Genomic DNA, 60,853 nt, shown 5'->3' with positions numbered 1-60,853 from the left:
AAGCAGATTGCTGTTTCAGATCGAAGACAGACAATATCAATCAAGTCTAATTGAAATCCACTCCTGTTTGGTGCTGCACACACACTGATAGGTGCCTTAACGTGACATAAGTAGAGTGGGTGGAAGGAGCGGTGAGAAAATTCTCAGCGGATATGTTGCATCAGCACATATTCCTATATTTCATAAAGCAAATGTGTGCACACGGTGCTCCCTCCGTGAAGGTTGTGTTCATGGTTTACAGTGTGGCGTCCTGCCCGCTAAAATAGATGAATGTGTCAGCACGCTGCCAAGCGCACTTAGATGGAAATATGGCCGCCATCTGTTCTCGTGAGAGGCTGCTCCAGCTCTCTGTGCTCCACCTGAGGACCTGCTGATGTAATCAATGTCAATCAGTCAATCAGTCTATCTATCTGTCTGTCTATCTGTCTGTCTGTCTGTCTGTCTGTCTGTCTGTCTGTCTGTCTGTCTGTCTATGTTAAGGAGGCAACGTTTGCACACTCTTTTTTACTAAAGATGCCCTCCAGACATGTTTTCATATAAAATACTTTGCTTGCAATAGTAAAAACTCCATTCTAAGTGTATGTGCACTGCAGATTTAAAGTTTTCATATCACACTTGTGTTACAGGTTACATACTGGACCTCAACTGGCTCCAAACTAGTTGTGACGTCACAAAAATCCTGCTCGTATATATCCACATGTTGAACTCAGATTGAAGATGAGCACAGAGACTGCAGACTAGTGCACACACACCATTCTGCACAGTGAAGTTCAAACAAAGCAAAATACACTTTAGTGGATGGGGAACTCTAAAAAAAGAGATATATGTTTTCAATGACATACAGTAATAAATGTTTAATATCAAACTATAAAATACCTTATTGATTCAGAGCTCTCCACCTAGATGCTGTTATTAAAAAAATAAATCACCGTCATATTCTTTATTGGTCTAAACATTGTTTTTCTTTTAACATTGAGAAAAACCTATTGTGCGTCATCAAGATTTTTTTGGACTGTACCAGATCACAGCTTACACTCCTATCATTATGATATAGTCACTTTAATATATAATATTATTATATATTATTTCACATGCATTCATTTGAATTACCCTGTTTATTGGACGCAGCTTTTACAGTCACATATACTGTATATCTGCTGTGAACAATGTCTATGCAAGCAGTAAAAGTGCAACGTACACTGCATTCATAGACAGCGATGTGAGACTCGCTGGTCTGAGGCCTGTGAGAGTCTTTGTTGGTGCTAACTTTAGCTGCAGTATCGATCGGCCAGTAGGTGGGAGAGAGAGGCCCAGCAGAGCAATGCAGTGATGTTTCCTCCCAGACGGATGTCTGTCTGCTGCCAGTCAGCATCCGTCACACAGCAGATCCGCTGCAGGCGAGAAAAAACAACAACAACAACAAGTTGACAAAAACAAATCCACCCCTGCTGCTTTCATTTCAAATTCCCAGTCCTGCTCTGCGGCTCCAGAGTCAGAGCGGCAGCAGCCCCTGTGTCATTGCGTCACTCTGTCTCACCCTCCGTGTTGCTGTCATGTTTGTGACAATAACAGGCAAACAGCTTCCTGCTCTGCACAGTGTGTTTCTGACAACACCAGAAGTCTACAACACGAACAAAACACATGTTAGCAACACACCATCAACACTGAAATGCAAAGGACATCAGCTATCACTGAGGTGTACCCGAGTGTACGAACAGATGCAGCTGAATGCACACACACAAACACACACACACATTGAACACAGCTGCTGCCACAGTTCTTTGAGTGCACCTGTGACTGGTGTGTTTGCTGCAGTCACATCACCTCCTGACTGTTTAACTGAGCTGGAGCTGGAACAGGACAGACATCTCAGCCAACGGAGCGAGTCGGTATCTATGTTTACACATTGTCTAATTCGTTATATAGTGTTTGGAAATGATTAGTGTCTGTGTGAGTAAAGCTTCTGGAGAGGTAATATTCTGTGGAGGGTAAACATCTGACCATTCATTCAGTCAACTATCAGTTATTTATGTCACCCAGGTGATCATTTAGTGTAACGTCAAAGGACATAAAGTCAGCCTGTCAACATATTTCACTGATTGTAAGCTACCAGTGGATCAATAGGCTTTTCAGCGGAACAAATTAGAGTTTTTCTTCCTCCATCTAGCATGAATCTGTCAAGCTGTTTTCTAGTTTTCTGGCTTTGTGTCCGTGCCAGGAAAACATGAAAATGAATCACACCTCATGGTGTTATACCAGACTTTGAATGATGGTCGCTTTAGCGGAATATGATGCTGGACGTGAGTCAGATTTTACAATTTAGATACAATTTAATACTGTATGTTAAGATTGTAAAGTAACATAATATTTTGGCTGTGATCTCTGCTGTGGCAGCAACAAGGGGCCGGCAGCTTTCTACTCACTGACCGATACCGGGTGTCGTTTAACGCCACCATATCTGCTGTCCTGTATATTTCAGTCATTGATTGAATGCCAATGCACACATTTACAACCAATATTCTCAGGCTCAGTATAAGTATTAGCGTGAGCACTGAAACTATCAAGTGTGCAAAAGTAAATCTTGACTCAAGGTCCACTTACTCCACTATTTCTCCATGTCACAGTCTTCTAGTCTTCTACAAGGCAGTTCGTTTGGTTGTTGATCTCTAATGCGTCGGAGTATGATGTTGTGAATGGTTCATTTGATTATTCTAATTTTTAACTTTTAAAATTCTAATGTCATAAAGTCACACTGCTGACTCATTGAGCAAAATATACACCTGTTTCTCAGGACTAGAATCAGTGAGTTTGCTCTCCAAATATTCTGTTTAGTGGAAAATAACCCAGATAGCCCACTAAATCCTCCTCTTACTACTTCCTATAAAGCCGTTTATCTTAACCCCACATGAGCCCAATCAGACAAATCACCTCCGTCAGTCATCACGTCCCCAAGATGTTACTGCTGATATAGATCCCTTCAATTGTTTTGCCCCGGTGAAGGCACCCAATATTCATCAGACGACCTTGTGGTATCCCGAAGAGCGGCTCAGTCGCTCCGGCCTGCGCTCCCTGAGGACGTGGATGTGTTTGGTATGTTGTTGCAACAGCGGGAGATGGAGGAGAGCCTGCAGGCTCTGCAGTCTCACGGCCCACAGACCGAGCTAGCTGACCAGTGTTTATTTCTGATGGGCCCCACCGTTTATTTTCACTAGGGTATTAATGTCTATTTTGATATGCCTCTCGTGTTATTTTAGATGAGTCATTGGGGAATGTGTGGGTACATGTGAGAACAGTCTGTGCCTGTGTGAGGACGGGCGAGACGCGAGAGAGGATTAAATGTGTGTGAATGTGCAAACACACACACACACACACACACACACACACACACACACACACACACACACACACACTCGTATGATAATGTAGGCTTCTGTTTCCTGTTGGACAGAGGAGCTTGTTTCTTTATCCATAGTCAACAATGCTTTCGAGAGAAGAGGAGAAAAGACTACATGTGAACGTCTCTGTTGAGCTTTGCAAACATTACATAATGGTTCAGTTCAAATAAAATAAGATCCAGTGTTCATTGTTTTCTGTATTTTCTAGAAAGAAATAACATGGACAGTAGATTTGTCTGTAGCCCAACTGTTTTCTGTTTGTCCCCCTGACTCAAACAGTGTAAGGCAGGGGTAAGATGGGGGGGGGGGGGGGTCCCTGGGGGGGAGACTATAAACTCTTTTAGGCCCTAAAGAGAGGCCTCTAGCTGGCCTGCTGTCATCATTCTCAGCCATCTTCTTGAAAAGCCCTGAAGACTCGAAGAGCTGGAAATAACTCCACATATACAAACCCCACTTTAAAACACCCAAACTATCCCTTTAAGTACAAAGCTGCAGCCAGGTGTTGATTCGCTTATCTTTGCATGAAGAGTAGCAGTAAAAACACTGAGCAATCTCCTCCTCACTCTCCGTTTCTCTTTTCACATTTCTGTCACCTTCTCTTTAATGATTCTCGACTCTTCAGCCCTCGGCAGCACTCCGCACACCGCGGCCGACTGTGGACCGGTGCATGCTGGGACTGCAGCCGCTATTATGAATAGACCTTTGTGTCACAAACAATAACCGCTGAATACACAGAGAAAATGTTGTTGTTGTTGTTTTTTTTACCAGTGGATATTAACGATTAATGTGGTCCTGGTTTGAAAATACGTCAGAGTGAAAAATAACTTAGACCTTTGCTGCGTTTAATTGTATGTATGTGTGCGTTAGAGAGCAGTAGAGACGCCACTGTGTAATGGAGGGAGATCAGAGCTGAGCCAGACTAACGGCCTCTGTCAGGGACGAGTAGAGGACGCTGCAGTCGTTGTGATAATATAGGAGGTGACTGTAATCTTTTTGTCCTCTCCTTGGCTTTCTCTGCAATTATAAAACATGCATTCTTTTCACGTTATTCCATATCTTGATTTTCAGCTGCAGCTGAATGCAGGCGTTTCGCCCTCTCTCCTCTCCCGTCCTTTGCTTGGAGTCATCAGGTGCATCAGGACAGCTGCTCGGGCCGCTCGGGCTCTGGAGCGATGGATTGAAAGGTAACTGCCAAATATTGATTGCTTGTAAGCCTCTGACCTTAACAGCAGCGGGCTGAGAGTAAAAGCTGTTTGTCCGATTCTGCTACAATATTATCTGTGCTGCTGTTCAGCCTTCTCTTGGGTTTTTGCAAAATATTGATTGAGGTTGATTAGAGCAAAGTATTCTGACCAAATATCCCTCTGACTGCCAAAAAGAAGCTGGACTAAGGAATTTACAAATGAAGGGATCCTTGTTGCTGTCTCACAAAATATCCATCATATTCTCTGTTACTACTGTTTTGTCTGACTCCTATCGGTCGGACAAAACCGTCTCTGGTACACCAGCAGGAGTTTTTACACCCCCCTCGTTTTTTTTTTTATCCGTCCTTGAAGGAGCAGTGCCGCCATCATCTTTGTCCCAAGCTTCCAGTTTCGTCCTCCAAGGAATTATGGGCTTTTCTGTCACTTTCTCGTAATAGCTTTCTCCTTTTATCTCTCAGAGCGAGGCTGGAAGCAAGCAATCTTCATTCACTGGCCCAATCAGAGGCTAGCTTTTAAGAATCCAACAGCTGAACTGACGTCATTTTACCAGTTTTGGTCGTACATCAAAAGCTAGTGTTAGCAAAGACAAACGTGCCACTCATTCTTTTAAGGGAATGAGGAAAAAGCTAAAGCTGGGGATTAATAACGGCAAACTGACAAATTAATAATATAATTGATGTAGAAGAATCACCTGATATGGAGGCACAGTGAGTGGATTCGAGAGACGCGGGCATTTAGGAGACAGGGCCAGTCTAATGATGAACACTGTTGAGTTGCATTGTGAGAAACGTAGAATCCAGTGATTTTGGAGCCTTGAGGCAATTTCAATTTAGATAAAACTTTCAATATATTAACTGAAGTGGTTTCAATTTAATGCAAAAGTGTCATCATTTCTGGCTGGCTGCCCGTCTCCCACGGTCAAGAGTTTGGCTGCAGTGGCTGATGGTAATTTACTCTCCTGTGTTTAAGGTTGACTGTAGGTCACTGAGGAACACTTCCCTTTCTGTCTTCTCTTTTCTCCCGTCTCATTTTTGCAGTGTAGACGGGCCATATGCTCTTTTATATTCATTACATTTCGTGGGTCAGGTAAGAGAGCAGAACACCAACGCTCTTTTTTTGTTTTTTTTTGTTAAGGATTTAATTAACCTTTATCAGCGAATCAGTGATCCTGTATCAATACATCCCGCTCGCTACCCCTCAATTACTTCCTCTTTTGGTAAAATAATAGCCACTACTGACATTTTTACTGCAAATCGAAGCCCCTCTTCAGCCACACTTATCTCTTGTGTCTCTTTAGTGCTGTGCCCGAGTATGTGTGTGTTTGTCTGTGTAAACAGTTAAAGAGCAGAGTAAATGAGTAATGCTGCTTTTTCTTGATGCCATTTTCAGCCATGATAGCGGCGTGACTCTACGGATGGCAATGTCGGTGAAATATGTTAGTGGGTGGATTGTCATGAAATCTAGTCGAGACATAATGGTTCTCAGAGTCTGGAGCTGATTGCTAATTCTGTCTGTAATGCTTTTGGCGACCTGCTGACTCTAACCTCACGGTGAAGTTCACATTCGTCCACACTGCCTTGCCTCTCAGCCTCCTCTCACTGTGCAGCTTCCTTTCTCTCTGTGTCCCACTTTATCACACAAGTGTTTCGGGGATGTTATACATAAAGTAAAAACTAATTGATTTAGCTTCAAATCCTCTCAGTGCATTAGCTTGTCAGGCTGCCTTTTTTTCAGGAGTGTGACCTCAGAGCTCCTGCTTCTTAAAATGAGCATGAAATGAGATGACTAATCCTCTTCAATTACTCATTTCAACAGAAAAATATACCTGCCAACATCAAAAGAATTTTGCAGTAATGTTCACTGAAGGGTATTTAAAGCAAAGATGTTGGGTAATTGCTCTATTTGTAACTGGACTAGTTTGAAGGCACTTAACATGATAACATAATTATGGGGCCTTTTTCATTGCCTTTGACAGTGTGACACTGAGAGTTAGGCCATTTGTTTGTGATGTGTAAAGGTATTTTGGCACATTTTTCTGCATTTCTTGTTAGTTCCCTCAAGAGCACTTTTTGAGTTTGTCTCATATCTCTTTAGTATCTTTTCTCTATTTTTTGACAGGCTGGGTTTCAGCATGACGCTGTGTGAATAAGGATTGCTCCTTTACCTCAAAAAACCTTCCACCCATCAGGGACTGAGGCCCTGTCAGCCAGTGTGGATGTGAGTTTGCTGCATTCAAAGTGATTTATTTTGGGGGTTCTAATGAATTGAAGGTTTCACTGGATTTTGGAGTATGTCTTTATTTCGTTTGAACATTCTCATGAAGGTGGAGTTTCTAAGAGTTTTTATTATGATTCAATAAGTCATCGTCAGCCTTTTGTTTCTTTGATTTATGAAATGGGAGCATGAACCTCTGTCCTCTCCTTTTGGTTTAGAAACATCCGGAATCAGAGCATGAAAAACCGTCCGTTCTACCAGAGGACTGAAGATGACCAGGAGCAACTGATCAAGCATAACATTTTAACTCATCATGGTGCCCTGATTCTAGATCAGCTCGCCTGGAATAAGAGAGAACAAAACCATCTTTGACCTCTGACTAATCTGCAGTGTTTCAAATACTGTTGTTTGGTGCCCCCTGCTGCCCGTTGGTCATATCTGTGGGAGTATTCTTGTTTCTCTTGACTCAGAGTCAAAGTGTACTGAAGTCTAAGAACCAGGACTGAAAAATAAGACTCTAATTTGTGCTTTTTAGTCAAAACGTTTTTTCTCCCAGATGTACAATATATAGCTGATGTTTTGATGTCAAGACCCAAACAATTAATAATATTATTTTTCAGAATATTCAGTATTAGTCACCGAGCTGGAGCACTGAGTAGGGGAAATACCACTGCATGTGCTCGTATACAAAATAATGATATCCAAAGTTTCAGTAAAAACTGAAACTTGAATTCATATAATCAGTTTTTATGATGGCTGTTAGCTTATTTTAAATATTCATTAGAGGACGCCCTATACTGAACATTGTATCTGTCACAATTCTCAGTCTTCCACATCTCTCCTTTAATCACGGCAGTAGCTCTGGGCGCCCTCCACACCACACTGGGAGCTTGCGGCTAATCACAGCGATCCATCCTATTTCCATGTCCTACGAGTGATGCTTCACATCGGGGGGAGGGCTTGGCAAGGTTGTAGACAAGAGAGGTCTGCCGTGCTACCACAGCACTCCATCCCCTCCACGCTGCAGCAGGTCAGACGGCTTGGGTCAGACCAGGTGATGGCTCCCTGCAGACTGTGATTCATGGGTGTTCTTTGCAGCATTTAATGAGATTTTTATCACACCGAGTGCTGAAATAACAAATGAGCAGCAGAGGAAAGAAGGCAATGGGTTAGGACGGATTTGTTTAGTGTTTATATAGTTTTATAGTGAAGCCAGAACCAACCACACACTTGAAATCACAAGCACAGAATATTAACTACTGGTTTATCTTAATATAGTTATTGGCCAAACAATGTAAAATGATCCATTCATCCTCAAAAATAAAGACAAAACATTGGAGCAAAGTCCGAGAAATGAATGGCAGAGCAATTTTATTTTCCAGTCTACTGCTTCCCTCTTCTGTTCTTCATTTCACAAACCCTGAGATTTATCTTGTGACCCCTTGTATTGAACCTGACCTCCCCCGACTCAACCACTGCTCTAACATCACAGTAATAATCCGAGCGGAGTTATGGGGTTAGTTAGGAGGAGAGAGGCGTCTGTCTGATGTCGTATAGATTAAAGCAAGCTGAAATTGATTAAGGACCTAAATCAAGCAGCTGCTGTGCAATAGAAGGGGAAGCTCAATATTAACCATTTTTATTACACAGTAATCAAGATTATACATAAAGGTGCACTGCATATGAACAAAAAGTTGAAAAGCCTTTTTCTGGCTCCAGCATGGAGCATAAATCACTGTTACATCAAGTTTTCTGATGACACAGCATCACTCACCCTTATCAGTGTTACCAGGAATCTGTATCTAATTTCTTTATACGTCACATTACACAAATATTTGTTATGTCAAGATATAGTGGAGTAATGTCTACCTGGGCAGAGAATGGGAGTGACTCTCCCTCTGTGTGTAACATGAGCTTCTCTGTGCTTTGTTTTCATGGCCGGGCCGGCTGTACATGCCTTTTAGTGCACGTGAGCGTGCCCCACTTGCTCGCTCACGGCCGCCGCTCTGCACGGTGCCTCATATGGCGGGTAAAGCTGAAGTGTAGCAACCACCCTCCGGTTCACCCTCCGGTAAACATTGTAGCCATCGTTTGCACAGTTAGCACTGTTCGTGCTTCAGAAGTGGATTTGATGGAAAAATTGGAACTAAATGTGATGCCTGCTCTCTGCAGATGTATTTATGGGGAGGATGAATACAAAAACAGAACAATCTCTACTGACGCACAACAGCAGTGCTGGAGCTGCCATTTAACCCAAATGGGGGTAAACGCAATCTGGGATCGGAATTAAATCAACACATCACGTACTTCCCGTTTAAAAAAACAAAACAATCAAAACAAATGTATTTCAGTTTATCTCGAAAATTGCGTCGATACTTAAGAGCTCCAGTCATTTGGCAGCTGCTAAAGATTTTTTTTCCGGCTCTTTAATTTCATTCAGTGCTTTAAAGTGTCAGCTCAGGTTTGGTAGTCTGTCTGCTAAATAAAACATGAAGCGTCTATTTCTGTGCTCAACAAACACACTGTGCTCAGGAAGTGACCGCTGCTGTTTACTTGGCCCGTTGTCATGTTGGAGACACATTTGTTAAAGAGAGCTTCCTTCAATGACCTTATGTTTTCTTCCACAACAGATTTTTGGAAAAACAGACTGTTTTATTAGATGGTGTTCCGAGGATAGTGGAGTCATTGAATGATTGCATTTGGATACGGTTTGAATAAGTAGCTTGACTTGTATCAAACTCTAGTATTTCCTCTTGCCCCACCTCAGATGTTTAGCCTTACACTGTCGCCTAATTAAGCCTTTAATTAAAAAATCCTCAGTATCTTTTTCACTCTGACTTACTGGTCTATATAGTGTATTAAGGGTAAGAATTAACAGCACCACTTTTTAACAAGTGCCTGATCATAAACGGCCTATAGGGGCCGGGCCAGAGGGGGAAGGAAGATAGCTTTTTAGTATCAGAACGTCGTTATGAAGTCACGTTAAGCATTTAGTGGTGGAACATCAAACAACCACAGAGAGATGCATAACGACCACAAAGCAACGACAAAGTAAGGCGACGACAAGTCTGGCTGTGTTACTCCCACGAAGGAGCGGCGGGGGATCTGTGTTCAAAAGGCCTGCAGACTATTTGGAATTGCAAATAGATTATTCATTCATATAGTTTCGTAGCAGAACATTTTCAGTTGTGTATGTGGCATTAATTTATTACACTGAATATACAATCTAACTGTTAATAAAGTTGACTACTATTTAGTAATGCCAAGAAGCAGGGCTTTCAATTCAAGTAAGCTTGAGAGGTGGCTTCTTGTCCACCTGATGCTCCTGGAAACGTGATCCTCACTGCGGCGGGGCTGCGCGCTGCATCCAGACATTACGGTAGCAGAGTTCCGAGGTAAAGGTGCAGGTGATTGAGAGGTGAGAGATGTGACACATCAGGAGGCACCACGAGAGGAAAGGGAAGGTATAGACCGGTTTCACGAGTCAACCGCCACAGGTATGGATGTGAGAGGTCGAAAGGACTATTAAGGTATGTGAATTAATGTGAGTAGTTGAGTATTTGGAAAGTTTAAACGTGCACACGTGATGGCAATCTGATCCAAGTATCGTTTATTCATCACTTTGTAGGCTAAATGTTACATTAGCTGAGTCATTTTGGAGAAAAATACAGTAGAAGTTTTGCTTGTTATGCCATGTAGGCGAAGTTTAGAAGTTCCACTATGTGTATATACTGTACTATTGTACATGTTTATTGTATTTATTGTGTTTATTTCGTAGTGACAGTCGTGGCATATGAGCTTAAGTTATGAACTAAACTCATGTCATGCAGTCATTTAAATCCACAGAACTACATTTTTAAGTCTAGTGGAGATCCTAAAGTTTCCAAATATATTGAATATGTCTTGCTAAACTTTGGGGTAATGTGTGTAAAATGATACAGTAGACATCTTTACTCAGTGTAAACATTATCATGGAACATGCTGATGCAGGATATACAGTATGGTACTGTCAGACAGTGTCAGTGTTACTCTTACAGGTCCAGTGCGGCGGCAGACATAAATCTGTGGGTGGGCATTTGAATAGGCGACGCATGTGAGTGCAGTTGTCAGGCTGATAAAAAACACGATATTCCACACACACTAATCTTGCAAGGTAGTTGAATACAGAATAATAGATTAAACAAGTAGTGCAGATTTCTCCTGGGAGGGGATAACTTTTACGATACTAAAACAATGACTGATACATATTTTCCCTCCTCCACCCATCAGGAGAGTCATGGAGCTGTGCGGTCCCAACATGAGTGAGCGTGGAGGATCTCTCTGCCAGGTGAAGCAGCTTCCCTGCCACGGTGTCCCCCTTTGTCGCCTGCAGGCTAGTGGACCCCACATACGCAACCTCTCCCACCAACCGTGGGTCAACCACCCAGCCCCGGCCATTGCCTCCAGCCCGACAGCGGCCGTCCGCCACAGGCTAAGCGGAGCCATGGCGCCCGGCTGCAGCAACCCGGAGTGTGCGGCGCCCAGACTGGGAGAGGAGGCAGCACTGGCCCGAGGCGTCTCCACAGGGAAGGTGGTGGTGACAGGAGGAGGGGGATACTTTGGGTTCAGGCTGGGGAGAGAACTGGCCAGTCAGGGGATGTCAGTGGTTCTTCTAGACATGAACAAGCTCCCCTGTGATACCCCTGATGGAGCCATCTTCTATCAGGTATGGGACAGTGAAGAAGCACCTGTATCATTTGTTTAAAATCCTGCTATTGTACCAACTAATATTTCTGTATTTTTCCAATTTTCCCTGCATTTTACTCATAGCTTTCCCAATGATAATACTAAGACAGTGTGATTGTACAGGACACAACACTGGCAATGATTCTTCAGTCATACAGCTGTGTTTTTCGGTTTCTATTTCTGTGGCATTTTGCTCAAAAACAATGTCCTTTCACTACTCTTTCTTTTACATTTGTAGACACGTTAGGCCCTGCTGCGCATACTGTGACAAAGAGCAGTCAATAATAAGACCTCACATTAAAGGCCTAACACCTGCCAAATGGTTTGATTGTTGAATAAGAGACTTGAAAAGATTAGTAAAGTCTTAAAGCTTTAAAAAATCCTCTTCTTGGCAAACTACTAACCAGAATGACGCACAATATGGCAGGAATATCAATTACATTCATCTTCACATAGTTTATGAAAAGGAACAGAATCTAACAAAAATGTAAATTAATTATCAATGAACAAACTCAAAACTACCTAATTAATTACAGCTAATAAGAAAATTGTTTTCTCTTTTTGAAATTACATCTTTTTTTTATCTTAACATACACATTTAATGCAATAACTTGTGCAAAAAAACAAAACCAATATAAATTCATTCAAAGTCTGTCTGACATCTTGCAGTAAATAATGGATATATAATTGGATATTTTAGGATACTTCTAGCTTTGGTTTGGGTTTACATTACATAAAACATACACAATCTGTTTTTCTTATAACCCACACTGCTCCTACTTGAAAACCGACTCCAGTATTTGTTTTCTTCAGCCAGTGTCAGTGTGTCTCGCGGTTAGCCTGGCTGGAAACAGACACGGCAGTGATCCGCTTTAGAGCACCAGCAGCTGACTGGTTAATTAAGAGAGGGCGGAGACATGATTCAGGTTTCACCTGCAGGCCTCATGTCACACTTACCTTAATTACAACTGGCCTTTCATGGGATAGATCACACATACTCTGACTCTGAAACTGCAAAGCTCTCGACTGCTGATGTTGAGAATACACAAGGGGCTCAGGAGGTAGAGCCGGTTGTCCACTGATCGCAGGGTTGGCCTCCACGTGTTGAAGTGTCCTCGGGCAGGACACCGAACACCAAATTGTCCAGCACGTCGCATGATAGCCTGCTGCCATTGATGTGTGTGTGTGTGTGTGAATGAGAGGCTAGGATTGTAAAGTGCTTTTTATATGATGTCCATTTATCAAAATCCAGTCCATTTACTGTGCAAATGTGCTTGTGCTAATTGCGTTGAAAAGAAGTAGAACTAATTAAGATAAGCGTCTGCAGAGTTGGCATTGATTAATTGCTTTCTTACAGAGTGACATCCGGGACTATTCTTCCCTCTATAAGGTGTGTGAAGGGGTCGACTGTATATTCCACACAGCGTCTTACGGCATGTCCGGACCAGAACAGGTGACTTCTCTTCATATCTTCTTAATGCGTCTTTTTCGCCACATAATCATTCAATCAGTGAGGATGTTCATAGAGCGATGAAGAGCAAGTGCACTTTATTGTCTTCAGTGGCAAAATAAAGAATATAATTTGTATTCATTGAACCTTTCTCTTAGAAATTGAAACGTTCACTCAGAGAGACACATTGATGAGTAACAGCCTCGTTTTGCAATTGTGTCATTGATCGCTCTGCTGAATTTAACGATGATATATTCAGTAAGGAGCCACTGTTGTTCTCTTTTTACACAAACATGAACATTTTTTTTATTCCATGCATTCTTCTTACTTGCATGGCAAACTCGTTACCCTCAATGCAACTTGTACGCAGACGATTCAGCCGTAGCTCTGTGTGTGTGTTATGTTAGAAGTGGCTAATGTAGCGTCGAGCCTCAAGCAGAGATGAGACGCTGCAGAGTTCTAACTTCTTCCTTACTCCTCAACCCCAGATTTATTACATCTTCAAGCTTCAAGTCTTCATCCCCAACTGACGCTGACAAGATGTCAAGTGACATCACTTGAGAGAGTGCATGAGAGAGCAAGTAGTCGTGATGTGATAAGTGTGTGCTGACAGAGGTTCTTCCATGATGACAAAACAATAGTGATTGGGATTTCTGATTTCATTTAATAACCCAAACTGAGGTGTACATCAGCAGGTTTACGTCACTGAAAAGAACGACACAGAAGGTGAAAATAAGGGATGTGTTTATTTTATTTGTATTATTGTTGTTGTTCTCTCTGTCTGCCAGCTGAGGAAAGAGCAGGTGGAGTCAGTCAATGTCGGAGGGACAAATAACGTCATAAACGGTAATGATTCATGTAACAATGATCGTATTAATCATAGTCCCACATACACTGTGATGAATACATTTGATGAGTTCTGAATGTTAACAATTAAAGATATAAAGAATTAAGTAAATATTGGAGCAGAGCTATTTGTAATATTCATTACATTCATGTCTGCTATTGCCAAGCGTAACTTGATATTCTGAGCCCAAAAACTAAGTTCATTATGAATCTGCAAACACCCATGAAACCTCCCTGTAGTCTTTGGTGTAATGATGTGTGTTTGATGTGTGTGATCTGCTCTCTTTCAGTGTGTAAGGAGCGGAGCATCCCCAGGCTGGTGTACACCAGTACAATCAATGTGGTGTTTGCTGGGAAGCCAATTGAGGAGGGAGATGAGGCCTCAGTGCCGTTTGTGCCCCCCGACGTAGTGAGTAAAAAAAAGATAAAAAACTAACGAACAAATTGATCAAACTGACTCTGCATAATGAGCATTCTTTATGCTAATACTTTCGCTTAACTAACATTTTGAATGCAGGACTTCTGCTTGTAAGAGAGTATTTTGACCCTATGGTACTTGTCTGAGTACTTCTTCCATATAAACTGAAATGTTTACCACACATTCTTATAAATGTCCGATCCACTGGTGTATCACCAAAACTCAGAAGGAAGAACCCAGCAAAAGACGAGAATGTGTGACAGTCCCACACATTTGCCAGCACTAATACATTTTCTATATTTCTCTGTCCGTGCCAGCACATCGACCACTACTCCCGAACTAAAGCGATTGCAGAGCAGATGGTCCTCTCTGCCAACGGATGCTCCCTGAAAGGTGTGACACGATCAATCGGTGTCGACAGCTGAATCACAGAATTACATCAGAGAGAGAAAGAGGAGATTGGAACCTTAACTTTTGGTTTCTGTGTAAAAATGTTTGTGGGAAAGAGAAACACCAGTTTGAATTTAGAGCTGGACAGGACGGTTCCAGTTTGTAGTGCAGCAGTCACGTGACTGTTTTACAATTTTCTAATACATTTTTATGGGTTTCGAGTTCCTCTAGATTCTTTACATTAACAGTTGTGAAGCGTCACATTTCCTCCTTCAGTGTAACCCGACTCCCCATCAGTGACCGTCACCTTATATATTCAATTAAGCTTAGAGCTACGAGCTGTGTCATTGCATACTGCAGGTCAAAGTTGAAGTATCTGCTACAGGTGGATGTTTTTTTTCCCACTGCCTCCACATAAAGACACCTCAGCAGTGGTGGAAAGTACAAAACACATTTACTCAAGTACTTTACTTAAAGTAATAAGAAGTGAAGTCATCCATTCCAAAATGAGGTAGCACAGTGGTGACTGAGATGCAGAATTACCAACTGGGTGTCTGTGGCGAAGGCTATTTCCCCTCTAACATTTTCACATGTTTGCATTTAAATACAAAGCTCAAAGACCTACAATTATCCAATATACCAATAAAGAAAACATTGGAAATGCATTTTGAAAAATAATACAAATTTGTGGAGCAGAAGATTTTTTTTTTCTTCTTTATACGCTGATCTTGTACTTCTCACGTTATTATCTCTCACAGCTTTAATTTTGATACTTAGTATATTTAACTGATACTGTCTTCACTTACAATTAAGTAGGGGTTTAAATGCAGGACTTTGAGTCATATCTGAGTACTTTTCCCACCACTGCACATCAGTGATAAATTAGTAGTATAAGTAAAACAACAACATTATCAGTGAGGATCCCGGTTTTTCTGAAATACTAGTGCTCTGATAATGACCACTGGCAACGTATGCTCCTAATTTGTCTTCAAAACACACGTTCATACATATGAAGGTTTGAATCCTCTCGTGTGAAGGTGGAGGTCTGCTTCGGACCTGCATCCTGCGGCCCTGTGGCATCTACGGACCGGAGGAGAGGAGACACCTCCACAGAGTGATGGTGAGAGACCAACGCATTTATAAAACATAGTCATATGTTAAAGATTCATTTCTTTTTGTGTTGGCGCTGGAAAAAATAAACATCTTGCAGTACGTGAAGCCTCCCTGGCAGAATGTGTTCCTGCCTGAAGGGTTTACATTATTGATGGAGCTCTCCAGGCGTCCAGTTACAGAGGCAGCAGTACAGTCTGCTGAAGGGCAGGATGGTGTTTATGTTCTGGGTTTACTGTCGGCCGAGTGGCCAAGACAGTTAACTTTTTATGCCTTGTATATTGTTGGTTGCCTTCAACCTTTTCCTCTAGTCAATTATAATTCTAAATCATTAGCATACAATAAGTTATGCTATCTTCAAGTTTGAGTTTATTAATATGAGAACAGTTTTAAATCTGCGCTCTTCGAAATAAAGGTTATAACTAGAATATAGGGTTCTTCGGCTTGTTCTCATAGGAGAAAAAAGTTTCTACTAGGAACCCAAAAAGGTTCCTAGTAGAAACTTTTTTAAAGATTCCTGGTGGAACCATTTCAGGAGGTTCTACCTAGATCCCAGTATAAATGGTTGTATCTATAACCTTCTGTGAAAGCTTCCGCCCTGAACTCTCTCTGGAGATCCTATCCAGAACCTTTTCTCCTTTTAAGGGCGCAAACAGGAACCCACCAAGGAGGTTCTACTAACAACCTTTGTATATTCCAAGGGTTTCATCTAGAACCCACCCAGGGGGGGTCTATCGAGAACCAATTGTTATCTAGAACCGTAAAGGACTGGGGCTGATTTGGTGCAGAGCAATCCATAACAATCAAAAAAGAAAAACCCTTTTCTCAAAAAAGAACCTCAGCCCTTCAGGAACCCTTATTTCAAAGAGTGTGGAGCCAGGTTGGTTTTGGTTTTCGTCATTTTTGACAACTTGCATGTTTGTTTTAGTTGTGCACCTTTTAAACTGTCCTTATACCCCACATGCAAAGTATCCTTTTTTCTGCACACACTCAGCTTTATGTCAATTTTTTAAGTATCTGCCAGGAGCCCAAAAATACATGACAAATGACACAAGCGCCTGTAAAAATGAAGTCATCATCATTGAAATATATTATCATAGAACAGCAGGATTGTAAATGGGAAAATCCTTTTGGCTTTTCGTCAAGGGAATCCATGCGATGCCAACTTCTGTGTTGGCCTACAAAAGTATGTCATCCCTGAAGCACTCTATTATGGCAGCCCTCTTCCCCCAAAATGTTTTGCTTGGCTCTTGCCTGTTGCCAAACTCTGCCTTGAACACACCAAGTTAATGACTTGATTGCTTTGAACTGCGCCGTCTCTTAGTCATGCTCTTCATTTCTCACTCTTGCATGTCAGAGGTTTTCGAAACACTTTGGCAAAAGATAAACACACACGTGGCCAGAAAACACAAATGAGTAAAAGGGAATGATGTAACACTAGCCACCAAACAATGTCTCTCAACTTTCTCTCTCTCTCTCTCTCACACTCAGGTGAATGTGGAGCGCCGGTTGTTCAGCTTCAGGTTTGGGGACCCCGAGGCCAGGATGAACTGGGTGCATGTGGATAACCTGGTGCAGGCCCACACGCTGGCAGCCGAGGCTCTCGCACTGCAGAGGAGCTGTGTCGCTGTGAGTCAGGACAAACTGACAATAGACGGACAGACTGAAAGTCAGACAGACAGAAAACTTGAGTATTGGTTGTATTTGAAGTTAATTAGTCTCTCAGGATGCAGCCTGACGGCTGGTTTCGGCTCACGACCCTTTAAAGGATAAGCTGTTACAGATAATGGATGAATGAATGCAGCTTAAATAAAGATAATGTACAGTTATCCCACTGTTTTTGGTTCTTTTGCAGAGTGGACAGGTCTATTTCATTAATGATGGAGTTTCCGTCAATCTGTTTGAGTGGTTGACACCTTTGGTGAGTTAAATGATAAGGTGGGCGATATTCTATGCTTTTGTTTATGTCAACACATCTCATGAAAATACCAAAACCAACAATGAATGTAATCCACTAACAAGTATTGTATGTGAAGCCAAAGCTTGATAGATGTATATGTGTGCTGTAAAGCTCCATTGTTGTTTCCACGCCGTCATGCTGCTTTAAACACTCACAGGCTCCAAATGTCGATTAATCTGCAGCTGAAAATAGTCCCGAGCAAATGCACTATTAACTCCTGTTTAAGTAATGTTTGCAAAAACTATAGCGCCTCGCTGTTTTAGAAAATTACTGAGCCTTTTCAAAATAATATAATTTATTTGTAATTTGTATTTGTAAAGACTCACATCCATAAATAGGAATGAATGGGAACATTTTAAACTTGTTCGTTTTGCCCTTTTCATGGGAATTGCTGACACCAAAAAAAAAATCTGAATAGCTCCTTCATAATCCTTTACACTTTTATGGATATTTGCAGTTTACATTGAAATGCATTTTGTCAAAACTCAAAACAAGTGTTTCATGTTACCATTGCAGTTCGAAAAGCTTGGCTACAGCAGGCCGTTGATAAACCTGCCTGTTTCACTGGTCTATTCAGCAGGTAGCTCGTCTCCCTTTCTCTAACATTAGTACACCTTTTAAATATCCCTTATATTTCATTTGGCAAATTATTCGGCATGTTGCTACACTAACTGTCTGTTGTATATTTTCTTATATTTGCAGCCATCCTGGTGGAGTTTTTGCATGCAGTTCTGAGACCTGTGATAGGAGTGCCCCTGCTCTTTACCAGAAGTGAGGTAATCATACTTCTTTCTTCTCTTTTTAAAACTTCTATTTTTTTTCTCTCAGACTTCACTCAGCTTCTTCAATAAGCTCTTTTATCTGTCTGATCTGAATTAACTAAGTGAGGTGCATTTTGGATCAGGATGACATGGTTAGTGTAGTGAAAGTTACAACACTGTGGAGCTGTGGGTGAACTTAAGCTAGCCACGCCCTAAAGCATGCCCTGCTTTATCATCTATTTTACTCTAAATTTGACCATCATTTACTAAATGAACATCATGCTATATTGTACTATACAGTCTGACTTTTTGCATCCAGAGGAGTCGACCCCTGCTGGCCATTAGAATGCAAGTTTAAGGCACTTCCACATTGGCTTCACCTTTCAGACCCAGAGGTTGCCCGCCTGGTTGGAGATGGGTTACCTGCTCTCTCATGAGTAAATTCTTGTTTAAGTCTCTCCCACAACAGTGACGACAGACTTCATTAGGGCGAGTATTTTCCTACCCTTGCTCTCCCCCTCCCTCGTCTGATCCTATCTCTTCTGCATAAATTATGAAAAACCAAAGAGAGCCTTTAACAAATTAAAAAAATTGGCAAATAACAAAGTCCCAATGTACTCATAGTCACTAGAAGTATTTCAGTACTATCCGCTGGTCTGTACTGCTACAACAAAACACAAGAATTACAATGTACCATGATGAGGGATGCTTGTAGTAACCCTGCCAGGGGAGACCTTTACGGTGCATCTTGAGGAGTCTCCGTCACGGCCTGTAAGGTCCTCATGAATGTGTGATGAGACAGAAACCAAAGCTGAGCCCGTGGGCCTGCACCTGGAGCTCATTCTGTCAGACAGCTGCTGGCCCGGGGATCGATGATGGTCCATGTGAATAAAACATAAACTGCTGAGGGTCACAACAGGAAGTTCACCATACCGTCTGCAGGAAGTGACCTCAGCACAGTGGCTGTTGCTACGGTGCGCGGCGTCAGGCGGCCTCTCGGCTGGGCTCAAGTGATCCGGCCAACTCTCAGGTTAATGTGCGAGACGTGTTTTTTCCTCTCCCATAAATTTCAGGTCTGCAACCACACGGAGCAGAGCTGCATGAAGGTTCAGGACTCAACTGGTCATTAAGCTTAATTAACCTTTTTTAATGCCGATTCGTCTCAATTTAGGGGAAATTGAAGCAAAAAAAAAAAAAAGTCACAGCTATCAGAGGGAGATAATTAAAGTCAGGATGCTTGTCAGGACTCAGCAGTTTGTGGTTGCAGTGAGTCCAACAATGCTGATATACAGGTAGATCAATACAAACATTGTACGCCATGTGCGAAAAAAGACCTCTGTGGGAGGATTGAACAATTGGGAAACAGCTTTTAGGAACTGTTCTTGTCTCACTGACGTCTGCTTGAACTCTTCTGTCACTTCACATGCAGCCACCTTATCCCCGAGTGGTAAGAAGATGCAGTAACCGGAGGCATCCATCTGTCACAGGCTATCAGAATGTGAAACCAAGATTGCCAAATTGAGGTTAATGTGAACCATTAGCCTGACAGTACGACCTTTAACTTGATCTTTTCGCCTGGACTTCTCTGCCGCAGCGCTTGGAGTCTCGAGAGATTTTTGTCCTGACGACACATTCTTACATTTGACATAAATGTCTTCCTCTGCAGGTGAGGAGCATAGCTGTGAGCCACACCTTCAAGATCGACAAGGCCCGTCGAGAGCTGGGTTACTGTCCGAAGCCCTACAGCCTAGTGGACTCTGTGGAGCAATACCTGAAGTCCAGACAGCCTCGCTCCAGATCGGCTCTTTTCAGCGTCTCCTGGACCTCCCAGCTGCCCCGACACCTCCTCGTCATGCTGCTGCTGGGCCTCAGCCTGCTGCTACTGATGCTGTCCTGCATGGTCTCTTCCAACTAAACAATGTTCACTGTAAAAGTACTGGATGGACAGCGGGGCAATAAACTGTCTCAAGATAGTTAGGCAATTAAATATTTGATGATGTATTCTCGCCACATGTGACTTATTTATGAAATAAAAATTCCCTAAATATAAGTCTTCAGAACATCAGGTGATGTAATAATTCCTCCCATCTTTTTGATGTTGGTATATGTGTCTGATTTCTAAATGACCAGGCTGTTGAAAAGTATTACAGTTGTCTGAATGTTATTGATTTATCTAGGTTACTGTTTGAAGTTAATATGACTGTATAACATATATCAAAATGTCATTGATTGTATTTAAAGCAGGTTTCCAGGTTCTCTGATAAATATTTGTTTTGATTTACACATCTTTAGAGTTAATATTTAATAAGCATTTTGTACACGTTTAGAAATAAAGCAGTAACAATAAAGGCCTTCAATAAATTTCCTCTTCCCTCTACTTAAGTGACAAGTATAATTTTTAGTTCCAGATCCAGCAAGTCACGTTGGAAAACTAAGCAGTTGTTTTTTTTTACCTGTAGACTGCCACTAGAGTGCGCCCTTGCACCGTCAAAGATGTCCCCGGTGGTGTGTAATAATCATAGATCTGTAGCCTCAACATGAGTTTTAGGGGTACTTCCGTTGACTTGGTTTGTGCATCCATTGTTTATCTACCAAGAAAAATAACAAAGACCTGGCAGCGGTGGGATTCGAACCCACGCCATCGAAATGACTGGAGCCTAAATCCAGCGCCTTAGACCACTCGGCCACGCTACCACTGTGCAGCAATCGCCTGATATATTATATTTTGTACATGTTAGTTTAGAAAGAAAAACAATATGTATGCCTAATATCTTGGCCAATTTCCTCCTTCCCAAGTTATTGAAATATTTGTTACACTCAAATATATTTGTTACACCAACTCCATCACACCACAGTCTAATGCTGGACACACTATATTTGTGACATTACTCTTTTGCTTGTAAGTGTCTCGCTCAGTGTGAAGTCTCACGTGGTGACGTGTTTTGCCGGAAGACAGCGGTGGAAACACGAGTGCCAACTGGGCAGAGTCCTCTTATATCAAGACTATGGTTGTAGACTAGTACAGACAGCATGACTTTGTGTTGACATGACTGTAGTATGCGGATGAAGAGCTTACAAATTGAAGAGCAGAAGAGGAGGCAATAGATGGAGGAGGATGAATCAGGTGCTGTGACCCCTCATGAGGCCCACAGAGGAAGAATGCTGTAAAGAGAGGAATCTCATCAAGCTCAAGGTAAAGATAAACATCACTGGCAAAAACAAAATTGAGGTAATAAATCAAGAGAGAAGGCACGTTACGCCAAAAAGGGCTCCAGACTAACTTTTCCACTGGAAGCACAGGTGATACCAACTTTCTCAGTTGGGTGCACGTTCGCCATCAGTGGCGTAAATTGGTACCTCACTGATTCACCAGAGTTTGTAGTGTGCTGATGGCTTAATTTCCAGTCCACTGTAATGCTACACAATTTTTTACAATATACTTGGTCTTCTAGTCCCAGACCTGTACTGATTGCTATGCTGATGCCTTTGTAAGATGTCTGCTTGTGTGCTTACGGTCTTGCCGAGACCTGTCCCATTTAGGCATGCTGGTATGCAATCCCCTTGTTTGGAGGTTTATTGGATTGGAAAGCATGGTGGGGAAATCTGAGTTATGTAAAACCTAATTATGAAAACAGACAAAGCCCCATTAATTGTTTGCTGGACCTCAGAGTTCGCTGGGGGATGGAGGACTTCAAAGAATGAGGATTCCTCTGGGTTCTGTAGGAGAGAAAATGCTTCTCTGCTGTTGTGTGGAGGACAGGTTGAAACATCTCTACACACACAAACTACGTAGTGAAGCTTTCTCTCTTGCTACAGCGCACTGGTCATGCCAGAGTTGGTGTTTTCGACATTAGACACAGTGAAAACTCAACAGGCTCTTGCATCAATGTTTTTAATAACTAGTTAGAAGAACAGTTTCACAGCTTCAAAAACAAATGTCCCACTATATGCAACTGTGTGTTATTACATCAGCATTGTCAATTAAGCAACTTCTTTCACATGATCGTCACATCACATGGAAAGTGAAAGTATTGTGTTTCCATTGTTCATGGTAACCCGATCAACACAATTTCAGTTCTACATTAAGAGCAGGAATTGTCCAAGTCAGAAGCAGGAAATTGTTAATAAACAAGGGAATATTTTGCCTCTGGGTTGTTTTTACATAACCTGCGCAAGACAGAATATAAACATCCACAAAACAAGCACCTCAGTGTAGTATTACTTACTCAGCTGACCAATCTGCTCCGCATATTTAACAACAAAGAAAATAAATATATTTTAATCTTCACTAAACTTCTTTAAAATAAATAAATAAAATGGGAGTTAGTCTTAAAAAAGTGCAGAGCTGTTATGTGTCTTTCTGACATAAAGACAGTATTCTAGTGTCCACTAATATTTCTCTGGTGACACGCCAATGACCCTCGACTGGTGAACCAACTGTTGCCAACTTACAAAACCCAACTCATGTTAGCTGCTAAGCTAATTATCATAAACTCCTGAGTCTTGAGGTATTACAAAGCTACAGTTTTTCATCCTATTACAACATTCCTGTTTAAATAAGTCATACATAACAGCTACATCTCCAACTTATATAAACACACAAACAATGCTCCATGTGTGCATTTCTCTCCCAAGCACCAAATAGTCAAGTAGTCAACATTACATGAACACAGAATACTGTACTTTTTATTAGCTGAGGATCTGATAGTATATATATATATATATATTAGTATGACTATAAATATCTCCTAATACAATAATTCTTTTATCGATAGGTTTCAATTTTTTCGAATGACAAATCACAAAGCTGCTTTATGTAACACATTTTATAACACTTCATTTTTTGATGAGGACGGAATGAACGGAACAGTGCTGACTAACCAAAGCATAGACGTATCAAAATGACAGGAGATAAGAGGATTGTAAATTGCCAAAGATATTGCATCGGCACCCTCTGGATATTGTTATAGCAAAGCAAACCTCCAAGTTTCTCCTTTTGTCAACAAACTTTGACAGACAAACCAGTGTATGTCCCGGGATTATGAATAATACAATCGTCAGGCGGAGCCTTGGGCGTCACTGTCGTCCACTGGACTTTTGTTGTTGCCGAGGTCGTCTTTGGTCTTTTGGATGCAGGTGAAAATCTCCCTGAAGAGAGCCTTGTACTCGGGCTGCTGGCCGTCAAGAACCACCGTCGGATCAGACGGAGCAGCAGAGGACCGGCGGCGGCGGGTCCGGCTGCTCGCAAAGGGACCTTTGGGCGTCTGCACGGCTTTATGGCTTGGCCCGTCTGCCTGCTGGCACCGCCGCAGCAGCTCTTCATACTTCACCTAAACAACAGACGTATTTTAGGGAAGTGCATCGATTTTCTTTAACTGCGGCTTACAGTCTACATTACCAGTCAATTCAATAATTCTTTTTAGAAAAAGAAAGAAATCATTGAATTTTGCAACAAACCCTCTAACTGACAAAGAAAAAAAAAACTTTTTCCTGAATATTGATTGTGCATAAATTGTACCGGACAAGCTATGAATACGCCACCTGCAGTGCGCTGTACTGTGCATCCACCTCGTTTAGCAGAGAGATGCCCCTCTGTTTCACCGCCTCCGCTCGCCTTATACACAGCCGCTCGTGACCGCGGCGAATCTCGTCTGCGCTCGCCGTTCTCAAAACGCTGTCGCTGTTGCACCTCTGCCGCATGTATTGTCTCTGCTCCTCGTCCTTTTCTACCTTCTGCTCGAGCTCATCCTGCCCTGGGCTGGGTCTGTCTTCTGAGGCAAAGAATACTTCATCAGGCAGCAGCAGCAGCTCCGGTCTTCTGATACTGGGGGAGAGTGGAGGGGGACAAGGAGGTGTAAGTCTCAAGTATTTTGAGGAATATTTACACCTATTATAGGTCTGTTCTTGTGCTGTATGTCAAATGTTGTATCACTAAGTGTCGGTCATTTAAAAGAGAGCCAAAATAATTTTGACAATTAGAATCTGGTTTGTATATAAGTCAGGCCTACCTGTTGGCACGGTCAGCGCGCCACAGAAGCCGCAGCTGCTCCACTTCGGCCTCCAGCTCTTTCTTCCTGACTTGGCAGCCGGCCAGCGAGTCCAGCCGCTGCTCCAGGCCTCTGTTCTCCCTGGATGTCAACTCACTCTCTTGCTCTGCAGCCTCCCTGCGGCTCCGCTCCACAGCTATCTGGCTCTGAAGGGTCTGGACGGAGCGCTGGAGAGCCGTGTTCTCCGCCTCCGGGTCTTGGCGTCTGTCTCTGTCATAGAAAGAGCCCCGCAGGGACCAGAGTCCATCCACGCGCGGACCGTCGTGGGCCGGATGCCTGAGCCGGGACAGGGAAATGTCAATAAATGTGTGAAAATAGCACTTTAAAACAAACACGGAGCTCACAATACATGAATAGTTTCATACTGAGGTGTAGCCAGGGGGATCATTTTTAGTTTGGCCTACTTTTACAGTCTCAGTTAAATTCACTAACTAAAACCTCAATTAATAGTGTCTCATAGTGAGTGATTTGTAGGTTTTTTTTCCCCCGCGTTTTGTCTTTCTACTCAGATTTTGTCTTATTGTTTTGTTGGAGACTTGGCAACTTCATAGGGAGACCACTTAGGGCTGAAAAAACAAATTCACCTCCACCACATGCTATTCTTTTAGGGTCAGCAAAAGTCATTTAATCTATACTTTTAATGCAGTAAAGCAAAGTGCTGAGATTATGTATCATAAAGTGCTAGATCTCTATCAAGGAACCTACATGGGATTAAAGGGTTAATGCAATTATGAAGCAGCATTTAAAATGTTGGTTATAGTAATAATTGAATACACTATACTCATAATATGCTATTTACCAGACCTCTTGCTTCATTGTTTGCACTGCTGAAGCGCCCCTTGGGAGCTGCCAGGACACATTTTCTGTGTACATAAATACAGATACATAGGAGGCGTACTACTACTACATTTTAGGTTAACAATTGTTTTGTTGACCTACAAACAATACGTTACACCTCTGCTCTCTCCATAGCACATCAAACAACTGGCAAGTTGAAGCAACAGTTGTGTGTATGCTAGTACGATGCTGACAATATTCGAGGATTAACCTCCTCCTCCTCTGGATTATGTCTGAATGGGGGGGACGTCTGGTCGGGCTCTGGGTGACCTGTAGGTGTCCAGTCAGCATACAAGGGGCTGAGACAGCAGTGCGCTGAGGTTAAGAGATGATCACACAGGAACCATTTACTAACAGAACAGGCAGATACACCTGAATATGTTGTTGGTAAATTTGTGTCAACACGACTGTGACTTTATCTCACAATATTGTCTGGATCTACCGCACATTTTCCCTCTCTGAAAATAGTTCCCGTGTCTCATCCTGCGGTTCTGCTATTAGCACTGTCCGCCAGAATACGTGTCAATGACTCACACACACATGAAATACCTGTCATGGTGTAAGTCATACAGCTCTTTGAGGCAGGACACACTCTGTGCTCCCAGGTGGCGTCGCTGCTCTGCCAGCTCTCGTTTGTTTCGCTCCGCCTGGGAAGTCTTCAGCTCCTCCACCTGGGTCTGCAGGTCCTCCATGTAGGTCTGAAGCCCTTCGACAATCTCTGTCAGACTGACGGGGAGAGAAGAATGTGGCTCTGAGAGTTCTGCACTCAATCAAAATGATTGATATCCAATTATGTAAATTGTGATTTTAAAAAGGACAAATTCACTGATAACTGGTAGACGGACCTGTGGATCTTCTGCTGGGCCAGGCGGCTGTCCTGCACTAGTCTCAGGTTGCCTTGCTCCAGATCCCGGGCGGCCACGTCTAGCTGCTCATACACTCTGGCGTGCTGGTCGTTCATCTGACGCAGCAGGTCCACCTGCTTGTTCAGGTGCTGGTGAATAAGCGAGGGAAATAACAAAGATTTAACTGAAGGTTCGTTAATAAATTACATGTGTATTAAATCAATTAGTCTGCGATGGTCAGGTCAAACGGATGTGCGTGTTTTCTCTGTTTTGTATAATTGCAGACTGAATATTTTTATGGTTCTGAGCTGTTGCACCAATAAAAAAAAAAGATACTTGAAGACGTTGAGCATTGGAAAATTGTATCAGACTTTTTTTCCAATTTTATTTGGAAGCTGTTTAGTTATTTAAAACGTACCCATAGAAAATAAAGAGAGGAGGTAGCAAGTTTTACACACTCACATTTGGTTTTATATCCCAAGCCAATATATTTTATTACCAAACAAATAAAGGCTCCCTTAGAAGCAAAGAGCTGCCAACTAAGGGCCTTTAAAATTAGAAATATAAGTCTGTGAGCTATATTGCATGGTGGACAAGAATGTACCCATTACCGAAAAAGATGTTTCTGCAATAGCCCCGTCTCTTCTTGAAACTAAATTACTTTTCTCTGGAAGAGATCAATGCAGCCATTTATCTAGTGTAGCAGCACAGCCGCTGTATCCTTGAGACTGCCATTAGTGCAGTGTGTGGCGGACGCTGCATGAGGATGAGGGTCAGGGAGACGTATGGGGATTACCATATCAACCTCAATAAATCCTCAAGCCCTCTCACTGCCGTAAACAAATTAAGGCTCTTATCTTTGTTGGCCTGCTTAATGCCATGTGCTCCAACTCAAATAGATCATTCAGCACTGTCTTCATATGCCAACAAATAAATGCCTGAGCTCTGAAACAAAAGACCTAATTGTGTTTATTTATAAGCTTTACCTGAAAACGCCCAGGTAAAGCTAAATCCATGCTCTGCTGTCTGAAGGTAGACTGACTGCCAGAGAAGTTTGATCTTCTATTGATTATATATGAATAAAAAATAAATCCAACGTTTTGTAAATATTGGTTACTTGAACAGAGTCCAAGTAAAAAGGTGGAAGGTGGCAAATAAGCTGGTGAAAGTTTTCCTATAATCAGGTAGACGAACATCCTGCCAGAAGGCCACACTAAGGCTCTCTACTGTAAATCAGACCGGTCAGGATTAGCTTTTACTCAAGCCTATTTAAAGGGGGAGAGACATTCACAATGACAGTGAAAGGGAAGGGACATTCTCTCAACGTGGACTTCTCTCCCATTGGACTGTATACACACATGTTTTTGCATAGTGAAATGGATATGCCTTCCTCAGAGCGGGTTTAGCGCTTCTGGAGCCTCAAGAAGTCTTGATTCGTTCCCTCCTAACATTTATCACCTCTATCTCCTGCAGCTGCTCCTTGTTGGTGGAGTACATCTGCTGCAGGGCCTGCTCCAGCTCACAGTTCCTGTCCAGGAGGGTTTTCCCGAGCTCCGCTGCCAAGTGGAGATCTATCAAAACACAGGAAAACATGTAAACACACGATACAAGACACTTCCAATGCCCAAACACAGGCTACGGATAGAACTAGACACGTAAAGGGTACACACACACACACACACACACACACACACACACACACACACACACACACACACACACACACACCTCTTTGTCTCATGCAAAGAGGAATCTAAGGCATGCTTTGGGATCTCCTTGTGAACCGTTCTCCCACTAAACTCTCTTAAAAGTCTGGATATCGTCCAGCAGCATTGCTGAATCGGCCTCTGAGCTGAAGTGAAGCATGACTTATGTGGGACTGCTTTAATTACAAAAGCAATGAAACCAAACATGTTTCACGCAATACGCAGTGTATGCCCGGTGATTTTGTTTTTACTCAAAACACGTCACGTGGCGACCAAATAACAACCTTGATCCCTACTTTTAAAGTCCTTCGAGTTGGTAGCGGAGAGGAGGATGCTGCACCAACGGTTAATCTAAACCTCCAAACAGTAAAACAATTTTATGAAGCTCCTCTGTAAAATGCAACAGGAAGTCTCTCCTTCCTGCTGCCATCACTCAGTATAGAGCCACGTTTTCCTTCCCTACAACTTGGACGGACTGCTCACTTGGTCATTTACTTGTACACTCATCAATGTATTTATGATAGTCGTTAATTAGGGCTGCAACTAATAGTTCTTTTCATTATTGATTCATCTGCCAATTATTTTCTGGATTGATTTGTCGTTTCCTAACTGCTGAAACATAGTAAGAAATTGGCATTTTTTTCTTGGCAAAATAGTTGCTGGTTGTTCTTATTTGATTAAATCAAGGAATAAGTTCAGTTCTACTATAATTTTTCTGTTGTTGATCTTTACATTACTCTCTTGCACTTTTCAGACATTCCAAGAATCTGGCTATATTTAGCTCTTTGTTATCTCATATCCCTGTTTTGTAACCTACCTCTCTACCTGCGAGTACACACACACAAAGTATATTAGAATTACAAATAATCCTGTTATGTATGCAAGCGCAATCCCGGACCTTGAAATACAGGACATATTAGAGAGTCAGGTTCTAGTTTCATCCGAGTTATTTCTTATTATTCATGGTCATATTTATTTTTTGCATGATTAGTGTTACTTGCCTGCTGTAATTGCAATGTATCTTGTGCATTAATAAAGTATATACTATACTATAACTATAATTATGTCTCTTTATCTCAAACCCATTCCAGTTTGTGGACTTGTCAGCAGCATAGACACACATGAGAAGCAAGCATTTCAGAAAACAAACAACACAGGACCTGTGACAGCTGCAGCCAAACCTTGGCTACAGCCTTCAACCCATGACTAGTGTGATTATGTATCATAAGTGTAGACTTCAACCTAATGTCATCTCTGAGCACATTCGAACTTGTGTCATATGTCATCATGTGCAGAGAAAAACAATATAATCAACCACAGTAGCCTACTCCAACTGTTTATTTATTATCAAACTTTGTATCTGATGTGATAATAACACAGTTACATTTTTCTGCTATCTGCATTTGTCTATGCAGTAATAACACATCAGCCCAGCCGGTCAGACAGAGCAGCTCTTACCATGTTCCAGATCGCGTGGGTCGTACCACGCCTCTCCATTCTTGTCAAAATCTTCCTCCAGAATCACGTCAGTTAACATTTTACAGCCGCCGGGTGAGTCTCTGTTTTGGCGGCTCCACCTGAGAGAAACACTGGCACACAGGTGTGTGTTCAGAGAAGCAGCCAGAAGTGATCCGCCGTCCACCACCGTGTGTGGAGGAATGTAAACTTCATCCTCCCGGTGTGTGTGTGTGTGTGTGAGTGCGTGTGTGTGTGTGTTTGGGGCGTTAAGTTTAAGTCTGTTGTCTACCGCAACGTGGCAAATACACTCCAGCATCCGGCAGGTGGCAGATATAATTAAGATTTTTATTTATTTTTTTATTTTAAAACCTCTTTATTGCAACCGAATATTACAATTATTTTTAATACGATTCACAATCAAGTTTTAAAGAAAAGCTTAACAGTTGAATATGCTTTACAATTTTTCCGTTCGCCTTATTTCCTGCTTCCGTTGACAGCCATTCTTGTCGACCAATCAGGAAGCAGTAAATTGATCCAAAGAACTCTTCTGACCAATCAGATGTTTGTTTGTTATGTTGTAGAACCACCCGCCGGCTCCGCAGCAGCAGAAATCAAGTTTGACATGATTTCCAGTTGAAACAGTTTCAGCAAACAGCTAGAAGTGTCTTTAACGGATAAAAAAACATCGTGCCAACTAATAACTTCACTATGTTTGCTATTAACATGCTAAACAACAGCGTCACATAGTTATCGGAAGCGATAACATCTCGCTCCAGCTAGACCGACAGGTAACTTCGTCGTTACCTGAGTTACCTGAGCAGTCGCGAGAGAAGACACCTGGCTCCGGGAAAATGGATGTAGTCCGGCAGTCGATAAACTTCGGGCTCGATCCTGCAGCTGTGGCTTATTCTATGACCACAGTGGGATCTGGCATGATAAACAACATATTTAGCTTCTACTATGTCAAACTCTTTCTCAATAAGTACAAGATATCAGAGGGAGCATTCCACCAATCACAAGTGAGTGTTTTATCTTGACATAATGCTGTTCTTTGTATGCAAATGTTTATCAAAATAGATAACAATAAAGCTGTTTTCATTAACGATTAAGCTGTTATATCTTTTTTGTTATGGCTCATTCATTGTTTCAGTCATACAACAATAATACATCCTGGTAAACAATTAAACTCGTCAGGCCGAGAAGTTGAGACAGGATCCTGTACGACCAGGCCAACGACATAGGTGTCCTCACATTTGAGAAGCTGGAACGAGCTTCAAAAACAACTCTCTGTTGATCGACTTATCAGTAAACAGTTTGAGCACTACTTGAAACATTTACATCAATATCTCCACAGGTGGTGTACATGATGTGGAATGCAATCAATGACCCTCTTTTTGGCTACCTGCAAGATAACTCCAGGGTGCCCTGCTGCTCTCAGAGACGTCTCTCCATCCTGTACGGTGCTCCCCTCTACTCACTGGCTTTTCTTATAGCCTGGTTCCCATGGCAGACCTACGCCCCCGGTGACTGGCTGAGCGGTGTACACTTGATGGTGGCGCTGTGTGCTTTTGACGCCATGCTGACTTTTGTGCTGCTGGCACAATGTGCGTTGTTTGCAGAGATTTCCAGCCACCATCAGAGCCGACTAAGACTTGTAAAGTACAGCCAGGTAAGGACTTTGTATACCAAACTATGCCTCTGAAGCCGACAGGGTAACTGTTTATCCCTCTCATATCCCCCACTTTTTATTTCCCAGGTGGCTTCTCTCCTTGCCTCCGCCAGTGTCCTCTTCTGTGGTGTGTTGTCCAGTAACATGGAGGACTTTGCGTCCTTCCAAGCCTTCAACGTGCTGATCGCTGTCCTGAGCTGTGTCTGCATGCTCTACACGGGCCTCCACAGTGCGAGCCGCTTTGATAACAAAGGATTTGAATCAGACGCAATGGAGTCTCCTGACCAGACTTCCCACCAATCGGGCTTTTCTCTCTCCATGTTAACAACTTTGACGTGGCAAATTCTGAGCAACAGGGACTTCCGGCTTTTTGTGTGCATGAACTTCTTCCAGGTTTTCTTGTTAGCTTTCTTCAATAATTTTACCATGATATTTGCTGAGTACCTGATTCCTCCAGATGTGCTTCCATCACTGGCCAAGAGCATCATGTACGGAGCGGGATTCATCTGTCCACAGGTATTTGTCCCTCAGTGGCTTTTTGTGTCCTTTTGTCCTCCCGTTACCTCAAAGGACCATACTTACTGTTACAGCATAGCTCATGGATACGATGCTTCTAGGCAGCCCACTCTCAAACTCACTCGGATGTCAGAGCTCTGTAAAATCACCTGAATGCAACAGCAAGAACATATTTGTCATACTACTTTATAAACTCCTACTTTATGTTTATGTGCTGTTTCTGACCCCTTTTCTCCGTCCCAGCTGTTAGTATTGAGCTGTCAGCGTCTGCTCCAGGATGTTGGCTACTACCGGATAATCCTCTTCATTTTCTACACGGAAGCTGGAATGGCAGCTGTGATGCTGGCACTCGGTCCTCAGCACTACTATTTTATGGCATTTTTCCTCACCGCTAACATGTAAGAGGTCTTTTTCTTACAGTTTCTTATTACAGTTTATTATGACTGCACTTTGATTGAGTTATGCCTTCAGTCTCTCCCTTATCTTCTTTGCAGGGTCTTAATCCAAGCAGCCTTCAGTCTTTTTGGTTTGCCTTTGGCTGACGTCATTGACACGGACCTGCAGAAGTACAAGCGCAGGTAAAACATAATTATCAGCATACGTCCACAAACTCGGTCATTCCTAACAAACAAATTTACAGCACGTCATCAGACAATAAACATGAAATTAGACGATAGCACATTTTTGTTACCAGTGCCAAATGATCTATCTAATGAAGCCAATCCATCATGTTTTTATTCATTTTATAATCAAACATATTCCTGTTAATTGACTGGTGATATATTTTGCCTCCTCTACAGTTCCCCTCTCTCCTCCATGGTCTTTGGGACGAATGCTCTGTTCACTAAGCCGGCCCAGTCGCTAGCCCCAATGATGGTGCTCAATATCCTCAACCAGTTTGGATATGAGCAGCTGAAGGACGCTGGGAGGGATTCAAATAAAAGGTAAGTCTGACAAAAACATTTTTGGTTGTAGATGGTAACCATTCTGTTGTAGTACTAATTCAGTATTAAGTAATATGCGTTTGCTCCCCTTGGCTTAGCCATAATCTTTATTTATATTATGAGACCATCTCCCAAAGCATGCCTTAAGTGTTCAGTTTAATATCCAGCCCTCTAAACGTGCCACTATATTATGAAACTAAACTTCCAGTAAATAGATTTGTGATGGATTGAAATGAACTCTTAGAGGATGGGTTCACTCTTTTTCAGGTGTGTCTTAAGAGAATAGTCAGGTGCCCATATGAACACTGTTTTGCTTGCTGTAATCATTCCCCCGGTTCATTCTGGCTAATAAGAGGTCCTTTCCTATTGCACTTGTAAATGATGGGAATACATTCCAGAGAATTTCGTACTAAAGCCTCATGTACACTCAGATCAACTTTGGAATATATTTTTGTGTAGCACGAGGACTGTGGATTTTGTCATCTTTCACTTTGGGACCACGTCAGGAATTGATCTCTTCACAGCCAGCGTGAACAGAAGGAATTATTACAGCCAGCAAAAACACACGGGCCCCTTATCATTTCATTTTACAAAAATATGAATCTTTCAATTGAGTTTCTAAGGAATGGGAGCCGGTTTCTCCCTGGAAGCAGCAGTGGGAAAGCCAATCTATAAACCTTTATTCTACTCTGGAAAATGAACATTTGTAATGTAAAGTATACATATCTTAGTGAGTGTTGTCCTTAGTAAAATCATTGATCTTAATGGTTGGTGATTACAGCTGGTCACTGATAAGCCTTAGGATTGAAGTAGAACTAGCAAGACGTCATGGTGATGACTTTAACTTCAACTAAAGCAAAGTGCTCACACAGAAAGCTCCTCACTTAAACACAACTTTTAAAGCTCAGATACTTTGAAGTAACAGCAGTTGCTTTTTTCCCCCATCAAGTTTATTTTCAACTGAATACATGTCAGTATTTCAGTCTTTATTTTCAAAGGTCACCTGTAATACGATTGGTACATAACATTGTGCAACAAGGGAAATGGTGACATCTAAATCGCAGCAGTACTAGATAGATGTAAGCATACACACACTTGAACAAAATGTCTCCTTGTTTGCAGCGCCTCAGAGAGTCTCCACAGTGTCATGTTCTACTTGGTGTGTCTGGTGCCCATGTGTGTCGCCGCTCTGCAAGCCCTCGCTTGGAGGCCGTTCTCCATACGCAACAGTCACACGGTCGACACAAAGTACGTTGACGGCTGACTTCAATATTTCAGTGTTCAAAGGAAGCCTGTTGCTATTTCTTTAGTTGGGATTTGAGGAAATTATTTTTGGCCAAGTACGAGATTACGTTCCTTCTTTCACTGATTATACTGTACTGATGGTGTGTGTGTGTGTGTGTGTGTGTGTGTGTGTGTGTGTGTGTGTGTGTGTGTGTGTGTGTGTGTGTGTGTGTGTGTGTGTGTGTGTGTGTGTGTGTGTGTGTCTGTGTGTGTGTGTGATAGTTTTGACAAGAATTGGTGAGCTAAGTGTTTCATACTGTAGTGAAAAATACAAGTATGTATCTTTTTTTTAATTTTTTTTGTTAAAGCTTTAGCAGCTAAAGGTTCAAGACTACCTCCTATGTAGGAGCACATACTTAAAAGGAAGCTAAGTACAAAAACATTCAGGGACTTTGACATTTCAGGATTGATTTTTGGTTTTATGATTAGTGGCTTCAGTGCATTTCTGCTTTAAACATGAGCACAATTATCCGTTTGCAAATTATAACCAATACTCGAGGAGAGCTTAAATGTTTTACGTCAAAACGCGGCTCACACCATTCAGGCTGAATCTTAGGACATAGAAGGCAGAAAGGGAAGAATTCACACACACTATGACGAAAGGATGTTTGAGTAAATGGTATGAATCCAAAAGTTCATATCACAGCTTTATTGTGTAAAAATGCACATTGACATGTAAACATCCACTTTGACTTCATAAAGTACATTCTAAGGTTAACTGTCTGGATTCTTTCTGTTGGTATTTGCATGAAAGTTATTGTACAGAATATGAAAAAAAGCCACTTCAGCACCAAAAGTACAATCTTTTGCTTTATACTACAGCCACTGCTATTCTATGTAAATGCATCAGTCATGTGCCTCTAATGTCAATACATTGTTTAAAATGATTTCATGTTTTATGTCCAGTGTTTTTGCTTAATAATGCGTTTGTACACGACTATTACCAGAATGTTGAGACAAGTTTGTGATTCCCGAATTTGTCGTGAAGGTGTGGGTCAATAGTTAATATAATCTTGATATCATATTATCAAAATATTATGAATCCCCTTTAGGGAGTTGGCGTTGTCTTCTAAAAGCCTTATTTCCACTGTTGCACACATCTGATTTCCACTTTCAAAAGTGAACAACATGATCTCTGTTTCCTGAAAATGCTGCTTTCTATTCCTGAACATTTTAATTATTTTCTATCAAATATGTTTACCATTACAAATATATAGAAGAAATTAACTTGAGGAATTAAAATCATGTGTTTCTGAATTGAACTGGATTTTCTTTCTTTATTTTCCCATGTAAACACCGCCCCGGTTCTTAAAAAAGGTTGAAGGTTCTCCCACATTAATTACAATCGACAGAACATAAATACAACTATAATGCCTTCAGAGAGTCTGTCCATCACTGCTGAAACTGAAAAATTGGAGAGCAAGGTGTTTGTTGTGGTTATGTCTCACTTCATGAGAAAAGGTGAGCAAGCACACGATTCACTTGCAGCCTTAGATGATTTGCTCCCTTCCTCTGTCACATAATGGCGTCCTCTGTCAGGTGTTTCATGGCATCAGAATTTCCACTCAGTCCGGATGATGGAGGTCTTGAGTCTGTCGTTTAACCTTTTATGACACCAAGACATTTTGATAGATGTCATCCGTTGAGGTCTTGAACTCCGTGCTTGCAGCCTGCAACGAGATTAAATTGTATGTGAAAATGACGGTAAGACTACATGTGTGCTGTAACACAAGCTATGCAGAAGTGTCATGCTTACTCAATCTGTCTGTCTGACTAAATCGAACCGCAACATGCTGCAACGTTATTTACCTCAGCCTGAGGACGGTTTCTGCTCACAGTTTTTTTGCCTTTGTCGAAGTTCCTTTTGTTGTACATTTCTTGCAGCACATCACGAAACTGTGCTTTTTTAGTTGAGTTTTTCTGTTTGGAAAGTTTAGAACAAATTTGTTACAAATCAGAGATATTTGGAGATTTTTTTTTCTTTCTTCCAGGTGTTGAGAAAAGCTGGTCAACAACTGCTTTGTCAATTGCGGGGTGTTGTAAGAGCCTTTTCTGGCCAGTAGTTCACACAGGCGTTGGTTCCTGTTCCTCTTTCTGCTTCTGTTGGCTTTTCCCCCGTTTTGTAAACACATCAAACACAAATGAAAGAAACTCAGATAGTTAATTCCAACCTTGTCAGTTTTGGGCACACTTCTGCAGACGCTCATATTGCAGCCACACTGGAACAGAGAGGAACACACATTTCACAACAGTACATTTCCAGTATTCAGTCTCATTTGTATGAACTTCGTTAGATCTTAAAAACATTTGAAATGAATATATGAAAGTATTTTACCTTCTTTATCATAAGTGCCACTATTGCCGTGCTGTAGATGGCCAAGAGGACACATGATACCCACATAATGGGCCTCAGCATTGTTTTATATTTCTCTGAAAACAAAAGAAAATCTGTCTCTCCCAATTCATCTTAAATCAACACATCTGGGCCTCATCTGTAATTTTAGACTCTTACCCCTAACCACAAGAGTTGCGCCCAACCCTACATGTTGGGCGCCGGGTGCCGGGTCTCCTCTCGATACTGCAGCACAGTGGTAGATCCCGCTGTCATTAACGTGAAGTGACTTGATGTTTAACGATGCTCCGTCCAGGCTGTACTTCAGAGAATTGCTACTCAGGTTGAGACGGCGATGGAAGTTGTCCTTAAAGGTAAACCACTCATAATGCAGGCCTGTGGCTGAACAATGTGAACGGACGATACACTTGAGAACAGCACTTTGTCCGGTTTTCCACCACATCATCTTGTTTGGCTGTGATAAGCAGCTCTCATCTTTCTTCACGCTCTCTAGAATGAATAGACGAGACATTTAACAGATGAAACATTCATCTTCTAGCCCTAAATGTTTCAGAGAAACCACAAAACTACTGTTGAAAAGAAGCTGTTATGCCTAATTCTTATTGCTTATGTTGAAAAAATAAATTCGCTAAAAAAAAACGTGGTTCCCTAAAGGACTAAGATGCTATAAAAAGACATCTTACCCGTTACTGGCAGGTAGCTGAGCAGGAGAGAGAGCCAAACCAACCGGTCCATGTCTGAGGCTTGGCAGTTTGTGAATGATCTCATTATTACTTGCACGAGGCTGACAACATGGGAAGTCGGTGTAATGCACTTCCTCTAGACTTTGTTCCTACTTATTTTCCTATCCTCCGCAACTCAATGGTAACGCTTTGGATTTTCATAAACAAGAGGCATTTAATTGTGTTTTTATTAAAATTGCATGATAACGATGGCATTTATGGTATCAAGTGTAAATAGATTTACAGATGAATGTAGGTCAGAATGATGACATTTTTATGTCATTATAAATCAGCCTGTTATCGCCAAATATGAACAACATTTTCTGTAAGAAGTAGTAAGAAGTGAACCATCATCTCTGTGTGTAGGCGATGGAGCAATCTAGGAAAGGAGGAAATTCAGAAAGCAATATGTAATGTAGTGAAATGTTGATACAGCCGAGCAAACTTTTTAAGGGGGTAAAAGACAGCTAAATATCTAGATTGGTTTGCTATATATAGTATATATACACGTATATATATTATAATGTTATAATATATAATTAAATACACAGTGAAGCTGGGACTTTTACGGGCCCCTATAGCCTATAGGACCCCACTTTGCCCAATTGGAAAACCATCTTTAATGACTTGGCAGCATATTGGCATTAGGGCTCTGATGTTGATAATATAAAGCTGCAACACAAAACAAATGCAAAAGTACATGTTAAAGGCTGGATTCCTACTTATTTTACAAATGAATATTTTACCAACAGTATGTAAAGTTGCTAGAAAATGAACTCCTCCTTGACCAGCTTCAACATCAAATAGCAGCCTACATGTTAATACACTGGTAATGTGTAATTATACCATCTATCCTGTTACACTGGGTAATTTTATCAAAACGGTAGTTAAATGCTGCCGGTCCCACCCAATGTAATGGGCTCCTCGTCATTCACACAGGGCTCAAGCCTCTGCTCCCTTTCCGTCCAGTTTGTTGTAAGGCGGGTCTTCTCGTGCTGTCAATCAGATTCTGATCCAATCAGAATCTCTCTGTGTGTTTTCTCACGCCCCCTTCCACGTCGACCTGCACACTCGCCATGTTTTCAATCCTGTATAGCCCAAAGACCGGCTCGCTGCTAATTTGAGGAAGAGAAGCGGTCACACATAAGAAAGCATTTAGTTTGAAACGGTCTGCTTCAGAGGATTAAAGGGACATCTGCGTTAGCTGCCCAGCTGGTCTTTCATTCTGCAACAATGAACGTCTTCAGACTGACAGGAGACCTCTCTCATCTGGCTGCCATCATCATCCTGCTACTCAAAATATGGAAAAGCAGGTCGTGTGCAGGTGAGCAATAGCTATAGTTTGTTTGTTGTTTCCCAAACGTTTCTGATTAACTTTGCCTTTCTTTAAATTGCTGTAAACGGTCGTTTTTAGCCTCATTTCTTCTTAACCAGCCAGCTCCATGCTAGCTACAGTTAGCTGCATGCTAATGTTTCCAACTCATTCATTTGAGTCTATGGCTGATAGCGTTAGCAATCAATGGGCTAACTGCTGATAACAACCAGAAGTGGCTGTCTGCACCTCTATAACTTCTTGCAGCAGTCTACTTGCTAGTTTTACTAGAAATATTTAAATTTAAAAGTCGAAGTCAGCATGTCAATATAGCTTAGCATCATCTAACGTTAGCTTTGTTGGGATTGCTAGCACGAGTTAGTTAACCTTAACTATGCTAGCTAAACTAACGGAATGATGCTTAGTAACGTCCGATGAATTAATACGTTTATTCGATATTTTTTTAGCGGTGGATGTTCCCTCCTTCTGTTTCGGATTGTCTTTCTCTACACATCACCAGTCCATCTTCTCTTGCTCTGTTCATTTGAGGTTCGGTGCTCGATTTTTTTGGTCTCACTTTTGACGTGGCGTTCTAGAACACGCTGCGGAAGTAGATACTTTTTTTCTCTTCCCATGATTAGTCTCTCTCTCTCTTATAACGTGTGATATGTATTAATCTGCACCTTGAACCACACAGATGAGAATAGTTTGTGGTGTGCTACTTCCGTCATTTGAAGTGCGGTGATTGGCCCGCAAAGCTGGTTGATTGACCGCAGGTTCAAAGTTAATGGAGGTTATGTTAGGTCATGTCTGTTGATGTAGAATTTAGGCTAAAGTGGTAAGATATTACGTAGTTTTTATATACATCTACGTTATATCTTCAGTTGAACATTTTTCTTACGGAGAGATTTATTTTAGAAAATCTATAATCTGTAAATCAAGTCAATTTAATTTCTATAGCCTAAAATCACAACCCATACATTTGCCTTTAGTGGTATTAAAAGGTGGGGAAAAAATTACCAAAAGCTCTCTCTTCCATCATTGACAGATATAGAATAGATGTTGTGTATAATAGATAGAAAGTGTAATTACACATCATATTAGGTAAGTTAGGTGCACACATACATGAAGAAAGTGTATCAGAGAAGATATTGATCAACGTCAAAGTGTTCCCAAGCGCTGATAGGACTCTGAGACCTCCTCTATCATAAAGACCTGGACTAGACTATACTTACACTGCATAGGCAGAGAGACAAATATACGCAAAGATGCAGAAAACACTAAATCAATCTCCTGGAGGGTCAGGACCTGTTTATGCTTTTTGGGGATTTGAATCCCTCCATGGGTGACTGTGGCTGAATGGAGAGGGTTGGCGGTTCAAACCCTGGCTCTGGCACCACTGGTTGCATGTTGATGTGTCCTTGAGCAACCCTTAAAATATGCTGTGCCTACGGTATCATAGAATCTGAATTGTAAGTCGCTTTGGATAAAAGTGTCAGCTAAATGACTGTAATTTCATTTAATGTAATGTATTCCTGCATGAATTTGGCTGAGAAAGGTTGCTGGGCTTTCACAGGGCTACAAATCAGATCAATCAATCAATTTAATTTTGAGTTTATTATTGATTATTTGCAAGGTTAAGAAATGCAATTAAACATAGTAAAGGTGAGGGACAGATGGGATGATTTATACCTATAAAAACAAGTCCAAAAGATTGCAGATTTTCCGGATACATATTCATCATGTTTCCAGTAGAGGTCACCGTTCAACAAGGAAACGCTTTTGTGATTCATTGTTTTCTATTCATGTGACGCTGTTCTGAAGTTGCTGATGGTTCAACACAAATGTTAACTCTGCTTGATATCTCTGTTAAAGGTATCTCTGGAAAGAGCCAAATCCTGTTTGCTATTGTGTTCACCACACGCTACTTGGACCTGCTCACCTCCTTCATCTCGCTCTATAACACATCCATGAAGGTAAGACCCGAGTCCCGTCGCAGCTCTGACCAGCAGCCTTTTCATACAAGTCCCTCACTTCTCGCCAGTAGCTCCAATGACAAGCTGCTCTGCTTTGTTTACCAGGTGATCTACATCGGTTGTGCGTTTGCCACAGTCTACCTGATCTACGCGAAGTTCAGGGCCACCTACGATGGCAACCATGACAGTTTCAGAGTGGAGTTCCTGATTGTTCCTGTCGGGGGTCTTGCTGTTCTCATCAACCACGACTTCGCTCTCCTGGAGGTGGGTCCGATCCTCTCGTATTGTTGTCACACTGTGACATAAGAGCTGACCACAATGTCTTATCCTACTGTAGTATGCCCCGATATTAATTTTAAGTTTATTCTATTCCTGTTAAATGTATCCGTCATCAGATCCTGTGGACGTTCTCCATCTACCTGGAGTCGGTGGCAATCCTGCCGCAGCTCTTCATGATCAGCAAGACTGGCGAGGCCGAGACGATCACCACCCACTACCTGTTCTGCCTGGGCCTGTATCGGGCCCTCTACCTTTTCAACTGGATCTGGCGTTTCTACTTTGAAGGCTTCTTTGACATGATCGCCATCGTGGCCGGTTTGGTCCAGACTGTCCTCTACTGTGACTTCTTCTACCTTTATGTCACCAAAGGTGGGTTTCCTGCTTCTATCCTCCATTATGGCGTTATAGAGATAAAACTAGGGAAACGATAGAGTAATTATCAGACAATACATGGAGAACAAATACTGACCAATTATTATGTTTCCTTCTTCTGCTACAGTAAAAAGCTTAAAAGAGTTTAAGTCTATTTTGACACAACACACAATGCCTATATGTTTGATATAATTATTTCTCCAGTTCACACTGGCCCTGAACGAATCACTTCCTAGAGTACCTTCAATGAAGGAGCTCTACAGTTCTTGTTCCCTGCAAAAAATCCCCTGCTGAAGCTAATATGTGGTTCTATCAGTTTGAGTTTCCTGAATAGAGTCGTCTTTTCGCTCTTTATATTCCTGTCCGTCCACAGTAGCTCAGCAAGGAAACACTGTACCAGGAAACACACAAAGGGCGATTTGTGCTCGTATTCGGTTTTGAAGTACGCACTTAAAATTAGCATTGGTTGAACTTCAAAATCCATTTTCCCCCGAAACCACGACTGTGGATTTCTTTCCTCATATTACTTTCAGTGGCATTAGAAAGAAATGACTTGTGAGTAAAGTCAAGACAGTTCGAAACCTTTCCTTTACTAACAATACACTCTTCTATCACATCGCAGTGCTTCCAAAAAAAAATGTATTTAAAAACTTATAACAGGAGTGGCCCCCAAAAGGTGTTTGGCTCGTACTTTCTGATGGCCCAGCAACTCTAGAGAAGAAGTCTTTAACATCAGTTTACTAGAAACATTTCCAATTTAGATTCTGTATCTTTTTTTAAGGGAGTCCTGGTCAAGACGGCAGCATAAAAGCTTCACATAAAAGAACAAATAACAGACCTGAAATAAAACCACAAAAAGGTTAAAACACACAACATAAGACCTTTCACATAAAAGAAACGAGCAGGTTTAGTTCCCATTTGTTTTATGTTGTAAAGCAGAAGTAAATATTCACAACACACTCAGCAGATTGTCTGGTTTGGAGCCAGACGTTTTCAGTCTTTTTCATCCGAGTGCCTCGTGCCATTTACTTGAAACGGTAAATTACTAAAAAACAACATGTCTCTGTGTTACATCTTCTGTGTGGAAATGATGTCTTAAGCCCTTGATTGTTTTCTAAAATATGACATCGGTCTAAATCTCTGCGGTTGGAAACGAAAACAGGAATGTGCACATGGGAATTATCTTTCTCTCTACTTCCTGGAAGTATCTGGTTTTTATAACCACTGTGAGGCTACGTCTGAACCCACATCAATGAATTCCCCTTTTAAAAAACTCCTTGAAAAGGGAAGCCGTGACACTTTTAAACCTGTCAAAGCAAAGTGGTGTAAATCATCGGTGGGAGAATGTACACCCACCGGCCCACTGACGTTTCCTGACTGTCTGTCCTTCTGTTTCACTCCTCAGTGTTGAAAGGCAAGAAGCTGAGCCTGCCGGCGTAAAACATGCAGAAGGAGACGGAGACTCCCAGCAGACTCAGGGGGGTGAGGGGGGGGGGGGGGGGGTGGAGGAGATGAGATCACGTAATCTCGTGACCTACAGCAAAAGATGCCTGAGGCAGAGAGACAACTATCAGGGGGGAAAAACACTAGATCGCTGATGGATCTGGTAAATGCCAACAAATACCAGAGCTGAACAAAAATCATAGCCGGTCAACGTTTGGATTTCTGCGTTCAGCATCTTGCCTTAAACTTCTTTTCTTTTCATTGCTGTTCAAATTAGGAGAAAAGGCTCTTTTTTTCCCTACATCTGAGGTGTATACGCTTGTTTTTTAATTTTTTTTTATAATGTCACAAATAGGGTCGACTCTGAGAAGTACCTTGTTTGACTTGGTAATGAAATGCACAAATGTACAGTCTTATTAAAGAGTGAGATAAAGAGGTAATGTATCGGAGTGCCTGATGAGGATGCCTGATGTCTACTTTCTCACAATATTTTTTGTTACTTTTGGATTTTTTTGAGTCTGCATATACTGTTATACATGTACCGTCTCCTGGAATATTCAAAGATGCCAACAAACACGTGCATTTCGTAAAAGCATTGCTTTCTAAAATTGCTCAAAACAACATTTTAACTCTATAAATCTGAAGCTTTATTTGTAGTTTCATGTCATGAAATAAATAAATGTAATGTCAACAGTCAGTTGGACAAAGATATCAGTATTTTCAAATGGTGGATATCTCATTTGGAATGAAACCTTTCATGTGTTTACTGATCTTTTCCCCCCTCGGCTTACTGTATTGAAGAAAATACAATGCATCAGCTTTAATGTAAATAATGCTACATCACATTTTGGATGTAGATAGAGCTCAACATTTGTTTCTGCTAGCATTTCACCCCATTAACAAACTTACCAACACCTTCAAACGCTGACTTGTCGGTTATCTGAAGGTTCACTGAAGTTGAGAATAAAGCAATAACGTATCGCCAAATGATGATTTTCTGGGATTAATATCCTTTAGCACTATGACTGGTTGAGACATTTCAAGTGTGAACTGTGTGTCCAATTAAACCGATTTGTAATGGTGCTGGTCCGTAATCGAGTGGTGTTCAATGGGTTCATTTCTATTAAATTGAAAAGCCTCTTGATAACTACATTTTATCTTTTCTTCATATTAGTCATTCTTTATGAATTTCTTTCAACTTTTTATGTCTTTTTTTTTTTTGTTGCATGATATCACCTCCATTAAAGATTTTATGAGAATCACCCTTCGTTGCTGTTTGATTATTGAAATCATGCGAGAATAGAAGCACACAGTTTTTGACCACTAGTAGCGCTGTGTGATAGAGGAAGTGTTCAGATCCTTTACTGAAATTAAAGTATAAATACACCGTAAAGATACCTTGTTACAAGTAGAAGTGCTGCCTTACTTGTTACTTCAGTAAAAGTATGCAACTATGATCAGGAAAATGTACTCGATGCAGAAAAATATCCTCTGTGACTGTTGTACTATTAAATAAACGTTATACAGAACATAATGTTAAGTAAACTCCGTTAATTCCAATAAAGATTATTGCAACCAAAATGCATATTAAGGATGGACTTCTTTCCCGAACTCATCTCAAGGTCCTTGTAATACACGTGGGCTCTTCTTTCATGATGAAACATGTAAAGTAGTAACACCGCTTAGAGAGGTCCATGTGTGCCGTGCAACAGGTTGCATTTTTACCGGATAATATTTTGCCAATCACGCCATTGTTTCTCCATCTCTGTTTGGACAAAAGACCAGCACAGATGTTAATCCTGAGGAGCATTTATTCAAAGCCACATTACATAACATACAACATTGTAACATAAACATGTAACAGTTATTTTATAGGGATCCTCTCAGTTGACTAATCAGTACTTTTAAACGATCTAATCAATTAGTCGACAAAATCATGAGTGCAAGTCCACTAAGAATGTCTTCGGTTGAGGACAGCCCTAGTTATTTTCAGTGCATTTCTTTTTGCCCTCTAGGCGTGCACATCAGAAATCGGCAGAGATGAGCCTACACAACACACACAAGCATTTACAGGCTGGAAATCACAATATGGAAAATGGAATATCACATGGCTTATTTGGATGAATTACACTGTAACGTTCATATCTTCTCTTTACATTCATTACCTGAAATGAAACACCATTTCAGGATAAATCCGTAGTGCATATATAGAATATGTAGTACAGATTAGACTTAAGCATAAGTCTTCTGTATTTGGATATTAAGGCAGTTGAAAGGTTATTCCATGCTTTGGCTGTTGTAGACATTTGATATGTCTACATATATCATTTTAGAAAACAATCTTTAGACATACAGTAACAATCGGGGAGTATTTGTGCTTTGAAAGTTAGCTGCATACGGTACATTCAAGGGTCTGGATCCTCTGAATCCCACCCACTTCAGTAGTGCTGACTTAAGGTTGCTGACACTCAAGAGAATTTTAGCTTTTCCACATGAAAGTTGACAATCGAGAGAGAAGAAGAAGAATCAATACTGCATATCCTCCAGTTTGGAAGTGTCACATTCACTCTCCTTGGACTCTCCCGGATCCAGGACTTTACCTTGCTGGAAGGATAAAGGACAACAGAGAAGAAAATAAATACAATGCAGAAGCAATGTCACAGGTTTAAATACTGAAAATACACTGTGTGTTTGATTTGCACTTGCCTAAGTATTTTTTTTCATTGTATTTTAGCCTATTTGTTTTTATGTTTATTTTATACTTTTTCTCTTCCTACCTGTGTCTTTTTTGACTTATTTATCTTAAACAAAGTTTTATGCACTTTTCCTCTTACCTGTCTTTTAAAAAAAAAAAACTCATTGAGCTGCGTATAAAATGTGCTGTATAAATAAACTCGCCTTGCATATGAAAGTTTGTAAACTTTGATTTCATCACTGGCTTTTCAGTATAGACTACAGATTGCCATATCCTGAAGGCTGAACTTACCTCGAAAAAGACAGAGTGTGGTTAAAACAGGGATACAATAAAATCATGTGAGGTCATATTTTTCTTTTAAAAAAAAATACACATTACCTTGGTCAGACGCGGGTAATAGCGGCTGACGACCTTGGAGATGGTGACATAAAGCGCATTAACGACGAGTGAGACCATGACAGAGAAGATGCAGATGCCGGGGAGCACAGACAGCAGAGTCAACCCTCCTACAGACAACAGGAACACTGACAGACACACAGGGAAACAACACAGTTTTGGGTTATTTAAAAGTAAGCTCCTGCTGTCATACGAGTACATTTTAGATTGTGGAAGGCTGGAAATAGTTTTTGTCATGATTACACATACCTTCAAAGAAAACAAAACCCACTGCCGTCATAATAATGGTAACAAAAGCAAAAGAGAGGAAAAGTCCAACAGGCAGTGCAGCCATGCCGCCAAACAGCAACACTGTGAGAGCTAAGAGAGGATGTCTGCTCAGGTACTGTCCCATTCTTGTGTCCATCAGCAGTTCCACCTGCAGAAGAGACAGACAGGATGCAGCTGTACACTTTCAGATAAAAACAAACACACCTCTCATTTGATGATGGAAAAGCAAACGTGTACACAAAGTTAAGAAAGATTTTAGTTTGACGGATGAAGGTCGTTTCTTGTTACCTTGGGGTCACCATAGAAGCGGTTCATCAGGTTGGTCCATCTTCCCCACAGCTGCTGAAACTCAGTCACACCGGTCCTGCTGTTGCCGTTGTGCCCCATCCTCAATCGCATCTGACCAGACTGCAGGACATGAGTCAAACCTGAGTCAGCCTCTCACAGCTAGCTGGTGCATTTCTACTTTTCAAAGTTAGATAGAGACTCTAGGATTCAAGTGAGGAACAGTGACTGTAAACAGAAAACAGCTGTATAGGCTTCTGTCTCACACCATAAAAGACTTAAGAACTTTTCTGAAGACATAATAACAAAGTTAACAAGTACAAACCTGAACAATGTAGTAAACCTGGTTTCATTCACAGCTCACAACATACGAAACTGTGTCCTGCAGTTGCCTCAGTCACTCCTTTTAAAATAAACACACCTCTTTGTCTTCCTACTCCTCCTCCTCCTCCTCTTCCTCTTCCTCCTCCTCCTTCTTCTTCTTCTTCTTCTGGATTCCTGGTGGAGCGACTCTAAAAGGCGTGTAAGTATTGCTGCTGCCACCTGCTGTTCACCAAATATGTGTCAGCACAAGAATGGGCGCTTTGTCTTTCTGAAGAATGGCTTCAGGGTTAGGTTATTATAGATCATATTCATGTGACGTATTTTCTAAATTATTGGGAAAAAAAATTCCTCTACAATTCATAAAATACATAATTAGAATTGGTGACATCAGTATGGGGGCTTAAAGTTAAACCAAATACCTAAATAAATGAGAAAACAAACAACAACAATTGAATACATTAGCAGCCTGAATAACCAGTTAATCGTAAATAAATAAAGAATATATTTGTGTATATAATTATTATATACATGTGGAAATAACAGAAATGTATGCTAATCACTGGTATACTTATTACTATGATGAGTTTATTTATCGTCACGATTGTTCAGCGCCCTCCTGTGGTCACGGGGAAGAACTGCAGCACTTCGTCTCACTAGAAAGCAGCGTTAGTACATATTTCTGTCCGTCTGTCTGTGCATTTGTGGATATGTCCTTCTCATATCTTGGCAACGGTTCATCGGATCTACTTTACACATTGCAGGGGACCGAAGGTCCGAATTTGGTGCCATTGGGACGCGTTCAATATTACCCAGTTTGAATAAACAAGTGACCAGCGCTCTGCGCAGCAGCGGGGGCGCAGCTTCCGGGTTCTGAATGACGAGTCCAACGTGTCACCCATCGGGCCTTTACCTATGTTTGCTGCTGGATGCAGGATGTAGGCCTATTAACGTTAAAACCAGAGGATGATCATGGCCTGTGAGTAACCTGACACTTGGGTGTGTTTCCCCCCTGAATACAACCCCTGCATTTTGTGTACTGTAAGACTAAATAGTAACTTTAACGTTACCACTAATTTAAATAATAAATAATTAAAACACCGTTTCAGATTTCAGATGCATGCAGGAGATGATTATGACAGTGTCGTAATAGATTATACTCAGACATTTTTATGTCTCTTAGTCGTAGAGTTGCAGCCCTTTTGTTTTGTCTGAAACTAAGCATTTGAACTATTCTAATTCATTAGCTTTTTCCTGCCTGCGTTAACCCCAGTTTGACCTGTTGGTGTTCTGTGTTATTCCTGCTGACAAAGTAAACTCTGTTTTTAGTGCGCCCTGCTTTTTGACTGGTTTTGGGTCAAAAGCAGTATTTCCCAATTTCCCTTCCTCCTACTGTCACTGTGCGTATTGCTTCAACTTTTGGTTGCATTCTTAATATAACTTCTGCTATTACTGTCTATTCAAGTACCTGTGGAGTCATTTACAATCTTGAAATTGTGTTTCAGACAGAATCAAGGCTTTACCTAAAGTGTCTAACATGCTTTCACAACAGTAAGAGGAACAAAAAAACGAGAAATGTGGGTATTTCATTTTATTTTATTATTGAGGCGACTGTTAGTTCAAAACAACAATAGCTGCTCCTGCAGAGGTTTGCGAAGAGCTGAAGTAGAGAGAATTTATTCATTGTAAGAAGAGCAAAGAACGGCTCGATTTTGAATTGTTATACTTTGTGAGTCACATCTGAATCTGCAATGTAACCAGTAATATTTCTCAGTGTGGTAATTGGTAGTACTACAATGTTGTACTACACTGAAGATGAAACACACAGTGAGTAATATGTGGGAGCTGGGGGCCTTATGTAACTTATTTTTGTGTCTTTTTTTCTTAGAATAGTAACATAAGTCAATATCTTAACATCATAATGAATCTATGGCTGTTAGGGGGGTCCAGGTTTCCTACCCTGCCTAACAGTAAAGTGGTGTTTTTTGCCCGTGAACCGGAGTGTTTCCGACAGTGAGCGGCTGCAGCTTGTGTGACTCGACTATTTCATGGCAGGTGTTTTGCTCAGGACTCAAGGGAGCCCAGTGTTGAGTGTGAACTTGTTTGTATGAGCGGCCTTTGAGAAAGCTGCAAGCAGCGACACCCCAGAACAAGCATTAGTTGTACTAGTTGAGTTTGTGGCAACGGTAATGTCCTCATTATAAATGTTACTATCAAGAACAACAAGTAATGCAAAACTAATTGCAATTATAAAGAGCTGTTTTCTGAAGTGATGCTACAGGTCAGACCAGTGACATGACAGCATGCTGCATGACTACTTAAGAAAAAGAAGACATAAATACTCATTATTATTATTACTACTACTACTAAAACTCTTCTTTAGATTTAATCTGTTCTTTGCACTACAAAAAGGCAGTTTCGCCACCTGTACAACCACACATCTTATCTTCCTTCTCTGCCGTATTATTCATTGTCATTAAAGGACCACTTGCACTAATTATGATGGATGTCATGGCCAGCCTTCTCTGCTTCTGCCTAATTGCGCCATAAACCACCAATCATCTTTATTGGACAGGTGATGAATGATCTATTAATTTGTTTCTGTCTTATTGTCTCTCAGGTGACCAGTATTATGGGCGACTTTAGCCACGGACTGAGGAATCAATTAAGATCTCTTTCCCGAATGTCTGTACAGAAATAAGACGCCGTCCAGTGCCCACGTAAGTACAAACGAGGGAAATCGCGACAGTATTTCTCCCCAGAGATCCAGTCGACGGGGTTCAAAGTTGACTTCACAGCTGTCAGACTGAAACTTCTACTTCAAGATAATTACCACACTTTCTGCCCTTCTGCTCTGTGCCGCTACTAGACGACAACAGCCAGATTTCTCTGCGAGGCTGATCAGAATGTTAAATGGCTGAACTTCACCACCACCGGGGATTACTTCCTCAATCATAAATGTGAGTTGCCATGGCCACCCACAAATTAAGTGTATCCGCCTAGATTTCTGGATGGCATTAAATATATGTGGGCACATAATTGCGAGGGAAATGGCAGTGTGGTCTGTTTTGAACGACGCCAAAGAGAGACACCCCCGGGAACCGCTGGTGACAACTTACTGTATTTGAACCCTTAATTGCTGCCGGCCACACTAATTAATCACTCTCTTTTTGTATTGAGGGGAAGGCAATGATTTGGTGAGAGAGAGAGACTGCATCTACCTCTCCAGACTGCTAAACGCAATGAACTCAGTGAACCAAGGCTTGTGAGATCGTGTGTGTGTGCAGTTTGTGCATTCGTGCACACAAAACAGGGAGTTCCCAGTAGTTAATATATATAAGACTTTTCCTCATCAGATTACGCCTCATTTCCCCACACATCGGCCCAACACGTCACTTGATAACAAGGCCTGGGTGTTAAACAGTAGACAGTCTTTGCTGAGAGGTTTCATCTTCTGTCACAGTTGAAAAATATTTGACAGAGCAATCGGCCTGTGGCCAAACAATCAATAGTTGAACAGATCTCCTTGCAACTCCTCATCATTGGTTACATGAGGCCCTGATCAGGCAGAGCGTTGTTTCTGCAGCTTTACGTAATTGTTTTCAAGGAAATTTCTTTTAGCATACTTTTGGGTTGCTGGGCGCCTTGCGCTTTTCCACTCAATGCTCCTTGTGTTTCTGAACGCCTCGAGCTGAAATTTATTTTTAGCTCGTAGTAAAAAAGTGCCCAACGTCATAAGCGTTTTTCTTCACTGTGGGGACGTTTGTGGTAAACTCTTGAGTTCTATGAGTCAACCAACCATAGATATAGTCAGATATCGCTTAAAACTTAGGGTAAGTTGTTTTTATTGATTTAAGGGACAGTGTTGAGGATTCAGGGGGACTTATTGGCAGAAATTGAATATACTATTCATTACCATGTTTTCATCAGTGTATAGTAACCTGAAACTAAGAATCGTTGGGTTTCTCTTACCTTTAGAATTAGCCATTTCTATCTACACCTCTTTACTAGAGTCCGCCATATTGGGCCTTTTGCGTTTTTATGTTACCTAAAGGCCACCGTAGTTATCCCACACGCTTGGAAAGTGTGTGGGATGCAATCTGCAACCTCACCACTGGATGCCACTAAATTCTACACACTCGCCCTTTAAATATTAGGTAGCACACAGTGCATGGTTTGTGTTAAGCTAACGGTAGCACTCATGCGGTGATTGCCTGTCAACAATTAATAAAAAGTTATTCCGAAATTTACAAGAAAAAAGAGCAAAGTCTAAAAAAATAATCATAACTGATGATTTCCTCTTCTGTTAATCATCTTGTGACCCCTCAAATGTATGTTGTGACCCCTTGTCTGCTCACTACACTGCAAAGTAGAGTATATAGTATACATACCAACAAATGATTACATTTTGTTTTTCCCAGCTCCTTCCTAGCTGTCTTTTGTACCAAAAAGTTCTTCCACAACTAAAGCAATTATGGATTTTATTCAAATGAGGTCATGGCATCAACAATTCATGAAAAACAGAAAATCATATATATATTTAATGTACCTGTGAAAGTGTTGTTAAACAATGCACTGCCTCAGTGTGAACTGGGCTGAACTCAATATTATCAATCACTTTCTGAAATAACCAACGTCAAGCAGTCTGTACTGTAAATCATGCCACAAAATATATAATGATATTACTTGTTTTAATCTGTAGCAGCACATACCCATGTGTAGCTCAACTATTATTACATATATTATCATAATATCTGGTTTGTTATTGTTTTGCCATAAACCTCACATTAAAATTACATTTTGGCCTCACGAGTCATGGGATTGCAGTTTACCAAACATGTTTCAAATAAGCCACATACAATGGTTTAAGCGTGTTTTCCTGCTGAACAAAATAAGAAAGGTGACAGTAACAGAGTTGTTCTACAGCTCCCTGAGACAAATGACTCAAAGCAGCCCGCTCCTCTACTAGATGAAAATTGAATGTTCTTAATACGTCCCTTATACCTGTGGTGCAGAGATATATATACGAGTGTATGACAGCAGATCGACTGTGCGATATGTCCACTGGCACGTGCCGAGAGTAGCGCAACATATTGCAGCCAGGATGTGATTGATGGGCTGTCAGTAAATTCCAATTTGCATTCGCTGATTGTAAAAACTAATCACTGAGAGAGGAGGGGCATGAAGTAATCTCCTGTGGTTCCATGCTAACTGATGCATGTCTACCTATCGGTTCCTGTCCTCCGGCTGGGGAGAGCCAGAGGCTCAAAGAGAGCTCCCTGGAGGGTGGTAAAGGACGGAGTGCTCGTAAACCTCTCTAAAGCTCACCAACAACAACATCAGCAGCAGCAGCATCACTGCACACATAGAGTACACACAGGAGGATATACATTGTTACAAATAAGAATCCTGAGAGATGTTGTATGTTTAAAGGAAAAGTTTGCATCATAGAGGAAGATTACTACTCTGTCTGTATTGAGCAAGCTAGAGCTATAGCTAACTTAGCTTAGCCTAGAGATGGGAACGGGGGAAACAGTTATCCTGGAGGTCCAGGTAACAAAAGCCACCTACCAGCACCTCTAAAGCGCACTATTTCACAAGTTGTATAGTTTGTTTAATTTAAATGTAAAAATGCTTTTACTTGCAATTACTTTCTAGAGTCTCTGCTGGTTGCAAGTCAACTGGTCCTAGCTAAGATATAGTCCAACATGTAGCTAAGCTAACGCTTCATATTTGCCTTATAGACCTGAGTGGTGACAATCTCTTTGTCTGCAACTGAATGAATATATTTCCCAAAAAGTCAGGCAATTCCTTGAAGCAATAAATGCACCGATAGACTTACAAACAATCACGTTTTAGGAGTCACATGTTGCTTTTGTCAGCACATTGTACATCTCTTTTGATTAAGCCCAACATCAGGCTTGTTTTGTGTATCACCCACTTCATTATGGGCAGTGATTGAATTTGTGTTTCTCACATTCAATTATAATGAATCAACACCGCCGCTGCAGTCTATCAGAAAACAAACTTTTAATAACAAAGTAGTTTGGACATTTTCAAAAGTTGGGTCAGTGGGTTTATGGTTTTATATAAAAAAAAAAAAACAGAACCTGAAAGAAAAATGGACCTGATCAGCAAAATGCTGTTACGTTGTGTTGTTTGTACTGTACTCCTCATCAGATATGCATGCGGCTCCGATGTGTTGATGGATTTCCTGTTGCTGCCATTCGTTCTTGCATTTTGATTAAAGAGGGAGACGGCTAAAAGATGAAGCAGGATTAGTGACAGCCCTTCAGAGAGGATAGAATAAAAAGAAGAAGGAGAGGTCGTCATTAATACACCCTCATCCATTATTTGCTGCACCTTTGTGGGAGTCTGACCTGGAGAAGACCTTTTGACAAGAGAAAGAGGAGGAGAGCATAGAGAGAGGATGAATAAGGGGGGCGGCATGGGGCAGCAAGAGGAGTTCCCCTGTCTCATTAAACCTGTGACCATCCTTTTGTATTTTTCATCACTTCCCAATGTGTCCCTGAGGAAGGTGGGGAGAGCCTCTTCTGTCCATGCGCCACAGCTTTAATGTCAGCTGCTGAACTCGCTCATTAAACCTCGCTTGATTATTTTGGCTCCTAGGGGAGGAATTCCTGCAGCAGTGTGTGTTTCGTGCATGAAAAGAGAGCTTTGGATCGATCATATTTCATGTGGTTTCTAGTGCTGCTGCAGTGCGCCACATGGCAGAATATCCTCTGATCAAACTGTTTCGCTCTCTTTCACCAAACACATCTTTTATGATGCAAACATTAACAAATTTGTCAGGTGCATGTGCATAATATCTCACCCATACAATACTGCCGGCGTCAACTTCACAGGTGACCTTTTGTGTCTGTAGTTGTTTGGACTTGCAGATTGTTTGATGCTCTAACCACCCTGAATTAAGCACTACTCCAACATCAAGGTGCTGTGGTTAGCTAGATGAAAGCAGAGGGGGCTGCACGGCGGGTAATACATTAAGCAGGCAGGTATTCAGAGCCACAGGCGAGGCAGCTGGGGAGAAGGACTAGGTGTGATGAAAGTGGGATTAGCATGGATTCATCATCTCGCTCTATCACAGAAAAGCCATGAGTGCTACATGAAGCGACTCAGCGATTGTCAAGAGATAAGCTCAACAGGTTTGTTTGTTAAAGTAGCACAAAGTACCTTCATATCTGACAAAACGTCAAATGATCAGCAATGGACGTATTGTATACTTTAGGTCCCAACCCATAAAGCCACTGACTTGAAGGGGCTTTAGGGTTATTCTGCTGATGGTTGGTGGCAGGAGGCCACACAGAAACCTATAGCATTGCACCAACAGCAGCAAGAAAGAAGAAGACGATGAGCTGGAAAACATGTCAACGTAGGGTGTAAAGTAGTAAAAATAATGGCGTGTCGGATTCAGCAACAGCTCCTAACTTCAGATAACTCTGTTAATGAGCAGCTTAAAAATGATGAACGCCACCTGTGCGTACATAATAATTGTAATTAGCATAATTAACGTCCCAATAATACCATATAAGGCTACGCATCCTACCCGTTATGTCCTGTCTTGTTTTCGGGGATGCATAAAGGAAAGTCTATAACTTGAAATGGTGTCACCAGCAGAATAAAGGGACCTGCTATAGCCAAGGAACTGAAATAAAGAAGAAATGGCGCCACATGAAAAATGTCTCGCCACAGAAAGGCCATCGATGACTGCACCCGGAGGGGGTTAAATAATTTAAGATGTTCATATTGATAATGTAACGTTATACAAAAGTGTCAATAGCCAATTTAAATTAATGGTGATATCTTTTATATTAATACATTTAGAATTACATTAGCCTTTATTTCATATTGCAGAGCCAAACAGGATGTCAGCATACATTTTTAGTGTAATTTATATTGTGTTTTTAAACAAAAAAATTGCTTCAAAGTAATGAAATACATAAGTTATAAGTGAAAAACTTCGATAGCATGGATAACAGTAGACTAATTGTGCATGACTCCTACGACCACGCTGGACCACTCGTACATTGCGTTCGTATCGAAGTGAAAATTCATAATATGAGAACATTTGTGAATTTGGCAAAGTCACTCGTACAAGCCACTGAAGGAATTTGTTCATACAAGTGGTTCTTACATGACACCTATGTTTTGGTGAGAAACACTGAATGTAAACAAAAGTTGTGTTTGTTTACCAGAAAACTCCACAAGGAGCCTTTTAATTCTCATTTATTACAGTCTAATCTAGCAAAATACTTTTGTGGATGTGGTTTGATCGGGTCCGATTGTGGCCGTCATCACATTTAAATCAAAATATTTCAACGTCCAGTTTGGTGCACCGGAGCATGACATCACCCTTTTTCCAACTGAGCTGAAACATCACAGACGTGAAGCTGTGAACTAACCAAAATAACTGTTCTGTTCGATGTGTACATTGAGTGAAATATTCAAATGTCAGACTCTTTCATCAAATATTGATATTTTAGGAATTTTGAGACCCCCCCCCATTAGAAATTAGAATATAGTTCTGTGTGTTTGAACAGTGTTAGACTGCACAGCATGGGTTTAAGAATGATTTTACCACCGAGCACAATACTGCACGCTGCCTGAATCTAAACCTCCAGTTAAAGAACCGCTTTGAAGCGCCGACACGCCAGAGTACAATTTTGTCAAGGAGTAATTTTCCACCATCTGCAGTCCCAGTTAGAAAGAGGCTCAGGTGTGACACACTTGTGACTGTAATTCTGCAGAACCAAATCGTTGCTGATGTCTCTTAGCGTGTCAGTCAATTATCTGTGCACGGTGAGACTTGTTTGAAAATCAATCGTTGGTAATTTTTCTGCCCTTTTCTGCGTGAAGAACTTGAACCTCGTCAGTAGAGTCACGAGTCAGAGTGCTGCCGCCTCTCCTCCCTGTTTCTGTATTATTTTATTTTATTATTTTATTATTTTTCAAACACTTGGTCTGACTAGACAAAAGATGATAGCGGTTATTGCTCAGTAAGGAAGATGAGTTGAGTATTTTAGAGAGCGCCTGAGGCGGTCAGACACACGGAGCGGAAGCAATAACAATATAATGCAATCCAATAAAACATCTCTGCAATGAATTCAACCTTTGTGAAGAAAATACCAGGAACACTAGGGCTGCCCCGTCTTAGTCGATTAGTAGACTAAGTCTCAGTCGACTTAGATCTCTTCATCCATTAATCTGATTTTTCATGCTGAATTACTTTTTTCCAAGAAACCTATGAGCACATCTCTAATAAACATAAGATTTCTTTTGTGGAGAAAGTTTACAGATCCGTAGATTAAATCATCTAATCTAAATCGACAAAATCCTTTGAGTGTTAGTTGACTAAGATGTCTTTGTTTAAGGGACAGCCCTTGTCTATGTGCTAATAAATACACTGCAGTCCAGTACAACAGCACCACACATGTGAACATTACCACTACTATTTGTTGCAGGGTCATTTGATTTGATTCCATTAATTAGTTTAATGCTTTAACACATAACTTTTAAAGCTCAGAGTCTGAGCAGAAGACAGCAGCTTTCTAAAACAATTTATGGATTCAAATAAAGTTCTAGGATTATTATGATTATCATTGTTATGACAGAAACATTTTATTTTTTTCTTGCGGTCCTTACTGCACCACAAGATCCTTCAGTTCAAGATGACACAATTTGTGCTTTTACCACTTGAGCTCGGCTTTTAATGGTGCATAAACATCCACTTAACCTTGAAGAGGCCCTATGAGGAGCTTTTTAAGCGTTTAAATCATAAACTGCTAATGCAAAATGTATTAAGGAGGTGGACCAGAAACAGCAATCCAATAAAATGACTCACTGAAGTACGAGAGGGTTGCTAGCACTTTTTTTGTGAGCACACTAAGAACCAAGACCCGGCTCTCGAGGTCTTTATGGGCCATGTTTGCAGCTTCATGAGGGTAAACGTCAAGCCGCAGAGTTATCAAGCAGACAAGAGCTCTTTATTGAAGCGGAGACATCTTCGCTAAAAGTCAGATATTACATCCTTGCGGCTGTCTGGTGCCACTGGGCAGCGCTCCAATCTGCTGCCTGTGAAAGTATCGATCGCTTGGATCTCATTCAAAGTCTAAAAAATTCAGAGGCACACACACACACACACACACACACACACACACACACACACACACACACACACACACACACACACACACACACACACAGTTTTCTGTCAGCATTGGAAGCTCTTACTCTAGATAATACCACAAAAGTAATCCAGAACCAGATCTTGTACTAACATAGTGGAAGAAAACTATTGTCCCTCCTGTTAGCTAATTAACCTACATTTAAAGAAGATATCATAAAAAGAGCAGCTCTTATCTATGGCAAACATTTTGACATGTCATTGTAGGAAAACAGGTGTTACTTATAACACTAATGATGGTATGGGACAGTGGGCCAACATGAACAAAACCAGGACCCCGAAACCGAAGCGGCTAGAAGTAAAACAGCCATTATCAGTTTTATTCTTTAAAGTTTGACCACCCCTTGCTTTTATTTCAAAGACACATATTATGAATATAATAATACAAGTGAGAGATTGACAGGGAAACTGTCTAAAATAGGCTGATAGGATGTGTGATTCATTTTTTTCTCAATCTGTTGTCACTTACTGATTGAGTGCCAGTGGGTACATTTAAAACGTATCCTTATATGTGTTAAATTGAACAGCGTCAGGATCTGTCTAACGGTATATGTGAGTACACTGCCCAATGAAAAAATATATAAATCACAAAAAGAGCTTGTTTGGAGTAAAAGTCTGCAGACTCTTGTCAATACATGGCATGATTCATAGTCTCTGCTTTGGATATTGACAGACATATGTAATATATAACCTTGACATAGATTTAAAAAAATGTCTTGCAGTGCACAGACGATGGACTGTTTTTTTTTCTGCTTTTCTTTGACTCTACCAGCCTGAGGTCCAGATAAATAAATAAATCTTTGCATGTGCACACATTCACAATCAGGAGCAGCCCAATCACAGCAGCGGCAGACAGACTCATCCATCTTTATCACTGCAGCAACACGCACGTAAGACTTGGCAGTCCACGCGCTCACACGCGCACACGCACGCACGCACGCACGCACGCACACACACATTTTCCTCCCCGTCCTTCCATCTTTCTGTCTTCATTCTCTAATGTTCTCCCTTTCTCTCCTCGTCTACTGCATACACTTCACATGAAAGACGGTTCAGGGCTGACGGGACATTTATCAGAAAAGACCTTTTTTTTTTTACACTATAGATGAAAAGTGCAGTGACCTCAGCTTATACAATGTGGTGATTTATTAAAAGAGGCCAGCTGCAGGTTGTCTAACTGAAACCGACACAGCGATCCATTTTGTTGCTGCAGCTGCTGGTGACTTTTGATTGTATCTGCAGGGAAAAGTCAGTAGGCAGTGAGCTGTATTTGGCAGGACTGTTGTTGGGTGTTAATTGTCTCGTCGTGAGCTCTGTGTTTTCACGATTGGTGGACTGTGAATATGATCGGAGATTGGCTGAGTGCGCCTGTGGATGTAACCAGGGGGGAGTTTGAAAGGTGACACACTTGTGTTGCTTTAACTTCAACCAGAGGTGATTGTAGGCTGATAAAATATGTGTGTTTGTTTGATCTCATGTACACTATGCTATGTTTCCCACTTATCTTGACAGGGACAAAAGCGCTGAGTCAGCGCTGGTGTCAATTGGTGACACGCACGCACACACACACAAACACGCACACACACACACATCACTGAATCCCTCCTTTCTCTGTGAGCCTCTGATTAACACCTGGATTGTTACAATTGAGCTGGTGCTGTGGATCAACACAGCCCTGTTTGTCACTGCATCGCACAGTGAATCATAACAAAACTGATATCGCACTAACAAAGACACACTGTGAACACACGGCAGCAAACTGGTGGATGTAGAACTGTAGCATGCTTAAAAGTCAGGTGGCCGTGCCCATGTTGATTCTCAGTGATCATCGAGCTACTTTCCTCTTCTGTTAGAAAACTCACAGATGGAGGCAAACACCCTGGCGTGTCGCTGCTCACATCATTTTAATGCTGTACAAACAGTTGGATTTGGATCAGTTTTGAAAATGTCAATGAGCAAGACAGAAATTCTGTCTGACATTAGGTCACATGAATATTTAGTTCAGCTGTGGTTGGAGTGGGTAACCTGGAAATAAATAGTAAAATGGAAAATTAAAATCCAAGTAACTATTAATTCATCCTCCACTTATTATTGGAAACTTAGCTCTTTTATGTACGTTGAATTGTATGCTTGCTCATGGCCAAAGTTTCACTTTTTTGCAAACCAAATTACACGATTATTTCCTGTAAATGTGTCAGAAATTAAAGTAGACTACTGGGACATTTTTCAGAAATGAAATTGTGATTTAAAACATTAGTGTTTAATATAACATGTAAACTATCTAGAAAGCAAAAGTCTTTTAAAATTCAACAGTAATGATGATTACAGCAATTTTTGAGGGGTGCAGAAAAAAAGACACCAATACACAGTGGCACTATATCTCAATCATTAGAGACACTGTTCTTTATTTCTTCAATCAAAACTGTAATACATACTCTTTATACAGTCAATACATTCATTAGGAGGAAATAAATAAATTATGCAAGCCTATAGTAACTCCAGTACGATCATAAAACACAGTTCTGAAACACTGCCATGGAGAAAGTGAAAATACTCAAAAATGGTCATTGTGTAGAAAATCACTATCAGAAAAATACCACCAAAAATGACAGAAGCGTCAGTTGTACATTCATGGTTATATCGTTATAATACTGTGCTGTATGTAATTATATTCATCATGATTGAGAAAAAATACATATTTGATTTCATACATTACAACTCTTATGGCACAAACACTTTTAAAAGCTTCTTTCTGTCTAAGACGGACATTATGTACACACACTCGCACGCACGCACGCATTGTAGAGCTAAGCAGGTAGAGAGAGAGACGGAGAGGAGGCGTGAGAGAGAAAATACAATTTCACCTTCTGATTGATTTATGTTTTGTTATCTTTTTAATATCTGGCTGAAGAAAATATAGATCTTATCATAATAGGGAGGATTTCTTGGCATCAACTCCCCCCCCCTATCTCCCACACACACACACACACACACACACCCTCCCACCTGCTCCCGAGTGCCTCACGTGGGAAACGAAGAGACACCTGCATGTGACACTCTCTCAACACCCCCCACTCATCCATTCGCTTTGGTTTCCTAAAGCTGGTTTTCCTGCCTCGTTCCCAGGAGGCCGCGGGACTGAGTGCGCCGATCCTCCCACAAATGTCACATTAACATCGACTGAAACACTGGAGAGGGTTAACGCGTGAAATGAATGTCATGGCAACATTGATCTGGCATGAGCTCCTCAGGCTGAGGCCTTAATCATTTATTTGTGTTCTTACTTTCTTAATGATCATAGTCGGATCATTAGGCAGTATTGATTGAGGATCAAAGCACATATTTTCTTACCTTTACATTAAACGTCCTGCTGAGGATGACTTATGGACTTGGAGTCAAGGAGCTCGCTGAGTGATTACCGGTTATCGACCCTTTTGGGTGTTCATTTACATCAAGTAACTCTCGGCATCCACCAGCTACTTCTCAAGGTCCCTAACAGGCATGGATCCATTTTCTAAAGAGAAATGATGGAGCGGTATGCTCAGTATGCACCTGTAGCCTCCAAGACTTCAAGGCAATCAGTTAACGAGTAAAAAGGACACTTGTGAAATTAACTTTGAGCGAGTGCACGAGACATAAATTGGGAGGATAGAGGGTGCAGTGGGAGGACTGCAGAGTGAAGTAAGGTGAGTAGAGAAGTGGTGATCGGTGCTCCTTCATTAACATGCAATTTTGAAGGGGGGGGGGGGGGGTAGGAGGAACAGGTTAACTCCAGTTAAAGTTAATCTTTGATGGGAAAATGGAAAATAAACTGGAAAGACTATCACTCAAAACCAACAATTGGAATCGGTGCACTTGAAAACATTTTTTTATTTGGAACGTAAAGCTATACTTTCACTTTTTTTCCCCAGTAACAACTTGGGTCTTTGGAGTTTTGGTCATAATTCCTATTTGATCAGAGTCATTCAACAACTTTATTCTGAGAACACTTTACACGACATTACAACACAGTGTCGGGGTTTAGCCAAAACTTAAGGGAAGTCACCCCGGGTTAATAGGATAAACAAACAACAACAACTCATAGATATCGGCATGAATCTTCGGTTGATTACTTGCATTAAGATTATTTATTGTATTACACGTTTTCTGAAAATATATGTTAAATATGCAAATCAGGCATTCTCAGATTCTTGTTTTATTTTATTGTACATTTTAGAATCAAAGGTTTCTACAGAGGGAATTTTAGATTTCTCTTTTCATCACTCCATAAATCAGAAAATACTGTCAACTGCCATAAAAAATCAATTTTGCCATGTTTTTAGGAATAAAATGTTCAACTACTTCCTCCGTAAAAACCTACAGAATATAGATAGGTATTAAACTGGATAGTTTGGTGTTTATAAATGTTACTGAAGTAAATAAGGTAAAGTTTTCTGAAAGTGTAT

General features: G+C 41.2%; 6 protein-coding genes across 8 annotated transcripts; 3 read left to right on the top strand and 3 right to left on the bottom strand.

Annotated features, from left to right (window-relative positions):
* Positions 1-11,090: 11,090 nt before the first annotated feature.
* On the top strand, positions 11,091-20,389 carry sdr42e2 (short chain dehydrogenase/reductase family 42E, member 2; the record flags this gene model as incomplete). Its single annotated transcript, XM_079177306.1, has 11 exons — positions 11,091-11,519; positions 12,897-12,992; positions 13,778-13,835; positions 14,126-14,244; positions 14,571-14,646; positions 15,681-15,763; positions 17,245-17,382; positions 17,609-17,674; positions 18,230-18,293; positions 18,416-18,489; positions 20,141-20,389. The coding sequence occupies 11 exons, from the start codon at positions 11,091-11,093 to the stop codon at positions 20,387-20,389; spliced, it is 1,452 nt and encodes a 483-aa protein (XP_079033432.1).
* Positions 20,390-22,419: 2,030 nt separating this feature from the next.
* Positions 22,420-29,480, bottom strand: cdr2a (cerebellar degeneration-related protein 2a). The gene is made up of 7 exons (XM_079177463.1): positions 29,368-29,480; positions 27,662-27,774; positions 26,204-26,352; positions 25,908-26,084; positions 24,483-24,797; positions 24,016-24,298; positions 22,420-23,804 (listed from the first exon to the last, which is right to left on the bottom strand). Exons 1-7 carry the CDS (start codon positions 29,444-29,446, stop codon positions 23,532-23,534), a joined length of 1,389 nt encoding a protein of 462 aa, XP_079033589.1. The 5' UTR covers positions 29,447-29,480; the 3' UTR covers positions 22,420-23,531.
* A 498-nt stretch (positions 29,481-29,978) lies between these two features.
* mfsd13al (major facilitator superfamily domain containing 13a-like) lies at positions 29,979-33,760 on the top strand (the record flags this gene model as incomplete). 2 transcript variants are annotated; one of them, XM_079178055.1, is made up of 8 exons in its annotated part: positions 29,979-30,386; positions 30,722-30,890; positions 30,987-31,036; positions 31,124-31,552; positions 31,796-31,950; positions 32,047-32,130; positions 32,353-32,496; positions 33,619-33,760. In XM_079178055.1, exons 1-8 carry the CDS (start codon positions 30,219-30,221, stop codon positions 33,758-33,760), a joined length of 1,341 nt encoding a protein of 446 aa, XP_079034181.1. In that variant the 5' UTR covers positions 29,979-30,218. The 2 variants fall into 2 exon arrangements, with proteins under 2 accessions (XP_079034181.1, XP_079034180.1); XM_079178054.1 differs by having other exon boundaries at positions 30,722-31,036.
* Positions 33,761-33,888: 128 nt separating this feature from the next.
* LOC306709777 (immunoglobulin superfamily member 6) lies at positions 33,889-36,871 on the bottom strand. The gene is made up of 6 exons (XM_079178056.1): positions 36,817-36,871; positions 36,293-36,622; positions 36,116-36,210; positions 35,952-35,999; positions 35,590-35,700; positions 33,889-35,450 (listed from the first exon to the last, which is right to left on the bottom strand). Exons 1-6 carry the CDS (start codon positions 36,866-36,868, stop codon positions 35,388-35,390), a joined length of 699 nt encoding a protein of 232 aa, XP_079034182.1. The 5' UTR covers positions 36,869-36,871; the 3' UTR covers positions 33,889-35,387.
* A 1,069-nt stretch (positions 36,872-37,940) lies between these two features.
* On the top strand, positions 37,941-42,276 carry LOC306709313 (ER lumen protein-retaining receptor 2-like). The gene is made up of 5 exons (XM_079177393.1): positions 37,941-38,179; positions 40,043-40,143; positions 40,249-40,407; positions 40,539-40,791; positions 42,200-42,276. The coding sequence occupies exons 1-5, from the start codon at positions 38,089-38,091 to the stop codon at positions 42,232-42,234; spliced, it is 639 nt and encodes a 212-aa protein (XP_079033519.1). The 5' UTR covers positions 37,941-38,088; the 3' UTR covers positions 42,235-42,276.
* A 1,769-nt stretch (positions 42,277-44,045) lies between these two features.
* On the bottom strand, positions 44,046-46,341 carry LOC306709554 (lipid droplet assembly factor 1-like). 2 transcript variants are annotated; one of them, XM_079177736.1, is made up of 5 exons: positions 46,305-46,341; positions 45,887-46,006; positions 45,578-45,746; positions 45,311-45,456; positions 44,046-44,841 (listed from the first exon to the last, which is right to left on the bottom strand). In XM_079177736.1, exons 2-5 carry the CDS (start codon positions 45,995-45,997, stop codon positions 44,764-44,766), a joined length of 504 nt encoding a protein of 167 aa, XP_079033862.1. In that variant the 5' UTR covers positions 45,998-46,006; positions 46,305-46,341; the 3' UTR covers positions 44,046-44,763. The 2 variants fall into 2 exon arrangements, with proteins under 2 accessions (XP_079033862.1, XP_079033861.1); XM_079177735.1 differs by lacking the exon at positions 46,305-46,341 and adding an exon at positions 46,209-46,280.
* Between the last annotated feature and the right edge of the window lie 14,512 nt (positions 46,342-60,853).

Source organism: Pholis gunnellus (assembly GCF_910591455.1).
Source record: "Pholis gunnellus genome assembly, chromosome: 17".
NCBI classification, from domain to species: Eukaryota; Metazoa; Chordata; class Actinopteri; order Perciformes; family Pholidae; genus Pholis; species Pholis gunnellus.
The sequence above is the reverse complement of the archived record's forward strand: the minus strand, read 5'-3'. Positions and strand labels throughout refer to the sequence as shown.

Coding starts and splice junctions, on each gene's coding strand:
- LOC306709777 (XM_079178056.1), bottom strand. CDS start 36,868: ATGGACCGGTTGGTTTGGCTCTCTCTCCTGCTCAGCTACCTGCCAGTA. Junction 36,000..36,115: donor TGGCACTTATGATAAAGAAG/GTAAAATACTTT, acceptor TCTCTGTTCCAG/TGTGGCTGCAATATGAGCGT. Junction 35,451..35,589: donor GAAACCGTCCTCAGGCTGAG/GTAAATAACGTT, acceptor ATCTCGTTGCAG/GCTGCAAGCACGGAGTTCAA.
- cdr2a (XM_079177463.1), bottom strand. CDS start 29,446: ATGTTAACTGACGTGATTCTGGAGGAAGATTTTGACAAGAATGGAGAG. Junction 26,353..27,661: donor AGCAGCTGCAGGAGATAGAG/GTGATAAATGTT, acceptor CTTATTCACCAG/CACCTGAACAAGCAGGTGGA. Junction 23,805..24,015: donor CACAGTACAGCGCACTGCAG/GTGGCGTATTCA, acceptor TCTGTTGTTTAG/GTGAAGTATGAAGAGCTGCT.
- LOC306709554 (XM_079177736.1), bottom strand. CDS start 45,997: ATGCGATTGAGGATGGGGCACAACGGCAACAGCAGGACCGGTGTGACT. Junction 45,747..45,886: donor GCTTCTATGGTGACCCCAAG/GTAACAAGAAAC, acceptor TCTCTTCTGCAG/GTGGAACTGCTGATGGACAC. Junction 45,457..45,577: donor GGGTTTTGTTTTCTTTGAAG/GTATGTGTAATC, acceptor TGTGTCTGTCAG/TGTTCCTGTTGTCTGTAGGA.
- LOC306709313 (XM_079177393.1), top strand. CDS start 38,089: ATGAACGTCTTCAGACTGACAGGAGACCTCTCTCATCTGGCTGCCATC. Junction 38,180..40,042: donor GAAAAGCAGGTCGTGTGCAG/GTGAGCAATAGC, acceptor TCTCTGTTAAAG/GTATCTCTGGAAAGAGCCAA. Junction 40,792..42,199: donor CTACCTTTATGTCACCAAAG/GTGGGTTTCCTG, acceptor TTCACTCCTCAG/TGTTGAAAGGCAAGAAGCTG.